Source organism: Myxine glutinosa, unplaced genomic scaffold (genome assembly GCF_964187855.1).
Source record: "Myxine glutinosa unplaced genomic scaffold, kmMyxGlut1.1 SCAFFOLD_2872, whole genome shotgun sequence".
NCBI classification, from domain to species: Eukaryota; Metazoa; Chordata; class Myxini; order Myxiniformes; family Myxinidae; genus Myxine; species Myxine glutinosa.
Genome location: NW_027618966.1, coordinates 1 through 56,442, shown reverse-complemented (window position 1 = coordinate 56,442; position 56,442 = coordinate 1). Strand labels below are relative to the sequence as shown.

At 47.9% G+C, this 56,442-nt stretch overlaps 1 protein-coding gene across 1 annotated transcript; it reads right to left on the bottom strand.

Moving 5' to 3' along the window:
• Positions 1-12,183: 12,183 nt before the first annotated feature.
• LOC144889337 (uncharacterized) lies at positions 12,184-52,821 on the bottom strand (the record flags this gene model as incomplete). The annotated part of the gene is made up of 4 exons (XM_078769520.1): positions 12,184-12,318; positions 26,820-26,912; positions 51,223-51,706; positions 52,746-52,821. Coding segments are annotated over 4 exons (788 nt in total), but the record flags the coding sequence as incomplete, so codon positions are not given.
• Between the last annotated feature and the right edge of the window lie 3,621 nt (positions 52,822-56,442).

The window sequence follows — 56,442 nt, the reverse complement described above, 5'->3', positions numbered from 1 at the left end:
AGGGGGGTAGGGAGGGGGAGCGGGAAAAGGGGAGGGGGAGGGGGGAAAAGGGGAGGGGGAGGGGGGAAAAGGGAGGGGGAGGGGAGAAGGGGAGGGGGGTAGGGTGGAGGGGGAGGATGGAGGGGGGAGGGGGAGGGGGAGGGGGAAGGGGGAGGGAAGGGGAGGGCCAGTCAACAATAACGTTGCAGTTCTCATGGTCGGAGAGCAGCACAACAATCGCGACATCGTCCTGCATCTTCACAACAGCACGAAGCGGATTTTGGAGACTCACCGATCCTGTGACGCCGTCCAGTACCGGCGTTGCCGGGCGGGGGAAGGAAGACCCGTACATTCCCAACCTGTACATTCGCCCTCTCGACTCAAGCTCACTCGGACAAAAGCCTCGCACAAATTACACCGTGAAGGCCCAATGGCCATGTCTATGCCACAAATCAAGTACGTGAGCGAGTCGGGCGCACTGAATTGAAAATATATAGAACGCTCATACTCCGTGAAAAGGTGAAGCCGCCTTGTCGCCATCTTGGTTAGCACGACTCGACCAACTCGCTTCGCGGATCTCGTTTGTTTTGAACGTGTGAATTACGTGCGAACACGTAACTGTGAGTTTATGGTGGCAAGGAACATCACGTGATCGCTCTGAGCGAATCAGCGCGCTGCTCTGCCACCTGCTCAGATTCCGTGTATAATATTCCTCGCTGAAATGCGCTGAGGTAAATATGAATAAAAAATATGGATCTCATAAAGATGAAAGAAAAAAAACCTATGTGGTGTGAATGGCAATGTTCCTCGCTGAAATGTGAAAAAACGCAAACGCTTTTCGCTCTGAAATACGTGCGAACGCGTAACTGAGTTTATGGCGGCAAGGAACATCACGTGATCGCTCTGAGTGAATCAGCGCGCTGCTCTGCCACCGCCTCAGATTCCGTGCATAATATTCCTCGCTGAAATGCGCTGAGGTAAAAATATGGTAAAAAAATATTATGAAATATTTTTTTTTAGGTCGGCCATGTTCTTCCCAGGCTCAATGGCCATGTCTATGCCAAATATCAAGCACGTGAGCCTCTCCGTTTAGGAGTCTATCGGTAACATTACACACACACACACACACACACACACACACACACACACACACAAACACAAACTGTTTTATATATATATATATATATATATATATTTGTGTGTGTGTGTGTGTGTGTGGTGTGTGTGTGTGTGTGTATATATATATATATATTATATATATATAGTAATCGTATATATATATATATATTGTTGCGGATCACCGACGTCAGCCTTCCCCTTATCAAGGGGGGATTAATCCCCTTGTCTTTTATCTGGCCGACGCGATCCCGGGGGCTATAACGTCCTTCCCGGGCAGCGTTAAATAGGGTTGTTGGTCAAATTTGGTCCTATTACCTAAGTACTAACGCTGACCGGAAACGAGGAAATAACTCCTGCCCGAACCACGGCGTTAGTGGACATGCCGAGCGAAGCGAGCTGCGATTCGGGCCGTTAGCAGGTACTAAACCCGCTTCTAAGCGGTTACTAATCGTGCCACGCTTACCCAATTGAGAAAAGACTAGGACGATCGAATTAGGAAGAAACCAGGAAGAACAAGGTAATTTATTAACAATTTGTACAATTAGAAGAGGAAAAGAAAGGATGTACAAGAAAGAGGAAGAAAAAGTACACAGGGCAGCCTTAGACAGTCTTACTTATCCCTTGGATTCGGGCCTGTTCGCTCTCAGACTTGGTCTCAGACTCAGACTCACGCGGGGATGACGAAGGTAGGGTGGAAGGTCCAGCGATGGCGTCCACAGCTCATCCCGGTCCTCGACCCGTACCAGCAGACGATGGTGGACGGCAGGCAGCTCTCCGTGTAGTGTAGGTGCGAGCGGACAATTATATCGGGGAAATGGTAAGCTGGGCTATCGGCGACTTCGTGGCTCTTGGCCGCGTATGTAATAGGAATACGGGCGTTTGGATGTTTGCGCACCGCAAGCCCAAGCCGAATTCTCAACCGGTGATCCCCGACAAACCCTTCACAATGGCGCGTTCCTCCAACAAATGTCCTTCAACGCCAATCGTACGAGTTCTTTCACACAACGCGCTCACCCCCTCAAGCCCTTCTGAATGCGCTCCTTCAAATCAGTCCTTTGGTTCATAACTCTTGCTCATAACTCAGGTACTCAAACCAGGCGCCTCTCCCATCATAACTCAGAGTGCAATGATTGCAGCTGTGTCCCTCCTCATAACTAGGAGCGCACGTTCTTTTTGGATCTCACTCTGTTCAGTCCTTCCCTCATAACTCTGAACAAAGCTCGTAGTTGCGTCCCTCCTCATAACTCAGGTACAATGTTCAAGCCCTCTCTCTCCTCATAACTGAGGTGGGAGCCTCGCGCAAGGGGTTATATTGCCACGCCCAGCGAACCCTCTTGAATCTCCAGCCACGCCCTGTCAGGCGATCTCACCTCAACCCTGGTTGGCTGCTGAGGGCTTACCGGCTCCGCCTTGATGGCTGCTTGACGTGGCCGCACCTCCACCCTTGCGCTCCGCCCCCTTTTCGGGCCTTACCTCGTGGCCTTTGGACTGGTTTGAGCGGAAGCCCAGCGAGTTTGCGAAGGCTGCTGGCAACCTAAAGGGCGAGGGCGATTACAGACTGGCTAGCGCTTAATGGCGTCGATGGAAGGGAGGCTGCAAAATGGACGATGGGCCGACTCTTGTTTTACGCAACTATTGGGAATGGCCTTATCCTAAACACATACTAAGAAATAACTATCGTCCTAAGGTGACCTACGTGTTGCTTGTGGCCTATCTATGGGGTGCAACCTTTAACCTTTAATGATGTTACCTGTGTGGGTTCTCAAAACCGCAACAATATATATATATATATACCAAAAAACCCCAAATCCCATACTTTCCCATTCACCTGGGCGACGAGATATCACCTCCACTCCACTTTCTACCCCCACGTCCCCTCCACCTCCCCTCACAAAACCCTGCACATTCCCCCCAATCCCACCCACTCCCCCACTCCCCCACACCATAAACCCAGGATACCTAGGATGCATCCGCGTGGTCGTCAAGTCTTTTCAGACTGAGATTGAAGCTCTATGGTCACAAATAGACAAAGGGAGAGATGTGTATCTAGATTCCGCTCTTGTTATGGGCCTTATGAGGCCTACCTTTTTATAATAATAAAAAAGGTAAAAATCAAACATTTAAACAGCCTTGGACGTGCACCTTGACCCCATGGCCAAGGCACACCATCTATCAAGACTGTCCCATTGGCATACACATGCACCTCAACCAAAAGGCTGAAGCACATGGTCAATTAAAACACATGCATCCTGACCGCAAAGGGCCAGAATGCATGGTCATACAATCCGACGTCCCGACGAGGGCGTATTTTTCTCTCATCAGGACAACATACTGCAAATTGTTTATTTATGACCAATCTAAGCTGTTAATATACACAGGTTGAACCCCCTAACTTGACTAGGAAGCAAGGCACAGATTGAGTCTCACCCCAGCAATCGCTGCACAACCTGTTAGCAACAAGTGCAGTCTGCCATGCTGACACATTGTCTCTGCCCTGCTCCTCGACAATTAGGAGGCTTGCAGTCAGGAATAATTTATGTGTATTGTTACAGACGCGGTTGTGGATGTTGGTTTACCGAGCGGTTTGGTATGACCGCGTCTGCACAGTTTACCCGATTATACTCGAACGTTGGCCGAGTCGCGCTACGCTAAATCAATTTAGGAAAGGACACAACGGCTGGGTTAAAATGACACGACACCAGGGGTACAGTTCTCAAGACCTCCGGAGGAGGTTATAATAGTTCGGAACGTTAGATTACAAAGACAAGAGAGACAGCATAGGAAGGTAGGCATTTAATCACGGTCTTATAGTAACCCCGACAGACCACAGATAAACAGGACAAGACTGACTCACACGGGGATTGATGGCAAGGAAGGGCAGGTAGTCGAGGCTCAAGGTGCACCTTGGCGCAGGGGCAGAATCGACCCGGTCCGGTCCAGAGATGCGGGAGGTCTCGTCGCGCTGGAGGTGGCGTCTGTTTCTCCTTCGTGGCTGAGGCGCATCTGACGTCACGTCCGGTAAGTGGCTGCGTATATCCGGCGGGGAGTGACACGCCCTCGGCTCATTAGCTCCGCCCCAGATGGAATCGGCCCGTTGCTTCTTATTGGGTGCGGGGGGGGGGGGGGGGTTACCGGGCTCCGCCCTTGACGAGGAGCTGACAGCCAGCCCCTTCGTGGTAACCCCGTAACCTGGAGGTAACCTGGAGCACATGGGCAATGGCGGCTAACCGAGCCGGAGTGAGGACGCCCACTCCCCGCACCGCGGCCGCGCCGCCCCCGCTGTGGTTGTAGTTGTTGTTGTTCCATGAGATGATGGGAGGATGCGGAGATGAGGTTGTGGGGAGGTATTGGGAGGTCCTAAACTCACTACTGGTGCCATACAATCACATTCTGGTGCAACGAAGAGTCAGAATTAATGGAAACGAGTCCTTAACTGACATAGACTAAGAATAACTAGCAAGAGGTCCTATAGTTGTCTACGTGAGATGCGGTGAACCTGGGCACGACATTTAATGGGGGAAAAAGGGGAAGGTCGGTTCTACAGAGTGTTGTTTACAGACAATGGGACTAGGGAATGGGGGATTGGGGATAGTTGGGGAGTATTGGGGAAATAGGGGAATATTTACAAGCGGATATGGAGGCCAAATCCCATATCCGCAACAGTATATATACACACATACATGCATACCATGAAACCCCGATATTCACAGATTCGACACTCGCAGACCTCGCGTATTCGCAGTTCATAAAATGTGACCTGCTTCTACATTTGAAGCCCTGTGCTTTTGGTATTCGCGGTTTTTGCTAACGTTAATGCAAAAACCATCCCCACCCACCCATGGACACCCAAAATTGTTGGTATTTCCTATTTAAGGAAAAAACTTGACTCACAGAGATGATATCGCAAACCATCTGTGGGGGAGGTCCATGTTATAACATAGGTAGTGGGGTTGCTTGGTTTCTTGCATAATTATTTTATGATATATTTTTGATCGAAAACCGTGAGTGATTATTTCATTATATAGCGGTTGTTTCGTTTTTTTAGTCCGCACACGATTAAAGTGTGACCCCCAAAGCGCATCTTGGTCCCGGAAATATCCGCCGTTTTAAATGCTCGGTGTTTAAGCTTGAAGGAAAATATGGTATTCTGCATTATCTTACGAAGATAGATGCCGAGTTTAAATTGCATCACTTTAAATGTCCTGACATCACAGTCCTTGCTTTAGAATTTCATTTTAGATAAAAAATAAAATTTCATTTTCACTTACGCACCATGAACCAGCCTCGCTCATCGGCGCAAGATTTACACCATATTCCCAAAAGTAAATATTCTTCCAGCTATCAATATTATATGCATCTTCCAGGTATCCGAAAGTCTTCACAAATACTCGAACTTAACTTGGCCCTTTTGGTAATTAATTACGTTTGCTATTTAGTTCATAGCTACTCGGAAATAATGTTTCACAAAATGCATGGTTTTTCTGTCACTACATTTATTTTGCAAAATGCTCTAATTAACTGGTGTGTTGTATTTGAAAAGTTTTGTGAACCTGAGTTCAACACTGCATTTAATCATTACAAAATACCATTATTCTCATGAAATCACTGAAAGTAATAAATTTATAAAGCAATAAATTTATAAATAAATAATTTATAAAGGAATAAATTAAATCCAATTGCACATTGTTTATTCTTACAGTTTATAATAAACGAGCAAAAGTACCCATCCGGGACAGGAAAAGTTTGAGTTAATCTATCAATTTAAATTATTTCATGGGATTTTCACAGGTTAATTGTGTTGTACTCTTGGTTTCACTCAAAGACAAAGCTCTGAGCAACTTATACCGTCCATCGCGAAATGGTGGTGCAACGTCAGGCAGCAGAGGTTGAACTTGCCTAAAAACAGGGCAAAATATCCTGCTTCGAAAATAAAATTTGGTGTCAACATTATTATCCTCCGTCACCAAAGGTGAATGGAGGTTATGTTTTCACACTTGTCTGTCTGTTTGTCTGTGAGTAGGATATCTCAATAAAAGATGGACGGATTCAAAAAATTGGTGGACTGATTGGGTGTGTGACAAGGACGAATTAATTAGATTTTTGTGAAGATCCAGAAACTTTAATTTTTAAAGTGATTCTTCACCAATGAGAGATAAGGCCAAAAACTATATATAGCACAATATCTCAAAGTTGTGGATAAGTCATGAGGAAACTTGGTGGATGAGTTGGGTTGGTGACAAGAACAAGCTGATTAGATTTTGTTTACGGTCAAGTTGCAAATCCAGCCTATCAGTGGGCTATAAAACGTAAAATGTTCAGCCTGCCAGGGATGTGTGCTCTTCCGAGTGCTGTTCTAGTTCATGCCTGTTCTTCCATCATTTCCAACATCAATGTTGAGCTTTTCAAACGCAGCACGGGAAGCAGCCACCATAAACGGTGGACAAACAAACGCACCGACAGACACCAACAGTCAATTTTTTGGGTAAAAAAGGCAAGAAAAAAAATAAAAAAGCAAGCAAAAAAAAGTAAAAAAGCAGGATTTTTTTTTTCATACTGATCGGATCGAGCGTCGTACTTGTCGAATTATGACGTCATAATGGAGGCACCTATGACGTCATCGTTAACAACACCTATTCCCCATATGGAGTTCTTTACAATGAGCCATGTGAAGGAACTGCGCTCCAACGCGAGTCGAAAGAATTGACGCGACCAAAGACGGAATTCGTCCGAGTTGCTTTATTGAAACAAAACAGCTCAGGTATTCTGACAAGCCCGTTTTTCGGGCAACAATATATATACACATTTATGTCGGGAAGTTTGCCCGGCAAAAGCTATACCGGGCATGCCCGGGTATCAAGGGCGAGCCTTGGAAAGGCGAGTCTGGACCTGCCCGGGCGTGTTTGGCTGCGGCCTGGCAAGTCGAGGCTGGGCGTGCCCGGGCGCTCTGGGCGAGCACTGGAAAGGCGATAGCGGGCATGCCCGGACGCTCTGGGCGTGCCCTGGAAAGGCGATAGCGGGCATGCCCGGACGCTCTGGGCGAGCCCTGGAAAGGCGAGAGCGGGCATGCCCGGGAAAGACGAGACCGGGCGTGCCCGGGAGGGGCGCGTCTGGCCGTGTTCTGGCCGGTGCAAGGCGATTATGTACATCCAGCGGTAACCGCTACACACGCCCCTCCAGAATCGACCTGCACCGGCAGGGTCAATTTAAGGGGGGTCCGGATGACCCGGCCGAAGCGACCCCTGGAGGGTCGTGGGGAGGGGTCTGACGTGGTGGTGGGTGGTCGAGCGGGGGGAACTGTGGACGGGGGGCGGCCTCGCCGCGGAGGAAGGGCCAACCGTGGTGGTCGGTCGACGTCCATGTGTGCCGGTTTGAGGCGGTCCACAGAAATCCGGTCCGGCCGGCCGCCGAAGTCGACGATGAAAGACTTGTCGCCCCGTCGCAGGACCCGGAAGGGCCCGTCGTACGGCGGCCGGAGTGGCCCCCGGTGCGCGTCATGACGCACAAAGACGTACTCCGCTGTGCGAAGCGCCGGGGGGACGTAGGACTGGGGGCCACCGTGGCGGGACGTCGGCACGGGGGCAAATCGTCGGGCGGCCTCCTGGAGGTCCGAGCGCTGGCGAGCGGCGGACCAGGGACTGGTAGCGTCAGGCACGAATTCGCCCGGGACGCGGAGTGGCTGGCCGTAGACGAGCTCGGCGGCGGACGCCTGGAGGTCTTCCTTGGGGGCCGTGCGAAGGCCCAAAAGGACCCACGGCAGCCGGTCGGCCCAACCGTCGTCCTGAAGGCCGGCCATGAGTGCGGCCTTCATGGAGCGGTGAAACCGCTCGCACAACCCATTGGCTTGGGGGTGGTAGGCCGTGGTGCGGTGCAGCGTGACCCCCAACGAACGGGCGACCGCGCCCCAAAGCTCAGACGTGAACTGTGGGCCGCGGTCGGATGAGATGTCCGCTGATGCGCCGAAGCGTGCGACCCAGGTGGCGATGAACGCCTGCGCCACGTCGGCGGTGGTGGTGGAGGTGAGGGGCACGGCCTCCGGCCACCTGGTGGTCCTGTCCACCATGGTGAGCAGGTGGGTGAACCCCCGCGAGGGGGGCAGGGGACCCACCAGGTCCACGTGGACGTGGTCGAAACGCCGTTCAGGCACGGCGAAAGGTGCCAGCGGGGCCTGGGTGTGGCGGTGGACCTTGGCTCGCTGGCAGGCCGTGCAGGCGTTGGCCCAGTCGCGGATGTTTCGTCGAAGGCCGTGCCAGACGAAACGCGCCGACACCAGCTTCTGAGAAGCTTTCCGGCCCGGGTGAGAAAGGCCGTGGATGGAGGCGAAGATGCGGCGCTGCCAGGAAACGGGCACGATGGGGCGAGGCTGGCCCTGGGAGACGTCGCAGAGCAGGACGGTGCCCGCGAAGGGGATGTCGGCCAGGCGGAGGCCCGTGTCCGCCACGCGGAGTGCCTGCACCGAGGCGTCGGTGGTCTGGTCGGCCGCCATGAGCGTGAAGTCCACGCCGAGGTGGACCGCGTTCGCGCTGGCCCGCGAAAGGCAGTCGGCCACGGCGTTGTCTTTGCCGGCGACGTGCTGGATTTCCGTGGTGAACTCCGACACGGCGGAGAGGTGGCGCTGCTGGCGGGCCGACCACGGCTCCGTGACCTTAGCCATTGCGTAGACCAACGGCTTGTGGTCGACGAAAGCCGTGAACGGGCGGCCCTCCAGGAGGTGTCGGAAATGGCGAACGGCCAGGAATAGCCCGAGCAGCTCGCGGTCGAACGTGCTGTAGTTTAACTCGTTCGGCCGGAGTTGCCGGCTGAAAAAAGCGAGTGGCTGCCAAACCCCGTCCACCCATTGCTCATGGACGGCGCCCACCGCGTAGTTGGAGGCGTCCGTAGTGAGGGCGATGGGCGCGTTGAGCACCGGGTGAGCCAGCAGCGTTGCGTCGGCGAGGGCCCGTTTGGCACTGGCGAAGGCCGCGTCCATGGCCGCGGACCAAACAATGTCATGCTTGGCCGGCTTGCCCCGGAGGGCCTCGTAAAGGGGCCGCATGAGCTGAGCAGCGCGGGGCACGAATCGGTGATAAAAATTCACCATGCCGAGGAACTCTTGGAGGGCCTTGATGGAACGGGGACGCGGGAACGTGGTGATGGCCTCGACCTTGGTCGGCAGCGGCACGGCCCCGGTCTTGGTGATGCGGTGGCCCAAAAAGTCAACGGTCGTCGCGCCGAAGTGGCATTTGACCGGGTTGACAATTAAGCCGTGCTCGCTGAGGCGACCGAACAGTGTTCGGAGGTGGAGGAGGTGCTCGGCGCGGGACGTGCTGGCGACGAGGATGTCGTCCAGATAGACGAAAAGAAACGGCAGGTCGCGCAGCACGCCGTCCATCAAGCGCTGGAACGCCTGGGCCGCGTTCTTGAGGCCAAACGGCATCCGCAAAAATTCGAACAGGCCGAACGGCGTGATGACGGCCGTCTTCGGGACGTCGGCCGCCCGGACAGGTACCTGGTGGTAGCCCCGTATCAGGTCAATTTTCGAAAAGATGACCCGTCCCGCCAAACGGGCGGAAAAGTCCTGAATATGCGGGATCGGGTATCTGTCGGGGGTGGTAGCGTCATTGAGACGGCGGTAGTCGCCACACGGGCGCCATCCACCCCCCGGCTTTGGCACGATGTGCAGTGGCGAGGCCCACGCGCTATCGGAGCGCCGCACGATGCCGAGGTGCTCCAACGCGTCGAATTCGGCCTTTGCCACGGCGAGCTTGGCTGGGTCGAGGCGGCGGGCCCTGGTGTAGACCGGCGGGCCCGTAGTGGGTATGTGGTGCTCGATCCCGTGCCGCACCGCGACGGCCGAAAACGTCGGCCGCGTGAGGGCCGGGAATTCCACGAGCAGGCGAGCGAACTCGTTCGTTGCCGGGAGGGCGCACGCCAGTTCGGTCGGCGCGGAGCTGCTCATTGTGCACGCCAGGGAGCTGAAGGTCTCGGCGTGGACAAGGCGACGTCGTTTGACGTCGACCAGCAGCCCGTGCGCGCAGAGGAAGTCGGCGCCCAGCAAAGCCACGGGGACGCTGGCGGTAACAAAAGTCCATTGAAAGCGCTGGCTGCCGAAGCAGAGGGTGACGACGCGTGGGCCGAAAGTGCGTATGGCCGAGCCATTAGCAGCGACCAAAGAGGGGCCGCAAACTGCGTCCAGCCTGTCCTGCTCGGAGGCAGGTATGACGCTCAGTTGGGCGCCGGTGTCGCACAGGAAACGCCGTCCAGACGCTTTGTCCCGAATAAACAGCAAGTTGCCCGAGTGGCCGGCGCTCATGGCTGGGAATGAACGCCGGCCCGGCCGTTTCCCGACCTGCCGAAAGTGCACGGGGGCCGGCACGTCCGAGCCTTGTGTCCGAACCTGGCGTGGTAATAACACCACGCCTGGTCAGGTGGAGGCCCCGGCCGTCGTGTCGGAAGCGGGCGGTGCGGCGTGGCGGCCGCCAGTTGCACCGGCAGTTCGGCCTCCAACCGCGCAGGGCGCTCGGGCGTCGTGGGCGTCGCCTCGGACGGCGGCGGGCTCCAGGTAACCACGCCGATGTGCTGGCCCGCCGAGGAGATCTTATCGGCTTCCCTGGCGAGGGCGCGGGAATCCGTGATCAACGTGCCAGCCAGGGCGAGGCGTACCGGGTTAGGCAGCTGACGGAGGAACAGCTCCCGGAACAGGAATGCCGGAGAGTGCTCGCCGAGCAACGAGAGCATATAGTCCATGCGCTCGGACGGGCGCGTGTCGCCGAGCTCGGGAAGGTCAAGCAGGCGCCGTGCGCGTGCTGCCGGTGAGAGGGCGAAAGCGCCGAGGAGGAGCGTCTTCAGCGCGTCGTATTTGTCAGCAGCCGGCGGGTGCTGGAGGAGGCTCAAGGCGCGGGCCGCGGTGGCGGGACCGAGCGCCGCCACAACATGGTGGAAGCGGGTGTCGTCCGCGGTGATGCCTCGCAGGGCGAACTGGGAGTCCGCCTGGGCGAACCAAACAGCCGCGTGAGTCTCCCAGAAGGTAGGCAGTTTAAGCGTCACTGCCGTATCCATGTCGGTAGGTCACCAATGAAGGAACTGCGCTCCAACGCGAGTCGAAAGAATTGACGCGACCAAAGACGGAATTCGTCCGAGTTGCTTTATTGAAACAAAACAGCTCAGGTATTCTGACAAGCCCGTTTTTCGGGCAACAATATATATACACATTTATGTCGGGAAGTTTGCCCGGCAAAAGCTATACCGGGCATGCCCGGGTATCAAGGTCGAGCCTTGGAAAGGCGAGTCTGGACCTGCCCGGGCGTGTTTGGCTGCGGCCTGGCAAGTCGAGGCTGGGCGTGCCCGGGCGCTCTGGGCGAGCACTGGAAAGGCGATAGCGGGCATGCCCGGACGCTCTGGGCGAGCCCTGGAAAGGCGATAGCGGGCATGCCCGGACGCTCTGGGCGTGCCCTGGAAAGGCGATAGCGGGCATGCCCGGACGCTCTGGGCGAGCCCTGGAAAGGCGAGAGCGGGCATGCCCGGGAAAGACGAGACCGGGCGTGCCGGGAGGTTCGGGCATGCCCGGGAGAGGCGCGTCTGGCCGTGTTCTGGCCGGTGCAAGGCGATTATGTACATCCAGCGGTAACCGCTACACATGTCTCAATTTTTTCTATGCAGCGCTTTTGGAGATATAGAGGTGCAAATCTTTTTGGTTTTTCCAAGATGGCGCCTGTACCACATGACCTATGATGTCATGATTATCATTAAAATATTCTAAAGGAGGAGGCCCTCCTATGGTGAAAATTTAATGTCGATCGAACCAACAGTTGCCGAGAAAAAAAATGAATTTTTAGAATGCAGAAATGGCACACGGCACACGTACGGCAAATGTAAGCAACTGAATGCTGAACCCCGCTTTTCGCTTCGCGAGCGCAGGGTAATAACCCCGCTTTTCGCTTTGCGAGCGCAGGGTAATAACCTCACTTTTCGCTTCGTGAGCGCAGGGTAATTAGTAAACACAATTTCAGCATGCAATGTACGTGCTTGAGATATGGGTTGCTCAGTTGAAGTCAGTAAATGATCCCAAAGCTTTGGCAGAGCAGAACTAGCCAATCCCATCTGTGGTACCTCAGCCCAGGGTTTGGTTTCCATTGCTGGCATACTCTTGAAGGTCCAGTGTGGCTGTACAATCAGTGTACATGGACATTTGGCAGCACGCAGTAAGCCAGTGTGCTGACCAACAACCAGGCCTTGCTCCAGCTCCTAGTGCAGGGAAGAGATCGCTCCTTAGAAAATACTCCAAAAGGGAAGCATGCCAACACTGAATTTTAAGCATCAGTTTTGGGCATGTGTTTCTACATTTAGTCGTCATTAACAAGACAAAAATCAACTTAAAATAGAGCTTACAAGAAAAACGATATATCGTTCAACAGTGTAACTTGTAAGGAACTGGGGGGTTAATTGAAGCAGAATGCCTCGTTAGATTGGGAAAGGGGCAATTACAGCAGAAGAGTGGATGAGATGGAGAGAAAGATAACATTGAAAAGGAAGCATTGCATGAATACATTGAGTAGGAGAGAAAAGACAGATGGAAGAGATTTTCATCAGTCAACTTAAAACTCATAAGGGCATATTTTGTAATTAAATCAACTCTTTAGAGTTTAGATATCAAAGGCATCAGATCTCAAGGACCTATTGCATTTGATTAATTAACGAGAAGAGAGAGGGGGGGAGAGAGAAAGGGAGAGAGAGAGCGAGAAAGGGAGAGAGAGAGAGCGAGAGAGCGAGAAAGGGAGAGAGAGAGCGAGAGAGCGAGAAAGGGAGAGAGAGAGCGAGAGAGCGAGAAAGGGAGAGAGAGAGCGAGAGAGCGAGAAAGGGAGAGAGCGAGAAAGGGAGAGAGCGAGGAAGGGAGAGAGCGAGAGAGAGAGCGAGAGAGCGAGCGAGAGAGCGAGCGAGAGAGAGAGGTCTACAAGGGCATTACCATGGACCACAACATAAAAGGCTCACATGGATTTTTACAAGGTCACATGTTCATATGAACACCAGCTCTTTCACGCTCTTAGCTCTTTCACGAGCCTCGATCTTGTATACAAAAAAAAAAAAAAAAAAAAAAAAGTCTGAGACAGTACTGTTTCTGTCCTATTGCTTCAGGTGCAGGTCTTGTTCCCAATCTGCATAAACAATCTCTCCAATGATCCGGAAAAACATTTTTGCAGATGACTCCACACAGCATCATACAGTACCTGATCCCACTGATAGGTCGAAAGCATTTGTGTCACTCTTTGCTGACCTGGAAACGATTAGATGCAGGTCTGATAAATGGAACATGTCCTTCAATTATGCAAATTACTGTCTCACCCTGTCGTGATGGAAGGATCTTCAAATGAACCCACACATCTATATTCATAGCCAGCTGCTGGAAGAGGTTTAGTCTATTAAACGTATAGGCCTCTCCACCAGCGCAAACCTCTCCTAGGCCAACTACATGGCAAAGATACCCTTTAAAGCCAGCCTCAGATTGGCCATCTTCCATCATTACAAGTCTTTCTTTGAAAAATCAGACCTGCTCAAACTCTAGATGGCCTATGTCCACAGCTCAATGGAGTACTTTTTCCCCCATATTGGCTGACACCCCAGCATCAGATGTCTTTCCGAGATTTTACAAAATCTAAAGCACTCAATATGATTAGAAGCTCCTGTGATGAGGCCACAACAGGTCATTTTCTCGCATCGCAGGCAGGTTCTTGTTCTCAATTTTTTTAACGCGCCTTTTTTGTATACCTGATCGAGGCTCATGGATGAGCTAGAGGAGCATGTAAGGGAACAAAATGGAAAGAAGGAAACACCAACAGCAGAGTAGAAGTGAGAAAGAGATCAAAGGGAGAGGGAGAAGGACACATGGGGTGAATGAGCTGCTCAGAAGCTGAATGAGGAAACATGACAGGAGGAGGAATAAGAAAGCGGGGATGAAACAGAAGGAACAAACCAACCAAAAACTAACAAATTAAAAGAGGTGAGGGAGAGAGAAAATAGCACCTGCCCAGAGCACCTGGTTTTAAGGTGTCAGGAACTGGCCTGCACCCTCTGCCTTTAGTAAGAAACACGGTTGGCACGAGAAGCCAGGCAGGATAATTTTGGTTGGAGAGGCTCTTTGGTTTGAGGTGCTTTGCTATCATTGGTATATTTCAGAGGAGATGCTCAATCAACCAACCGGATCCCATGCAATCCCTTAACTCACCTTTGACCCCATCATTGCATTGCAATTGCAACCCCGTCGTAGAACATTGCACTTCTTCAGTAGATGGCATTATGTGTTTCCCATTCTCTCGTTAGTGTGGAAGCTCGATCCTTCGATCATTGCTCAGATTTGCGTTTGAGGGTTGGTCTGGTAGAGCTTGCTCCTTTGATCTCTACGCATTTAGAGGATACGCAGAAACTCCAGGGTGCATACATTCTTCCAGTAACTGTTCCTGGTTTAACATCCAAAATCCAAGCTGACTGCATACCGAGACTCTATTCTTCCTCGCTTCTCTCAAAACCACCTTCCTGAAGCTGTTATCTCTCACTCTTCCCATGGCTTCAAGTAGGCAGTGCACTGCCATCTCATGTAATCCCCATCTTGACCAACAATCTATCTTACCCCTATTGACTCAACCTAGCCCAACACTCATACTTGCAGTTCACTGTGTAGCCTTCCCTCCTCTATTACTGTTAGTTCATTCTCTTGATTATTGCCTCAAACTGTTGCCTCGGTGCTCCACGACCAGTTTCATACCCTCTCTCGCCATGCTCTTACACAAATCTTGATCTTGCAAATAATTAAATGTTTTTTTTTTTTAAGAACGAGGAACGCTGCAGGTCTCTACAACCAGCACAATATTCAGCAAACCCCAGTCATCCATTCTGACTGTTCTACATTTAGTGCATGACCATGCCACCTTTTTTTTTTTTTTAAAGCACTCTAAACAAATTAGTGAGACTTTAACTCAACTTAGTACAGGCCAATCAATGGCATTGTCCATTTGGTCATTGTTGACTTGGTCAAAGGGCTTCATCCAGTGGTGGGACCGATTGCTTTATGGCTGGGGGAAAAACTCCAGCATGTTGAGCTTTTCAAATGCAGCACGGGAAGTGGCCTCCGTAAACAGGAGACAGACAAACGCACGGACAGACACCACAGACAGACATTCGCTGCCTTCTCCCCAATTATAGCCACTTCTAGTGCTCCAGTGGCAGATAAGCGTTGAAATTCATCCCCTCATTCACTCCTTGGTGTAATTAACCAGAAGATGTCTTGTGGACCCTTGGTAACCTCTGTTTCTCTGAGGCACCAAATATAGTCTGGGTTTACCAAATAATTCCAGTCTTCTCAGGTTAGATTCCATATTACATCACATGTGTAAACATGGCATGTGTAAACTGCTGTCTCAACAATGGATGGAGGTCCTCAATGCCAAACAGGAAATTAGAGCTGTCTCCCTCGACATATCACGTGCCTTCGATACGGTCTGGCACCCCGCTCTGCTCACCAAACTCTCCTCCTTTGGTATCCATGGAAATCTCCACGCATGGCTGGCGGACTTCCTCTCTAGTCGTAGTCAACGTGTGGCCCTGAATGGGTTTCTCTCATCTCCTCTTCCTGTTCAGGCTGGAGTTCCCCAAGGCAGTGTTCTGGGCCCTGTGCTTTTTCTGGTCTTCATCAATGATCTCTCTGACTCTCTTGAAAATCCTCTCTATCTCTTTGCTGATGACTCCACTCTCTGCCGCTCCATTCCTCATTCCTCAGATCGGCAGTCTGCAGCCTCCTCACTCTCTGCAGACCTGGAAAAAATCACAGACTGGGCAAACAAGTGGAACATGTCTTTCAATCCTGACAAATCTCACACTCTTACGATGTCTGTCCGAAAAGACCGACTGGACAACCCTCCCATCTACTTTCTGAATAATCCTCTCCAAGAAGTTCTGTCACTCAAGCTTTTGGGTCTCACTATCTGCCATGATCTTTCCTGGGAAAACCACATGTCCAATAGGCTGGGCCAAATCGGAGGTGATTTTCCTAATTCAATGTAATTTACCTAAAAGTTGTGAGTGAGTATCAGGAACAAAATCATGAAAAAAAAATTCAAAAATATTGACGTTTTACGGTCAGACAGCCCGTTACCATAGCAACAGTTACAGACGACTCAAAAAATGCCTAAATTGACGATTTCTCAAGCTGTGTTTGACCCCCAGAGTTGATTCTGGTACCAAAAGATGCAGAATTGAAAGCCAAGGATGATTGGATAGCTTAACAATGTCTGTGACACAATTCAATACCACTTTTATCCAAAAAACTGATTTTTGTCTGAAATTTCAAGCATATTTATGGAAAAAAATTGAAAATTTTGCTTTTTAATCATAGGATAACCATTAATCAGATTAAATTTACTTTAAATTGTCTTTTACAACCTTGTATTGTCCAGTTTTTATAACTGTTATAACGTTGTTTAAATTTGGCCATCTTCATTTCAATAAAAAAAAGTTAACAAAAGCAGCTTACAATCATTAATTTTAATGCCTGCTTTCGGTTGTTACTGTAACCATTCATCAGGGCGTTCAAGGCGCTCTTGCACACATCAAGGATAGGCGCTCTTGTCTTCGATACAACGGCAGTGAACTCTGGGGTCAAGAGTGGAGTCGTAGTAAGACTGGAGACTGAGTTTGGCAGGAGTCTTCTGCAACTGGCGTGTCGGCACCACATCCACGAATTGGTTGGAGGGGCGTCTTGCTCAATAGTGTATGGCCCCACCACAGGACCTAATGAACAGCTGTTCAAGCGACTGCTCAACACTCGGAGTGAATTGGACCAGGGCAACTACACATTGGTCGAGGTGTCTGCTCAACAGAGAGAGCTGGCTGGCCATGTACATGCCACCATCACCTTCCTTCAGACGTGGATGGACAATAGCACAAAGGAGACTCTTCGACACGACTACCTGGAGCTGGCACACCTCACACTGCTGTTTCTTGGAGGGACTGTCCCTGATGGTATGAGGACCATCACTATCAAAGCTCCTGGGGCATTCCACCACGCCCGTTGGATGAGCAAGACTTTATACACTATAAAGGTGGCACTCTTCCGTCGGCAGCTGGGAGATATCTACACACCCGAAGAGCTGGAAGACATAACCAGTCTCGCTGCATTCATGTCAGTCTTCTACACTAAAGCGTGGTTGACATGTACCAGTGCTGCAGATGCACCATCTAACGACATGTACCTGATGAAGAACCTCCTCAAGGCTGAGGCCAGTATCGCAAAGAATCCAACAAAGTGGCCTGCCAAATTTCTGTCCTTTGTGACTGTGGCCCGAGAGAAGCTACAAAACCATTTGTGGTACCTCTCAGAGAGATTGGTCTCTTTGGCACTCTTCTCGGACAGAACGTCATCTGACAAGCAGACTATGAGAAGGGCTATGCTCAGGTACCATGGGACTGCACATAACATGATACAGGAGATGCCAGCCTCACAGCAATTGGGGAGTAAAGCCCTCAAAGACTTTGTTGGTTACGACTCTTGGAGCATGTTTGAACTCTTGGGTATTGACTCCAGTTTTGTCAAGCTCCCCGTTGCACAGTGGCCCACCTCAGACAGCTATCGTCATGGCAAGGAAGTTGTGGCCAAACTCCCAGTTGTCAATGACGCAGCAGAGCGGACACTTGGACTCGCCACAGATTTGAACACTAACAAGGCCCCCACATCTGAGGCGCAGCTCCAGGCTCTATACAGGGTTGTGAAGGGCGTCAGGGAGAAGCTGCATGGACTGGCAACATCCACTGAGGTTGTGACTAAGAGGTCATTGGCCTCCATTGATTACAATTGGGACTAGGTTTTTTATTTTGTTATCAATGTTCAATGTCAGACCTTAAATTTGAGACAAAAAAGCTTAATCAATGACAAAAGTTAATTTAAAGTACATTTAATTTGACTATAGCTCTGATTAATGATTATCCTATGATTAAAAAGCAAAATTTTCATTTTTTTTTCAAACAAATGCCTTAAATTTGAGATAAAAATGAGTTTTTGGGATAAAAGTTGTATTGAATTGTGTCACAGACATTGTTAAGCTATCCAATCATCCTTGGCTTTCAATTCTGAATCTTTTGGTACCAGAATCAACTCTGGGGGTCACACACAGCCTGAGAAATCATCGATTTTAAGAATTTTTTGAGTCATCTGTAACGGTTGCTATGGTAACGGGCTGTTTTACCGTAAGACGTCAATATTTTTGAAAAAAAATTTCATGGTTTTGTTTCTGTTACCCAGCCACAACTTTTAGGTAAATTACAACCTTGTAGTATGAAAAATTGAAAATCACCCCTGATTTGGCCCAGCCTAATGTCCAAGCTGGCCTCCAAAGCCAGTCGCCGACTGGGCATCCTCCGTCGTGCGAAGTCCTTCCTTGGCACACCTGAGCTCCTCACCACATACAAGGCTTTCATCCGCAGCTCAATGGAGTACTGCTTTCCCCTCTGGGCTGGTGCTCCTGCCTCACACCTAGCTTGTCTTCACGCTGTTGAAACCAAAGCGTTCAGAATCATTGGAATCTCCCGCGATGACGCTATCTCCGAGGGCCTTTCACTTAATCACCGCAGGCAGGTTGGTGGTCTTTCCGTCTTCTACCGACTCCTCTCCGGCCTTGCTCCCCCAGCTCTCTCTGGGCTCTGTCCCCCAAATATTCCTGCAGGTCGCACAAGATCTGCCTGCAACCCTCTTATGGTTAAACTGCCAAAATCAAGACTCTCTGCTCACCTTCACTCCTTCATTCCTCTTTTCTCCCGCCTCTGGAACAAACTCCCTCACTCTCTTCAATCCCACTCCTCCCTCCAGGTCTTTAAAACGGCTGTTCACCACCATCTCTTATCTTCCCCAATCCAAAACCTTGATCTTTTCTACCCTCGCTAATTTCACCCCAAATCCACTTTTTTGAGGTGACTTTTGACTTCTTTCCTGGAAGTCCTTGGTGTCCTTGCGTTATATACCTATCCTGCCTCCCCCCAGGCCCTCTCCCTCCAAAAACATCTCCCGATGTCCCTGCTCTCAAATGTTGTGTTTGTGTGCTTCCTCCCCTTCTCTCCCCATCTTGTCGACCGCTCCCCTTTTTATATACTTTGTTTGCTTGTTTGTTTGATTTGTTTGTTTGATAAATGTTAGCTCTTTCACGAGCCTCGACTCTGTACACCAAAAAAAAAGAACGCATTATTATCGACTTTCCAGTGATTGAACAGGCAGAACGGCAAAGAAAGACAGAAAACGAAGAAGGTTTCAACAATGAAACACCTTGGCAAAGATACTTCTTGATGCTGCACCCATCTATCTCAAAACTATAAAGAGCATGGTGCAGTTTAAAGACTAAACACCTGAATCAGAGACGAAAATTGTATATTAATTCCAAGACTTCCTACCCCTTGATAAGCAAACATGAAGTATGGACACACAGAAGGGGGTGGTGATTTGCTCAGCTCAAGTCCTCCACAATGCAACACTGATTTTTACAAGGCTAGAGCTTTGTTGAAAAAGGCTGCGGAGCATGAGGGAAGCCCATACATGTTTATGGATGTGACACCCAGGAACGCCATATTCAGAAATCCAAATGCTCTGTGATATGGCGCTCAACCTCAAAAGGAGCATGGACAGAAGAGCTCATGCCCTGTCCTAAGTGCTGCTCCAGACTGCCAGTCATTGGAATTCCTGCCAAGTGCTATTACAGGAATCACCGGGGAGTTTACAGTCACACAAGATAATGCGAACTAAAGGCCCATGACATTATGGGAGGGACAAGCATCTAGCATTTGGAGAACGACATTGATGGAAGTGACTTAAAGTCACTGGTTTAAGCCTCCATTCTAATCTTGGAGCATTTAGGATTCAAGAAGCCTCGTGAGGTCACACACGAGTTGCGAGGTTAACATTCCAATACATCAGCTGGCCTAAGCACAACACATTTACAAGCCAGATAAAGGAGTGCATCTCATTGTGGCATTTTGAGATCCCGACTTTTCAAAGGCTTCTGTCAAGTTATTTGGGATTTCTTTGCACAGTCCTATCTCCTAAAGTGGGTATGGAGTGAAGCAGGAGATATTATGCCAAGTGTCAAACAAAGATGTTTGACACACCTGAAACATTTTTGTTTGAATACTTGTCGTGATGTTGGGATTCCAGATTTAAACCACGTATCCATGCACATTGTCTCTTCACTTCCTTGCAATTAATGTCCAAGTGCAGCAATGTTATGTAATTAGCCACCTGATATATTGCTATGTTTATTGTTGTGTTTGTCCCTGCTCTCAAATGCAGGGACTTCCGGTCCCTCGAGCGACGGGGCTTGCTTCGATCTCTCCACGGCATCAAAGTTTGAGTGTTTTCCCGTTTGTTTCTTTGTCAAATTTCCGCTGCGTATTTTGTTGTGTATGTGTTATTGTGTGTTTCTATTTGGTTTTGGTTTTGTAGTTGTTGCAAATTTGTGTGTAATTAGTTGTTTCTTTGTTCGCGCCTCGTGCGCCTCGTGCGGCCTGGTGTCTCGTGCGGCCTCGTCTCGACTTGTGCCCCACCCCCTATATCTTGTTTTTCTTTCACCTCTGCTCCTGCTTTCTCAAATCCACGTTCTCACTTAGAGACTTTTCCCAGATTGTTTTTCATGGTTTTGTTCAAATATTTATTTAAATATGTTTAAACCGCAGCCGTGATGCTGAAGCCGCCCCCCCCACCCCCCCCCCACCCCCCAGAATTTCCATGTTTTAAACGTTTCCCAGTGTGTACCCTGGATTAGAATAGGTATGCCGTATCCCTGCGTGTCGTAAGAGGCGACTAAGAGGGTTGGCGCCAGGAAGGGCATCCGGCCATAAAACATTGCCTCAAAAAGAGAACCATGACAATTACAACTACATGTGGGCAGGGTACAGCCCGAAGTGGAGATCGGTTTCTGAGGTTTGGGACATGGAATGTAGGGACAATGACAGGGAGATCAGGAGAAGTGGTGGAAGTAATGGTCAGAAGAAGAGTGGACATATGTTGTGTGCAAGAGATGAGATGGAAGGGAAGTGGTGTGACAATGGTGAAGGGTAGGCAGGGACAGAAATACAAGTTTGTGTGGCAAGGGTGCCCGGAGGGCGTGAATGGTGTTGGTGTCCTGTTTTCTGAGGAGTTTGTAGACAGTGTGGTGAGTGTGACTAGAGTGAGTGATAGGTTGATGATGGTGAAAATGATGATTGGAAAGCTCTTGGTGAACGTCATCTCGGGATATGCTCCGCAGGTTGGTCGAAGCGATGAAGAGAAGGACAAGTTCTGGTGTGCGATAGAGAAGCTGATGGAAAACGTGAAAGATGAGGAAGTTGTTGTGGTAGGAGGAGACCTAAATGGACATGTGGGAAGGAGTATGGATGGTTTTGACGGAGTTCATGGGGGTTACGGATATGGTGTGAGAAATGGAGAAAGTGAAAGGATTTTGGAGATTGCTGATGGAGCTGATTTGTTGATTTGTAATACTCAGTTCCAGAAAGAGGATAATAAGCTTGTTACATACACGTCAGGTGGGTCGACGACAACCGTTGACTACCTGATGGTGCGTAGGCGAGATAGGGAGCACCTCCGGGACACAAAGGTGATCCCGGGGGAGGAGGCTGTTTCACAGCACCACTTGGTTGTCTGCGACGTAAGGGTGAAAGGTGCGAGGAGAGCTCGGCGGGTGAAGTACCAACCGAGAATGAAGGTGTGGAGGTTGAAAGAGGTGACAGTAAGGGAGGCATTAAAAGAGAGGCTGAGTAGGGTCGAGGATGATGTGGTTGAGCTTGAAAGTGGTTGGATGTCAATGAAAGCTAGTCTGTTGGGAGCCGTTGGTGAGGTATGTGGATGGCCAAAAGGACCACCGAGGCACTCGGAAACATGATGGTGGGATGATGAAGTTGGAAAGAGGATTGACGAGAAGAGGAAGAAGTTCAAGGAGTGGCAGAAGGCGAAGGGTACGGGAGCAGAAACAGCAGAGCATGAAAGTTATAAGGCAGCCAGGAAGGCTGCAAAGAAAGAGGTAGCAAAGGCGCAGGAGGCATGTAGGAAAATGTTCGAAGAACGCTTGGATTCGGAAGAGGATCAGAAAGCAGTATTCAGGATTGCAAAGCAGATAGCGAAAGAGAGGTGTGATGTGATGGGGGTGAGTTGCTTGAAGGATGAAGTGGGACAAATCGTTGTCGACCCAGATGGAATTAAAGGAAGATGGACAAGATATATGGAAATGCTGTTGAATACAGAGAATGAATGGGATGGCAACATAGAGAGTAACCCAGTTTTAGGACCGGCAGAGAAGATAACTGAGAAGGAAGTTGAGGAAGCGATAAAAGCAATGAAGGGTAGAAAAGCGGGAGGGCCGACGGAAGTTGTGGGAGATATGTTGAAGGCAGCAGGAAGTTTGGGTGTGAAGAGAATGACAGAGATCTGTAATCTGGTGGTGAAAGAAGGCCGCATTCCAGTGGCTTGGGAACTGAGTACCCTCGTCCCTCTATACAAGGGGAAAGGTGACCCTCTGGAGTGTGGCTCATACTGAGCGATAAAGTTATTGGAGCATGGAACGAAGGTATTGGAAAGGGTGTTGGAGAGGAGGATAAGGAAGAAAGTGAAGATCGACGAAATGCAGTTTGGATTCATGCCAGGAAGAGGAACGACAGACGCGCTTTTCATTGTGAGGCAGTTGCAGAAGTACATGGAGAAGAGGAAGAAGTTGTTTCTTGGGTTTGTTGATCTGGAGAAAGCATTCGATCGGGTTCCACGCAAAGTATTGACATGGGCATTGAGGAAGTTAGGAGTGGAGGAATGGTTGATCAGAGTAGTGATGGCAATGTAGAAAAGAGCGCGCACAGCTGTAAGGACGAAGGACGGGAACAGTGGTGAGTTTGAGGTGAAGGTGGGAGTGCATCAGGGGTCGGTACTAAGTCCACTACTATTTGTAGCTGTGATGGAGGTGCTGGCTCAGAACGTAAAGGAGGGTTTACCGTGGGAGTTGTTGTATGCAGATGATCTGGTGTTGATTGCGGAAAGTATGGATGGACTGAAGGAAAAGATGAACACGTGGAAGGAATGTCTGGAGACAAAAGGTCTGAAGGTGAATATCGGAAAGACGAAGGTCTGCAAGTCCCTGCAAGTGGTAAAGCATGTGGCGAGGTGGAAAGAACTGGGAAGTGGCCCTGTGCTGTGTGTCGGAAGGGTGTCGGAGTGAACTCCATTCAGTGTACAATGTGCGCTGAGTGGGTTCATCAAAAATGTAGTGGTCTGAGAGGGTCATTAACCAGTGTGGCAGCTACATTCAAATGTAAGGTATGCACAGAGGGAGCTGCAGATGGAGGAAATGTTGAGTTGGATCTTGGAGACGGCGTGAAGCTGGAAGGTGTGAAAACATTTTGCTACCTCGGAGACATGCTGAATGGAGAAGGTGGATCAGACTCGGCAACGGTTGCTCGAGTGAGATGTGCATGGAAGAAGTTTCGGGAATTGAGTGGCGTGCTGATGATGAGGGGAGTGTCGTTGAAGCTGAAGGGAAAGGTGTATGCTGCATGTGTGAGAAGTGTTATGATTTATGGGAGCGAGACATGGGTAATGAACGTAGAGCAGCAACGAAGGTTGGAAAGGGTGGAAATGCGAATGGTTCGACGGATGTGCGGAGTATCGTTGAGAGAGAGGAAGACAAATGATGAATTGCGAAAGATGATGGGAATAGAGCCTGTGATTGATGCTGTGAAGAGGAACAGGTTGAGATGGTTTGGTCATGTGTTGAGGAAGGATGAAAGTGACTGGTTGAGAAGAGTGATGGAAATGAATGTAGAAGGAAGTAGAAGATGGGGAAGACCGAGAAAGACTTGGCTAAAGATGGTGGAAGAAGAAATGCGGGCAAGGGGGTTAACAAGGAGAGATGCAGAAAATAGGGCAAAATGGATAAGATTGTCATGGGGACCGCAAGGCTAACCCCCGCTCTAGCAGGGAAAATGGCCTTTAAAATGCATGTTGTTGTTGTTGTATTGTTGTGTTTGTGTGTGTGTGGTGGGGACAGGGGGTGGAGAGGGGAGTTTCAGCTATTCGATTAAGGTGTCAACATCATGTCGGTTATCCATTTTGTGCTTGTATTAAGCACAATGCTGGAGTAATTTGGCCTGTTTATTCGTGTGCCACCATGCACTTTCAAAGATAAAGAGGTTAAAGTATGTGTAATCATGTTCTCCCATGTCTGGAACTATGTAAGGTGAGGAGAGTGAGAACAGGCTTGGTTTATAATGAGCAGATGGGCTTGGTGGGAATGGTCATTCTGGAACTAAAGAGTTCTCGGGGAGGCAGGGCAGAGCCATTTGGACAGGAAGTGCCAGGATTGGCCAACAGTCCCATGTCAGATGCCATGGCAGGATTTGGAGACAAAGGACTGTGGGCACCGATTGGTGAGAATGGGTGCTCTGCTTGGTCTCCTCCCCGAAAAAATCCATAGATGGTGAGGCAACATGAGCAAGCTCTCCGTAGCGCTCTCTGTATCCATGTCCCCAATGTGCTATCTCGAGCACTGGTATGTTGGGGTCATTGGAAATCGCTCTGACTGCTTTGCTCACTGCTGCCTCCTGCTCCAGAATGGGGTTGTCCTGCCACTGGACCATCCCACGGCCTGCTGAGTCTCACAGCATCCCCATCTCTCGCTCACCAGGTTCTTAGTTCGTGTGGATGGTGATTTCAATGTGGTGCCCCAGAAAACGAGTACATTTGTAATTACCCCCTCACACGTAAAGTGAAAAGTGGAGTTAAGCAATTGGTTCACTTTGTCTGTCAGTCTGTTTATGTACAGACGTTCGTTTATGATCGAGGAACTATTTGATTTAAATTTTCTTTCCTGATATCCCCTGTAGTGTCCATTTGTTTTATCCCATGTACACCGCCAGTCCTCTCTCTTCCACAGATCTCCTGATGTCCCTGTTATCTACTGTTGTTGCCCTTCTCTCTCTTGCCGCCTCTTGTATCCCGCTTCCTTTGTTATACACTACCAGTCAAAAGTTTTAGAACACCTCAATTTTTCCAGTTTTTATTGAAATTTACGCAGTTTAATGTCTCAATGTACTCTGAAATTAAGCATAGAACAAATAAACAATTGGAGATAAAAAAAAAAGAAATCTAAAGAATCATTTTGTTTGACAAAATTTAATTTAAATTTTTGACTCAGCAAAGTAGCCACCTTTTCCAGATATAACCGCCGAACACACTCGTGGCATTCTTTCTACAATGAAAATCCAATATTGTTTTGGGAAGTTCTTCCCAACACTGTTGCAGAAGTTCCCACAAATGTGTTGCACTTGCAGGTTGCTTTGCTTTCACCCTTCTGTCCAGTTCATCGCAAACCAGCTCGGTGGGGTTTAAGTCTGGAGACTGTGCTGGCCATTCCATGATTTGACGCCCACCGTCTTGTTCTTTTCCTCAAAGGTAGTTTTGACATACCCTGGAGGTGTGTTTAGGGTCATTATCTTGCTGTAGGATGAACCCCTAACCAACTAGGCGTATACCAGAGGGCATTGCATGGCGCTGAAAAATACTGTGGTAGCCCTTTTGGTTCAGGGTGCCAGTCACTCGGTGCAAGTCGCCGGCTCTGGATCCAGCAAAAGAGCCCGAGACCATCACGCTTCCTCCTCCATGTTTGACAGTTGGTGTCACACACTGAGGAACCATCCGTTCACGTACTCGACGGCATACAAAAACCCTGCGCGATGAACCAAAGATTTCAAATTTTGATTCATCGGTCCATAAGACCTTCTTCCAGTCTTCAGTAGTCCACTGGCGGTGCTTCATGGCCCAGGCAAGCCTCCTTTTCTTATTTTGCCATCTTAGCAATGGCTTTCTTACTGCCACTCGACCTGTCAAACCTGCAGCTCGAAGTCTTCTCTTCACAGTTGAAACTGAGACATGCTTACGTCGACCAGTGTTAAGCTGTGCTTCAAGCTGTTGTCCTGTGAGCCGCCTGTCACGCAAGTTGTTGACTCTCAGAAACTTGTCTTCTGATTCTGTTGTGGCTTTGGGTCTGCCAGACCTCTTCCTGTCAGAGTTTCCTCCAGTTTCCATTTTACTACTTCCTGCAGTGCAATATTGTCCAATTAATGCTTCAGAGGGTGTAATAACAGTCTGTTCCAATACTGCTTTTATACAGACAAGGGGTTTGTAATCAAGTAATCAGCAGAGCTTGGGCCACCTGTAGGAATTGTTTGCATCAACTTTCAAGGCTTCATTTACTTACATTGCTGCAGAACAGCTGTAAGTTGTTAACCCATTACTTGTTCCCTGAAGAAGGCCTTTTTTTACAATATAACTGTGCAATTTACATTATTTTCCTGTTTTTGCTTACCTAAACGTTTTTTTTAACCTCGAGCAGTTTACTGCTTACCTTTGTACCATTTCAGGTTATTCACTGGACATTAAACTGTGTAAATTTCAATAAAAACTGGAAAAATTGAGGTGTTCTAAAACTTTTGACCGGTAGTGTAGGTTATATGTGTTACTTCCTACACGAGCCCCGACTTAGTATACAGGAAAAAAAAAGCTACACAGAAAATGACGACCTCTGATGAGTTTCAATGGTGCATTTCTTCAGAGTTTGGGGAAATATGTGTTGACTCCTCATATGCACTCATTTCTTCTCAAGCCTCAAACCACCGTATTAAAAACAGACCGGCACAAATATAAATACAAGCATAACAACAACTAAGAGTGATACACCACATACCGATGAATCTTTGACAATCAAGTAGTATGACATTGTTGGATGCAGGAAGGGGAACCAGCATACTGACCGTCCTACGAACTGCAGCTGTACCTGCTGTTGGAAAGAAACAATGTCAATAACACAAGGAAGTGTAAGCAATATCGCCACGGTAATAAAATGTCTATCACATCAATGAAAACATTGCACCCAATTTTTGTCTTTAATATTTTTCATACCCAGTTGTGGAAAAGAATTACATTGCTGCAAGTCTTTGCATTATAAAAATTCAATTTCTTGCAAATTGTTCAATTTCTGTGCAAGGTTTATCAATAAATTATGTTTGTGGCAGGTCTTGTCGACAGAGCAGAAACGTTGACCCTGCCAATGCTGGCATCTTGGCAATGAAATTACCAGGGAGTCCGGCATCGAAAACAGCAATTACCGGATGCAAATTGGACATTCGTTAAAATACAAGAAAAACACAAATCCTACAGCCGGACATCACTCGGATTATTTGATCGATTCTTCACAAATACTATTATAAATGTCACATTATGAAATAGTGGCCATGAACCATTAACGATGCTCATGTATAGGCCAATCAAACAGAGTCCACCCTGCTCGTATTAAAAAAAACAAAATAATCTAAATTACATTCATGTCTCAAATCGCCCGCTCTAGCAGGGAAAATGGCCTTTAAAATGCATGTTGTTGTTGTTGTTGTTGTTGTTGTGTCTTAAATTATTGTTCAGAAAATGATTAACAGCAGAATTTGATCTTTGTCTTTCTTTTGGCTGATCTTGGTGAATCAAGAACGCATTTAATAATTCCCAAAATATTTGAGGGACAGACAAAAGCAATTTGAATTTCATCAACACACAGGAGTTGAGGATTTTTTCCTCATTGTAAGCTGATGTGTACACTTGTATCCCATTAGCTTCACTAATACGATATTGTTTGTTGTTTCAGAATATAATCCAAAAAGTTCGTGAAATCATACAATTATGGATCTCGCTAAAATTGAGCACTGAGGTGTCATCATATTTATATGCAACTGAGGTACCAGCTCTAAAGAGATTCATGAACGCACGGTGGTCGTGTACAGCGAAGGTGCATCCTCGTATTCGAGTCAATAGCTAAATGGGCAGTTGATGAACGATGGACTGCAGTCCCTTAAAACCTTGAAAATGACTCTAGGTCAGGATGGCTGATATACCTGACATAATAAATATATTGCCCCAATTACTTAGGGTTGACATATTTCACAAAGTGAAAATACATACAGTATTTAAGTGAACAAATTGACAAAAACTAAAACTATGATATACAGTGCCTATAGAAAGTCTACACCCCCTTTCAAAATTTTCACCTTTTGTTGCAGTATAGCCTGGAATGAAAATGCTTTAAATAAGACTTTCTCCACCTATATTTACACATCAAAACCCACAACTTCCAAGAGAAAAACAAAATCTACAAATTTCAAACAAAGCCTTTACCAACTTTGCACACCTTGATTGGGCAATATTTTCCCATTCTTCTGCACAAAACTGTTCAAGCTCAGTCAAGTTGTGTGGGGAGTGTTCATGGACAGGATCTTCAAGTCATGTCACAGATTTTCGATTGGATTTAGGTCGTGGCTCTAACTTGGCCACACAAAGACATTTATCTTTTTGTTTCGTAGCCACTACAGTGTAACTTCGGCTGTGTGCTTTGGGTCGTTGTCATGCTGAAAGGTGAACTTCCACCCCAATTTCCGCTTTCTACCAGAGGGAAGCAGGTTTTCCTCTCGTATTTTTCTGTATTTTGCTCCATCCATTTTCCCTTCTATTCTGACCAGTGCCCCAGTCCCTGCTGATGAGAAACATTCCCATAACATGATGCTGCCACCACCATGCTTCACAGTAGGGATGGTGTTCTTTGGGTGATGTGCTGTACTCGGTTTCCACCAAACGTAACGTTTTGCATTTCGGCCAAAAATTTCCATCTTGGTTTCGTCAGACCGCAAATATTTTTGCCACATGGCTTCAGAATCTTTGGAGTGTTTTTTTGCAAACCTCAAACAGGACTCAAGGTGGGCTTTTTTGAGCAATGGCTTCCTTCTTGCCACCCTACCGTACAGGCCAGACTTGTGGAGTGCTTGGGATATTGTTGTCACATGCACACTTTTTTTTTTTTTTTTTTTTTTTTGTATACAAGATCGAGGCTCGTGAAAGAGCGAACATTAATCACACAGAAAGACAAACCGACACATAAAACATATAACATAGGGAGCGGTAGACAAGATGGGGAGAGAGGGGGAAGGACACAAACACAACATTTGAGAGCAGGGACCGAGAGACATGGAGACATCGAGAGATCTGAGAGAGGGCGAGGGCTTTGGGGGGGGGGGGGGCGTGGGAAGGGGGCGGTGGGAGAGGTATAAAACATATGGACACTGCCAGGACTTCCAGGAAAGAAGTTGGAATTTCAAACAAGGTGGATCTGGGGTGAATTAGCGGGGGTAGAAAAGATCAAGGTTTTGGATGGGGGAAGATAAGAGATGGTGGTGAACAGCTGTTTTAAAGACCTGGAGGGAGGAGTGGGATTGAAGGGAGTGAGGGAGTTTGTTCCAGAGGCGGGAGAAAAGAGGAATGAAAGAGTGAAGGTGAGCAGAGAGCCGAGATTTCGGCAGTTTAACCATCAGAGGGTTGCTGGCAGATCTTGTGCGACCTGTAGGAATATTTGGGGGACAGAGCACAGAGAGAGCTGGGGGTGCAAGGCCGGAGAGGAGTCGGTAGAAGACAGAAAGACCACCTACCTGCCTGCGGTGAGTGAGTGAAAGGCCCTCAGAGATAGCTTCATCGCGGGAGATTCCAATAATTCTGAAAGCTTTGGTTTCAACAGCGTGAAGCCGAGCTAGGTGTGAGGCAGGAGCACCGGCCCATAGGGGAGAACAGTATTCCATTGAGCTGCGGATGAAAGCCTTGTATGTGGTGAGGAGCTCAGGTGTGCCGAGGAAGGACTTCGCACGACGGAGGATGCCCAGTCGGCGACTGGCTTTGGAGGCCAGCTTGGAAATGTGGTTTTCCCAAGAAAGATCATGGCAGATAGTGAGACCCAAAATCTTGAGCGACAGAACTTCTTGGAGAGGATTGTTGAGAAAGTAGATGGGAGGGTTGTCCAGTCGATCTTTTCGGAGAGACATAGTAAGAGTGTGAGATTTGTCAGGATTGAAAGACATGTTCCACTTGTTTGACCAGTCTGTGATTTTGTCCAGGTCTTCAGAGAGTGAGGAGGCAGCAGACTGCCGATCTGAGGGAAGAGGCATGGAGCGGCAGAGAGTGGAGTCATCAGCAAAGAGATAGAGAGGATTTTCGAGAGAGTCAGAGAGATCATTGATGAAGACCAGAAAAAGCACGGGGCCCAGAACACTGCCTTGGGGAACTCCAGCCTGAACAGGAAGAGGAGATGAGAGAAACCCATTCAGGGCCACACGTTGACGACGACTAGAGAGGAAGTCCGCCAGCCATGCGTGGAGATTTCCATGGATACCAAAGGAGGAGAGTTTGGTGAGCAGAGCGGGGTGCCAGACCGTGTCGAAGGCACGTGATATGTCGAGGGAGACAGCTCTAATTTCCTGTTTGGCATTGAGGACCTCCATCCATTGTTGAGACAGCAGAAGCAGCATGTCCAGAGTAGAGTGACCTGGTCTGAAACCAAATTGATGATCAGAGATCAAGCCATTGGAGAAGAGGAAAGATTTCATATCCGAAGCAATGATGGATTCCATGACTTTGCTGATAATTGGGAGAAGGCTGATTGGTCTGTAGTTGCTAGGATCTGTTTTTGCACCTTTTTTGTGCAAAGCGGTGATGTTGGCTGATTTCCAAGCAGATGGCAGTTGACCTTGAGCAAAAGAGAGGGTGAAGAGAACAGAGAGAGGGTGAGATAGAGCAGCAGAGCAGGATTTTAGGACCCGTGGGCTGATGCCGTCGGGTCCAGTTGCAGAATCAGAGTCGAGGGTTGACAGAAACTTTTCCACCTTGTCAGGAGGAAAGGACACGGAGTCCAGGAGCAGCAGGGTACGACTGGGTATGGTGGGTACAGAGAGGGATGGGTTTGGGACACAAGATTTAGAGGCAAACACAGAGTTGAGGCATTCAGCTTTTTCACGTGCGGAGTCAGCTGTGTAGCCGTTTGAGGTAAGGGAGGGGATGGAGGGGGAACAAACACCAGAAACGGATTTGACCAGACGCCACCAGGATTTGGAAGAGGGAGACAGATAAGAGAGTTCGGTCTTGAGAACGGAGAGATATTGTTTCCTGGCTCTCCTGAGGGTGGACACACACTTGTTTCGGGCTTTGTGAAAGGAAATGAGATTTCCTTCCGTTGGATTTGCTTTCCAGGAGACGAAGGCAAGTTGTTTCTGGGCAACAGCCTCACCACAAGATTCCGTGTACCATGGACGGGAGGAAGGGTATGACAACTGAAGACGAGATGGGATAAATCTGTGCATGAGAGAGAGCAATTTACTTTGGAAGAATTCCCAGGATGAGTTGATGTCAGAGGTGGTAGAGATGGGAGACCAGTCCAGATGATTGATGGCTGCTTGAAGACCGTGCCAGTTGGCCTGAGTGAAATGCCAGACTCGTCGACGCTGAGCAGGCTCCCTGAGGATGGTCAGAGAGATGTCCACTTTAACAAGGACATGATCAGATGATCCGATCGGAGCAGAAGAAGAGCAGCAGACATTTTCAGGGAAGTTAGTCATAACCAAGTCCAGAAGAGAAGATGTTCCGTTGACTGAGATCCGGGTCGGGAAATTGACAGATTGTGTCAGTCCCAGTGAGTCGCAGAAGTCCTTTGCTGAGGAGCCATGGCTGGTGAGAGAGGTACCCACACCCAGCCAACTGGCATGATGACAGTTGAAATCACCACATATGAGGAAGAGAGAGTTGGGATGAGTAGATAGAAGTTGGTCCATATCATCAGACAGCGAGATGTAGATGGAGTCATCACTGTTTGGTGGACGGTACAACACACATATGAACAAGAGGTGGGAGCGAAGGGGAAGCCGTAGCCAGAGGTATTCCTGGGGGTGAGGTGGAGAGAGTGCAGTGCAGGGCGAGTGAGGAAGAGAGTTTTTGATAAAGATAGCAACCCCGCCTCCAGGACGAGGCTCAGGTCTATCATACCGGAGGAGGGAGTAGCCCGGGAGAGATACTATGGAATCAGAGACATCATAAAGGAGGAAAGTTTCTGTTAAGCAGATCACGTCTGGTTTGACAGAAGCAACCTGTATGGAGAGATCAGTTAAGTTTGAACGAAGGCCCCGGATGTTTGAGGTCCATACCGTTAATGAAGAGGAAGGGGGAGCATCAGATACAGAACAGGGGGGAGGAGGGGTAGGGTAAGATGTGGAAGAGGTGGAAGAGGTAGGGAGAGCTGTTGAAGGTGTGTCAGAGATTTCAGAATAGCTCGGAGAAAGGGAAGGATGGGGCGGACAAAAGGTTTGATGGTGATTGGGTGAGCCACAATGAGGTGTTATTTGAGGAGGGGGAAGAGCGAGGCAGAAGGTTGGGGGAGATGGAGGTGAGAGTTTGAAGGGGGAAGAAGCGGGGAGGACGCTTTGAGGAGGGGGAGTGAGAGGGGGGAAATTGAGAAGCAATGAGGATGGGGAGATTTGAAGGGGAGGGGTGAGGGGGGAGTTTGGGAGGGAAGGGACAAGGGGAGGGATTTGAAAGGGATGGGATATGGGGGAGATTTGGAGGGGAGGGGTGAGGCAGGAGTCTAGGAGGGGAGGGGCGAGGCGGCGTCTTGGCGGGGAGGGGTGAGGGGGTAGTTTAGGAGGGAGGGGGCAAGGGGGGAGATTTGAAAGGGATGGGTGATGGGGAAGATTTGGAGGGGAGGGGTGATGGGGAAGATTTGGAGGGGAGGGGTTATGGGGAAGATTTGGAGGGGAGGGGTGAGATTGGATTTTTGAAAGTGTACGATTTATGGGAAACGAACATTTATTGCAAAATGAGTTTCTTGTGACCTTCGAGTTAAAAATACGTTTAAGGACGCTGGATGGAGGATGGAGTGCAGGAGAGTTTAGGGAATGTAGAAAAAAGGCACTATAGGAGATGGATAATTTTTTTGGGATGAATTGATTTGGTGAGCAAGTCGAAAGCAGCCTTTTAAAGAAGAAGAAGAAAAAGGTGTTATAAAATATGACGGAATACATAACTTGAGGGGAAAGTGTAAACATTGAAGGTTAATGAGTGAAAACTATCTGGGGAAATGGGGGAGAAACACGTGGTCGAAGAACGAATGAACGAATAAGAATGAATAAACGAATGAGAACAGAGAAGGCAATGTTTTTTTGTTGTTTTTTTTTTTTTTTTGTTGTTGTTTTTTTTTGAGTTGAGATTTACACAAGGAAGTAGGCTATGGGTGAAAAGACTGGGAATACAGAGAACGAAAGTTATTGGATCACAAACGACGGACCGCTGAGAAAAACAAAGCCTCAAGGTTGTACAGTGCACACTGTACAAGGCCTCAAGACACGACACGAATTAACACGATTTTCAATACAGGTATGAAAGATTTGCACCGAAAAATCTTCGTCGGGACACAATATACGTACAACACCATAAATAAATACAGTTTTAACGAAAATACAAATGGGAACAATCACTTAACTTCGATTTCAAATCGTTCGCGACGCGGCAAAGGCCTTGCTCGCGACACGGCAAACAGACGATCAATTTATGAAAGATAAACACCGAGAAACAACCAAAGTTGCACACAATAACTTCACACACCGAAAGATAAATACAGTTTCGACAAAATACAATTGTGAACAGACTTAACTTCGAAAAACGTGGAGACCGTGTGGAGCTTCGAAAATCCCTGCCGCCGTCTCCAAGATCTCGCGAGATCTCCTCCGTGACCAGTCTTTGTGACCAGTCTTAGTGTGACCACTGTGACCAGTCTTTGCCATAAAGGCCTGTAGCTCTTTCAAAGTTGCCATTGGCCTCTTGGTTACCTCTCTGATCAGTCTCCTCCTTGCTTGGTCATCCAGTTTGGAGGGACGGCCTGATCTACACGGGGTATTGGTGATACCATACGCCTTCCTCTTCTTAGTGATTAGCTTGACTGTGCTCCAAGGGAAATTCAAGGCCTTTGAAATATTTTTATACCCATCCCCTGATCTGTGCCTTTCCACAACTTTATCCCAGAGGTATTTTGAATGCTCCTTGGTGCTCTTGGTTGAGTCTTTGCTGTGAAATGCACTACCCAGCAGAGGAAACCTACAGGAACAGCTGATTTCATTCTGAAATAATCAGAATCACTACAATTTAACAAAGGTAGAGGCCAATTAACTTGGTGTGTGATTTTGAAGGTGAATGGTAGCACCTGATTGAATTTACAATTGCTAATATAAGGGCGTGGCCACTTATTCAACCAAGATATTCTAGTTTTGCATTTTTAATTAATTTTCTGAAGTTTGTAGAATTTGTTTTTCACTTTAAAGTTTTGGGTTATGATGTGTAAATAAAGGTGGAAAAAGTCTGATTTAATGCATTTTAATTCGAGGCTATAAGGCAACAAAAGGTGACATTTTTGAAAGGGGGTGTAGACTCTCTATTGGCACTGCCAACCATAGGAGCACCAACAGCCTGCTCACGAGAGGGTCTTCCTTCAATTTGGAGGGGGGGTGGGGGGGGCAACTCCATGTCCGCTATTATAAACACTACTGGGGGCGTAGAAACACAATTATATAAATATATCCACTCCCAGAATCCACTGAGTGAGTGGGTGAGGTGTGTGAGTGAGTGGGTGAGGGGCTGTGGATTCTGGGAGTGGAGGCGGTTTTGTTGTTGTCGTCTGTATTCTCACTGGCTGGGGGTGGGGGTATGTACGCATCCAGGTGTAGCTGTTGCATGTGGAGGCGCATTTGCCCCTGCTGACCCACCATAGCTGACCGTATCAAGGTTGAAGGGCCAAAACGGGATGATGCTGAGAACTTCGACTGAGGACCCAGTCAGGGAGGCACACTTGTGACCAGGTGCGTTTTGAAATTATATATATGTATATATATATATATATATATATATATATATATATATATATATATATATATATATATTGTTGCGGATATGGGATTTGGCCTCCATCCATATCCGCTTGTAAATATTCCCCTATTTCCCCAATACTCCCCAACTATCCCCAATCCCCCATTCCCTAGTCCCATTGTCTGTAAACAACACTCTGTAGAACCGACCTTCCCCTATTTCCCCCATTAAATGTCGCACCCAGGTTCACCGCATCTCACGTAGACAACTATAGGACATCTTGCTAGTTATTCTTAGTCTATGTCAGTTAAGGACTCGTTTCCATTAATTCTGACTCTTCGTTGCACCAGAATGTGATTGTATGGCACCGTTAGAAAGTTTAGGACCTCCCAATACCTCCCCGCAGCTCTTCCTCATGGTACAACAACAATTACAACAACAGCGGCGGCGGCGCGGGGAGTGTGCGTCCTCACTCCGGCTTGGTTAGCCGCCATTGAACATGTGCTCCGACGGGGTTACCACGCAGGGGCTCGCTGTCAGCTCCTCGTCAAGGGCGGAGCCCGGTAACCCCCCGCACCCAATAAGAAGCGGCGGACCGATTCCATCTGGGGCGGAGCTAATGAGCCGAGGGCGTGACTCCCCGCTGGACATGCGCAGGAAGAGGGAGGTGACGTCAGATGCGCCTCAGCTTGGAGAAGAAAGGACGCCACACCTCCAAGCGCTGAATACCTCCCCGCATCTCTGGACCGGACCGCGTTTGATTCTGCCCCTGAGCCAAGGTGCACCTTGAGCTATCGACTGCCTGCCCTTCCTTGCCATCAATCCCCGTGTAAGTCCGTCTTGTCCCGTTTGTCTGTAGTCTGTCGGGGATAGATAAGACTGTGTCTAAGTGCCCATCTTGCTGTGCTTTACCTCTTCCCGTGTAATCTACCCGTTTCTGCATCACCAATATTATATCCTCCTCCAGAGGTCTTGAGAACTGTACCCCTTGTGTCGTTGCATTAATCCCAGCCGTTGTGTCCTTTCCTTCATTGATTTAGCGTAGCGCGATTCGGCCAACGTTCGAGTGGAATCGGGCGGGAAAGGGTTCTAATCGGGGAGTAACTGTGCGGACGCGGTAATACCAAACCGCTCGGTAAACTAACATCTAGCACCGCGTCTGTAACAATTGGTGTCGAGGAGTGAGATTGGACCCGAAGCGCGTTTCACGCGCTCGAAATTATAACGGCGAAATTTGATTGTGTTTTACAAAAATAAAAACCCGAATTTTGAAAGTCGCGCTATGGCAGATCAAGACGGCTGGGTTCCGGTAGAGGAGAGTGAGGCAGGTTCGATCCAGGACCAAATTGAGGGACAAAAGGAGAGCGAAGCAGTGAGGGTGGCAGGCTCGCAAAATAGCGTCGTCGCGCACGAGGTTACGGGCGCGCAAAATGGCGCCTCGCACATGGCCACGGCGACCGCGCCCGCGACCGTAGTAGCGCCACCGGTGGATTTGAACCTTTTTTTTATACAAATGAAGGCCCTTATGGACAAGAATAGCGAAGAAATGGAAAGCAGAATGATGGGGGTAATGGGGAACCGGATGGATGCTCAGAGTGAGCAAATGAGGGCTGATAGTGAGCGATTGGGGGGCAGAATGGGGGGCAAAATGGGAGAAATGGGGGAACGGCTAGAAGCTAAATTAGAGGGGTTAGACAATGGGATAGAAGGGGTGAAACAGGGGTTAATGGGGGTAGAAAACAGAATGGCCGCTCAAGAGAATCAAATGGAAGGGATGCAAAAGGGGTTAGAGGGGTTAGAAAACAGTATGGAAGGCAAATTGAGGGACATGAGGGACCAAGCGGAAAGGGAAGTTAAACAAATGGGGCAGCAGATAGAGGGGGTCAGAATGGGGGTAGAAACCAAACTGGATGCTCACAGGGAGGAAATGGAGCAGATGAGGGTGGCATCTGGGCAGGAGATGCAAGTGATGGGAGAAGAGATCAGAAGAGGGGTGAGTGAGGAGGTCGGAGGAGTGCGCGAGGAGGTGAGGCACTGTAAGGAGCACATGGAGAAGGAGGTGAGAAAGGGGACTGTAAAGTTACAAGGGGGCATAGAGGACCTGACGCAGGAGGTGGAACAGCTGACGGAGGGACAGAAAGGACTAACGGAGCAGGTTCAAAGGAACACTGCGGTATTAGGAGGGTTAAAAGCGACACAGAAAGAACTAAAAGACGACTTGATAGCGACGAAGAGGGAATGTCAGATGGTACGTGAGGGACTGACAACGAGGTTGGACGAGGTGACAGAGGTAATGGAGACGAAGGACCGGCAGGTGAGGACGCACATGGAAACGGTCAAGGTAGCCTTAGAGGACGAGCTTGAGGAGACGTACCGGGACATAAAAGAGGTGAAGCAGAAATTAGAAGAAGTGGAAGAAGAGGTGAGCGAAATTAAGAAGCGACGGAGAGAGGATAAGAAAGAGATAAAGGAGGAAGTAAAAGAATTGGTCCAAAGTCTGTGTTCGGATCGTGATGATGTGCTCATTAACCGGATGAGGGATTCGCAGGTGATGGAGGAGAAGCGAAGAGGAAGAGGACCCGGTGTAAGTGGTGACCAATATGGTCGTGCGTATGATGCGCCAGGTGATTTAAGAAGCTTGGGGGTCGAGATGGACCCGGGTGTTCGTGAGAGGCCGTTGGTGAAGTGTGCGACAGGTCTGGTGTGCGAAAAAGGAGGTGTGCAAGAAAGTCCGACTCTGGGGTGTGTGAGGAAAAAGTGCACGCCGAGGAGTGAGTGTGCCGTCAAGAGTGAGTTGGTCGAAGCGCGTGTGCGAGGGAGCACATGGAAGCGCGTAGTGAGGAGTGTTACAGAGGATGTAACGGGAGAGTGTGCGCGAGAAAGGTGTGTAACGGACAGGTGCATGGGGAAAGAGTGCGCTGTCAAAAGTAAGGAAGAATGCACGCCTGTGGTGAGTGTTACAGAGGGTGTGACGGGAGAGTGTGCGCAAGAGTGTGCGCGAGAGAGGTGTGTAACGGACAGGTGCATGAGGAAAGAGTGCGCTGTCGGGAGTAAGGGTGAGTGCGTTGTCAAGAGTGGAGGTGAGAGTAGTGAGAGTGGCACGGAGCGTGAGTTGGTTGTGACAGGTGAGCGAGGATGTACACCTGGAATGGAAGGATGCACACCTGGAATGGTAGAGCGTGTGTGGGAATGCACACTTGAGTTGGTAGTGAGGCACGTGGTTGGGTGTGCGAGTAAGAGCACACCTGTGATGGTCACAGAGGAGGTGACCGAGGAAGGGGCGCGAAGAGGTGTGTTGGTGAGGTGTGCGACCAACGAATGTGTGCCAAAGTGTTCGGTGGTCAGGTGTGTGACCAAGGCTGGGAGTGGAATGAGTGTACCTGGGTGTGTTAGAGAAGGTACGACGAGGAGCATGGAAACGGCTGGAGGTATGAGCAAGCAAGGGGTAGCGTATGCATGTAAGCATCCAGGTGAAGCATCGACGGTAACCGGGTTAGAGGTTAGGTCGACTTTTAGCCGAAGCGGGCCCTCGGTGCGTGCCGGGCTTCGCGTGCCGCGAGAACCAGCGGGGATCCGAGCCACGGCGGGTTCGAAAGGACCGCCGTGCGCGATCCACGCTGGGCCTCGCGTGGAACGGCCGCGTCCGGGCTCCACTAGGCGGAGCGGGCAGCCCGATAGGAAGGGTCGTCATGGCGACCACTTTTTGTTGAGGCATTCCGGCAGGTCGAGATCGGGACATTGGATGGCTCCACGCCGAGATGGTGCGTGGGACCTCGGCCTGGGTAAACCTCCTTCCCTGCACCGAATGCGGGACGTATCCAGCCGCTGGCACCAAACAACCCGCATTCATGGCTTGGCTGTACGAAGCCGAGCTTTAGGAGTGAATTGGCGCACCGAGAGGCATTAGTAAGTAGACTGTAATGACGAGGATAGTGTTTTGGCCCCAAAATTAGAAAAAACAAAATTTGATGATTGGCAAAGGATTGGCAGTAATGATTGGCAGATGATGGGTAGTGATTGGCAAATTTTTGATTTGTTGAAATTTGATGTGCGAAATTGGTAGTGGGAGATGCCCGATGTGGTGGGATGGCAACTCTGTCATCCCTCACAAATGTGGGGCAAAGGAGCTATAGTTTATGGGGTGTATGGCAGTGAAAACTCGCCCGGGTGGGTTAGGTTATATTGTGTGTAGGGACCTAGAAATGACATTAGGTGACGTTAAGTTTAGTTAGTGACTGATACCTGTAGAGGGGACGCAGGTAGATTAGTATGGATGATAATGACGAGGGAGCGCAATAGTTTAAAGGGACGACTGGGAAGCGCAAGTTTCAGAGGGGAGTAGTTAGATGAGATGATGCTGTGTGAGAACTGAACAGGTGTGTGGAGCAGTGTATGAGTAGTGAGTGTTGTGGATCAGCGCGAATGCGCTTGGGGAGAGAAGGGTGCAGGTGGCACCAGGTGTGAGAGCACAGGTGTGCAAGTAATGAGTGGTGTGGAGAGAGTTGGAGTAAGTGGTACGGAGTGGTGTGCATGGTGCGAAGGTGTGGATGGGGGAAGAGTGGACCCCTTTCACGAGTACCCGGGGCGGGTAGTGTAAGTGTTAGGTAGAGGGTATAGGTAAATTGTGGTTGGATATTGGCATCTGTGGTGCGGGTGACAGAATGGTATTGTGGATGGGTGCATTAGTGTTGTGGAAATGGCTGGGCGTGTAGCCTGTTAGTGTGTGTAGTTGGTTTGGGCACTCCACCACTGTGAGGATGTCGGCCAGGTGAGGCCGCAGGTGGGCTCTGGGAGCCGTTAGTGTCAGTGGGTGCCTGAGGATCCCGGGTGTGGATCGGGCAGCCCGTGCCAGAGAGGGCACTGAGGGGGTGAGAGTGCGAGAGGGCCTTCCCCAGTTAGTTAGGTTAGGGTGAGGAGCAGGTAAGCTCGGGTGGCAACTACAGTGGTGGAGGTGTGCAGGTGGGTAGACCTGCTGGGAGAGCTACACGTCACAGCCCAGAAATTGTGCGAGAGCACCGGGAGATGAATCGGGGGAGTGAGACCCCAAATTGAGAGGCACCACAGTTTGGTCAATGGGAATTGGTTTTTAGAACCCATAGTGTAAGTTGGCCAATGGATTGGCAGGGAAAGACCCCGGGTAATGTAAAGTTGTTAAAGTCATTTAGGAAATAGTTAGGATTGATGAACCTGTCGCACCATACGCAGCCACTTACCTGAGGGGATGATGATGACTCCACACCTGTGTTTTCTTTGTTCTGTGTTGCAGGAAATGAGAATTGCTGTGTGGATTGGTGAGACGCATCACGACGTGGATGAGACATTGGGGTGATTCCATCTCTCCCTCCTTAGGAGGGACTGATGATGAATTGGTGATGGCAAATTTTGCTGTTGAGTTGGAGATGGCAAATTGTGATGAGAGTTGGAAATGGCAAATTTGATTGGTTAGGAGGGAGAGAAGACGAATTTGGTTTATGGGAGGAACGGGGAAGACAGTAGGGACGTTTGTTGATTTGTAAAGTAGATGTTTATGGGTAGTGTTGTGTTTTGTGGATACAGTAAGGGGTAAGGGAGGGGCAATGTAGGTTACCTGGTGGGGGGTGGGGGGGGGGGCGTACGGTAGGAACGTACCTGTCTCACCTGGTTCCCATGTGCCCCCAGTGTGCATTACCTTACATTGCATGCACTTTTGCGCCCTTACCACCTTACTCACTTGTCTTCTTCTTTTGTCTCCCACCTCCGAGGATCTGGCTTTGGGGCAGAGAGAGAGGAGAGAGAGGTGCTGGCTCCGCAGTTGTGGGCCTGCACTTTCGCTGCTTGCTGCCGGGATCGATACACCATATGGACCGCAATTTTTGTGGCCGCCCACCATGGACCGCAGTTCTCTTGCGGGCAAGCACCACCCGTTGATGGACCTCTGGGTCAACGTGGCACCTATGCCATACAGGTGAACCACTTATAGTTGGCCCCCCTGACGGCCACAATTTAGAAATGGACGCGGTTGGCGCCTTTCTTTATTTTTGAAGGAAGCCAGAACACCAAGTGGGCTCCAAGGCAAGACCGGCGGCAGAACATCGGCCGGCTGCGACACCACCGGTGATTATTGAACACTTTATTGGTGCACCGGATGGTGCTGACTGTACATAATGGGGTGGTGCTTTTGGTGCTTGGATGGGGTGCTCTGCACATTATTAAAGGCCGTAAGGCCACAGAGCACTCGTGGGTTGGTGTATCGATGCTGGCATGCGTGCTCTCTCTATGCATAACATCTGCATGTGTTCCTCAAAGAACAGGTCCTGGATCGTAGTGTAAATATCAGTGTAGTCTTGTGTAAATAATGCTCCCTACTGGCTGTATGTTTAGTTTGAGGATTCTTTCCGCGATTCGGTTATCCTGTGGGTGTGTTTCTGTGAGGAGAAGGGTGCAACGTCGCAGGGGGACATATTTACTCATTTGTGAACATCTGTAAAACTGTCGCACTCAGGGTTGGGTTAATAGTAGAGGGAACTACATCTGAGTGCCACACTAACGTAGGTAAAAATTTATCGGGTCGGGACGCCCCGAGGTAGAGAAGCGTGCAATGTTGCGGATATGGGATTTGGCTTCCATCCATATCCGCTTGAAAATATTCCCCTATTTCCCCAATACTCCCCAACTATCCCCAATCCCCCATTCCCTAGTCCCATTGTCTGTAAACAACACTCTGTAGAACCGACCTTCCCCTATTTCCCCCATTAAATGTCGCACCCAGGTTCACCGCATCTCACGTAGACAACTATAGGACATCTTGCTAGTTATTCTTAGTCTATGTCAGTTAAGGACTCGTTTCCATTAATTCTGACTCTTCGTTGCACCAGAATGTGATTGTATGGCACCGTTAGAAAGTTTAGGACCTCCCAATACCTCCCCACAGCTCTTCCTCATGGTACAACAACAATTACAACAACAGCGGCGGCGGCGCGGGGAGTGTGCGTCCTCACTCCGGCTTGGTTAGCCGCCATTGAACATGTGCTCCGACGGGGTTACCACGCAGGGGCTCGCTGTCAGCTTCTCGTCAAGGGCGGAGCCCGGTAACCCCCCGCACCCAATAAGAAGCGGCGGACCAATTCCATCTGGGGCGGAGCTAACGAGCCGAGGGCATGACTCCCCGCTGGACATGCTGCGCAGAAAGAGGGAGGTGACGTCAGATGCGCCTCAGCTTGGAGAAGAAAGGACGCCACCTCCAAGCGCTGAATACCTCCCCGCATCTCTGGACCGGACCACGTTTGATTCTGCCCCTGAGCCAAGGTGCACCTTGAGCTATCGACTGCCTGCCCTTCCTTGCCATCAATCCCCGTGTAAGTCCGTCTTGTCCCGTTTGTCTGTAGTCTGTCGGGGATAGATAAGACTGTGTCTAAGTGCCCATCTTGCTGTGCTTTACCTCTTCCCGTGTAATCTACCCGTTTCTGCATCACCAATATTATATCCTCCTCCGGAGGTCTTGAGAACTGTACCCCTTGTGTCGTTGCATTAATCCCAGCCGTTGTGTCCTTTCCTTCATTGATTTAGCGTAGCGCGATTCAGCCAACGTTCGAGTGGAATCGGGCGGGAAAGGGTTCTAATCGGGGAGTAACTGTGCGGACGCGGTAATACCAAACCGCTCGGTAAACTAACATCTAACACCGAGTCTGTAACAATATATATATATATATATATATATATATATTCATGTGAAAAAGTACGTACACCCCATGTAAAGTTTTGACTTTTTCAACATATTTCAACATACAGCTATTTGCTCTTCATTTCAACAATATTGATAGATAAAGGTGATATAATATAACAAATATCATGAAACATTTACATTTTGTAGTCCATTGTATAATTTAAATAAACATAAATGAAAATTTCACATGTGGAAAAAGTAAGTGCACCCTTGGCTCTAATAGGTGGTATTTCCCCCTTTGGCAGAAACAACCTCAAGTAGGTGTTTCTTATAACTGTCTACCAGTCTCTGACATCGACTGGGAGAAATTTTTGCCCACTCCTCCATGCAGAATTATTTCAGCTGTGCGATGTTTGAGGGGTTTCTTGCATGCACCGCTCGTTTCAAATCCCCCCACAACATCTCGATGGGATTGAGATCCGGGCTTTGACTTGGCCATTCCAGAACCCTCCATTTCTTTCTTTTCAGCCATTCCTTGGTGGGTTTACTGGTATGTTTAGGGTCATTGTCATGTTGCAAGGTCCACCTTCGGTTGAGCTTCAACTTTTCTGACAGATGTCCTCACATTATCCTCAAGCATCCTCTGCTACAATGAAGAATTCACAGTGGATTATATGATGGTGAGCTGCCCAGGCCCTGATGCAGCAAAGCTGCCCCAAACCATAATATTTCCACCACCATGCTTTACAGTTGGTATCAGGTTCTTGTGGTCAAATGCTGTCTTTGATTTTCGCCAAACATGTCTTCTGGTACTGTGGACAAATAGCTCTACCTTTGACTCATCTGTCCAGAGCACATTGTTCCAGAAGTGCTTGTCTTTGCCGAGGTGTTCATTGGCAAACTTTAGTCTTGCCCTGATGTTCTTTCTGGACAGCAAAGGTTTCATCCTGGCACACCTCCCATGTAGATCAAATTTGTGCAGCCTCTTTCTAATGGTAGACTCGTGCACTTTGACATCAACAGTGGCAAGTGCTACCTGTAGGTCCTGTGATGACATTCTGTGGTTCTTAGAGACTTCTTTCAGCATCTTGCGGTCTGCTCTCAGGCTGAAATTGCTGGGGCGGCCTGGCCTGAACTTGCTGGGGCGGCCTGGCCTGAACAAGTTGGCAGTTGTTTGGAATCTTCTCCACTTGTAGATGATCTTCCGGACAGTCAAATGATTGATTTCAAATTGTTTGGAGATCTTTTTAAATCCCTTCCCAGTCTCGTAGGCATCTATAACCTTCTTTCTGAAGGCTTCAGAGAGCTCTTTTGATCTAGGCATGGTGACGCCACACACTTCAACAACAAAGAGCAAACCAAACTAAATGTCTGAGGTTTAAATAAGACAGGTTCCTCGAAGATCCTCTCTAACGATGTTCTAATCATTTGCACCTGAGCTGGAGCTGGTAGACCTGATTCTAATTTTAGGTATTTGAAGTAGTGATAAATGGAGGGGTGTACTTACTTTTTCCACATGCGAAATTAGCATTTATGTTTATTTAAATTATACAATGGACTACAAAATGTAAATGTTTCATGATATTTGTTATATTATATCACCTTTATCTATCAATATTGTTGAAATGAAGATCAAATAGCTGTATGTTTAAATATGTTGAAAAAGTCAAAACTTTACATGGGGTGTACGTACTTTTTCACGTGAATATATATATATATATATATATATATATATATATATATATATATATCTATATATATATATATATATATATACACAGACTTGGCATTTAATATGGAATATTTTTTTTGGGGGGTGAACTTACTTTTCAAGATGACTTATAACCAAAAGTTCATTGGAATTATGTTGAAATTATTCTAGATTTTGTTCATGTGACCTTTAAAAGAAACAAAAACCACATTTGACATTTCGAAACAAATTAATTGATCCTTGAAAGTGATGCAAACTGATATCGAATTCAATTCACGGACAGTACTGTGTTAAACTTCTGTGCGTTTTCCAGAAGTATCTCTTTATTTTGCACATTAGCCAAAAATTTTTTTAACAAAAACAAAAGTTAAATTATGACTGGGATTACAGACAGTAAAATTACACTTCAGTACTTCGTGTAACCCCCACGAGCATTCAGGAGAGCACGTACATGTTGAAGCATGCTGTTCACGAGATTTGCCAAGGTTTGGACAGGAATCGCTCGCCATGCAGTGACAATAGCCTGCTGCAATTAACGCACAGAGGTCGGCTGCTGGTCCAAGTGGTCGATTTGACGCGTTAATTCTGCCCACAAGTTCTCTATCGGATTCATATCCGGGGACATGGCAGGCCACTCCATATGCTCTACACCACGGTCAGCAAGAAAGTGTTGGATCATGCGAACACGATGAGGCCGTGCATTGTCATCTTGGAAGACAAAGTTTCCTCAATAGGCTGCACGAGCAAATGGAAGCAATGTTTCTTCCAGAATGGCCCTGTACTTGAACTGTTTCAGGTTTCCATTCAGAACAACCAGGTCAGTTTTGCCCCCTGCATGAAAAGCAGCCCAAACGGTCACCCCACCACCTCCAGCTTGGACTCTTGGCACTATACAATCTTTGTTGTAGGCTTTATGCACTTGTCTGCGCAGTCGGACGCGGCCATCTTGACGTTAGACCAGAAATCTAGACTCGTCACTGAAGATCACGTGATTCCAGTGTCCTGGCTGCCATTGACGGTGCTCTCTGGCCCACTGCAATCGGCAATGGCGGTGTTGTCTGGTCAGGCATGGCTTTCTCAGGGGACGCCTGGCACGATAGCCTGCTTGAACCAGTCGTTGGTTGACTAGCCTTCTGGATACAGGCACATTTGTCAGTTGCTGCCACTCAGCCCTAAGCCGATTAGCTGACTTGGGACGGCCATTGTGGACTAACCGGTGCAGCTGGCGATCATCCCTCCTTGTGGTTCTGCGGGGACATCCTGGCCTCGGTATTGGAGTAGGGACACCCCTCTGAGCATTTCGTTTCAGGATCTTTGACACCTGACCTTGAGTGATGCCATACTGCCGAGCAATAGCACGCTGTTTCATGCCGTAATTTCGTAAAGCCACCACTCCATGACAAACAGCATTGTAGAGTTGACGGACCATCTCCAGAGGAAGCGGCAATAACTTTTGGAGACGTGCAGCAGTTGTTTTCCACTAATACAGAACGCAACAACCCTTGTATACCCGACTGTGAAGCCAATCATCAAATGCACCGGTCCGTACATTTTGCCACGCCACCTGTGATATAATCCTGTTGTTGACTTCTTGCTGCGACAGACAATCAGTGACATGGTTCTTTTAACAAATAAATCACCGAAGTGTAAAAGAAACTCACCAGATTGATATACTGAGTTAAGAAAGTAAACCCAAGTCAAGGGGAAAAAAAAATTCCATATTAAATGCCAAGTCTGTATGTGTGTATATATATATATATATATATATATATATATATCTATCTATCTATATATATATAATATATATATATATATATATATTGTTACGTGGTCCTCCCGGTGACTACCTGGTCTCGGTGACCCCCGGACCGTGAGGAACTCCGCCAGAAAGATTTATTATGTATGCGCTTTCGTAACGCAATCAAATGAATTCCAACCAAGAAAAAAAAACCCCACACCAAGGATCCGGAATAATCAATGATATATTCCCTGAGCAATCAACCATCAACAATCAGCAATCAATAGTGCAAAGATGTAAACTCATCTACATTAACTCTAAGATGGCCATCTTATACATTCCTCACGTGAGCCCCACTCCCGACTCCCTCCGTGGTCAATGTCTCTCTCAATGTCTCCGTACTCCTGTAGTTCGATCTCCGCACGTGGGCGGTTGAACGGACCCTTCTTGACGTGCTTTCACCGGGCACGTCCCGTACCGGGAACAACGGCTGCAGCGCACACCTCCTGGCCAAGCAAAGCGGATAATGTAAAGCAGGCAAAGCAACACGCGGCTTGCCCAGCGCGCGCGGCCCCAGGTGCGACCCGTACGCGGCCTTGTAGACGGCGAGGCGAACTGTGCCAGCTGCTTGGTTCCGTGCACGAACCCACAGTGACTTGACGTGTCAAAGGGTAGTTACACGTCCCGGTAACTCCTCTCGCCAGACGGGCTTTGAAACGCCGATTCTCTTACGTTGCTCAATCGATACCGCTCGCGTCCGAGCTTTGGCGAGGAAGAAGAAGAATCGTCGCGTCTCCAGGACCTCGTGTCTTTTCTTCTCCCGTTTCCGGTCTCCTTTTTCTCAGAAGGGCTCCTGACCCTTTAATCACAACAACCTTTAATCGACTACACATTGATAAGCAAAGCCCGGAATAGTAATTCACATAAATATGTAACACTCCCCCCCTTCAAGAAAGACAGTTTGAACCCAGCGAAAACTTTCTTTGCCGGCCAACTTGGATAAACAAACCAGATAACTCACCCCCCCCCCCCCCAACTCATCAGTTCCCCCCGGGCACAGTCATCACTTAAAAATAAAGCAACAAAATTTCACACGATCCCCTAGATTAATTCCCTCTGGACCAAGCGTCAACCACTTCTAGTTTCTCTTGAATGACGGTTAAGAGGTGGTGACCAAAGCCCCCAAATTTAAACCTCTCTATAGCACTTTTTCGGGAGGCCCAGCGGAATATTCCCTACATGGACGCCTGAAGGAATGTGGAGTTCACGGTTAGTCCGGGGAGGAAAGTTCATTACATGGACGCCTTTAAGAACGTGGAGTTCACGGTTAGTCCGTGCAGGAAAGTTCACTACCTGGACGCCTTTAAGAACGTGGCGTTCACGGTTAGTCCGTGTAGGAGCCCCGGCTCGGCGGCTCCCCCGTATATAGTGCTTCAACTTCTCCAGACTCCTAACCGTTACGGTGGGACCCCTTGTCCCAGCCGTTACCTGACTGGCGGTCTCTTTCTCGGCCAGTGCTCTGACATTCATTCTTTCGGGAGGTGCCGTAACTCTGGGAGCCTCCATAGTAATATCGGCTGCTGCCAACCCCAAAACTACTGCCAAGTTGTCCTCTTCTGTAGACCTCTCACGCCTACGAAAGGCCTTCCCTACTGTTATGGTCCGACCCTCCAAATCCTTACCATTCCAATTCTTCTCTGCCTCCCTGGCGTCTCTTGTGCTTGCAAACGTGACAAAGCCGAACCCTCTTGACCGTTGCGTTTCCCTGTCTTTTACCACCCGCACTTCCACCAGCGGCCCATATCTGTTGAAGACAGAGGTCAGAACTTCTTCCTCTGTGTTGAAGTTCAATCCCCCTACAAATAACTTGGAACTTTTGTCGCCATCCCGAGCTGGTGGGGTGTTATTTTCCCTGCTGTGCTCTTTACCAACCCTCGGGTTACCATAAATTTGCCCCCCAGCCAAATCATTCCCGATAATCACAGATACTCCCTCTACAGGAAGCGTGGCTTGTAAACCGACGGTGACCGGTCCTGACACCAAATCGGATTCCAAATGGATGACATGAAGTGGGGCACTAACACAGCCACCGATCCCTTGTAACCGAACACTATCACCAGTTGCGGTACTCTTTGACAATGGCAAAATGCCTTCAAGCATTAAGGATTGATGGGCTCCTGTGTCCCTCAAAACCCTAACCGGTCTTGGGTTAGTCAAGTCTCCCTTGAGTGAGACCAACCCCTCATAAATAAATGGTTGGTAACTCTTCTGTGGGCGATTTCTTACGTTTGCCATCGCATTCGGAGTTGTACTAGTCGGACTCCGCTCTGGGTCTTCCCTTTTCATGAGGTAACAACTGGACATCAAGTGTCCAGGTTTCTTGCAAAAAGCGCAAGTAGGCCCGGAGGAAAAACTCGTGGTCTGCCTCGGGCCCCCTGAAAAATAAGTTTGTCTTGGGCCCGCAGCCCTCTGATTTCGAACAGGTGGGGTATCCGCGTTGTCCCCATAATCCTCTCGAGGCCGCCGCCATGTATTGTCGTTCTCCGCACCTGCTATTCCCCACCTCCCCTGCGGAGATCTAGGCGAGGAGTTAGGTTCGTGGACCCCTATCCGGTGGGTTAAGGCATAATCATCTGCCAGGGTGGCTGCGTCCCACAACTTCGGTACTTTCTTTTCCTGCAGGTACACTTTGATGTCCTCGTGGACACACTGTTGAAATTCCTCCACCAGGATCAAGTCACGCAATGTTTCGAAGTCTTTCCCGACTCCTTTTGACTCACACCACCGATCAAACATGTTTTCTTTCACTCTGGCAAACTCCACATGGGTCTCACTCTCCCTCTTCCTGGCATTCCTGAATTTTTGCCAGTAAGCTTCCGGAACCAACTCATAGGCTTTGAGGATGTGCTTCTTCAATACCTCATAATCTGCACATTGGTCCATTGGTAGCGCCGAATAAATCTCTTGAGCTTTTCCCACCAGCACACTTTGTACTAGTATGGTCCAGGCCTCCTCCGGCCAGTTTAACTGTCGAGCCACTTTCTCAAAGTGTGGAAAAAATTTAGCGACTTCCTTTTCACTGAAGGGTGGAACCAGCCTCACATGTCTGCCCACATCCCAGGTGTTCTGGCTAGGTGTCGACCCCGTCAGCAAGGGTGGTCCCTCTCCCCGTTCTCTCATTAACTCCAGCTCCTAGAATTTAATTTCTTGCTGAAGCTCCATGTCACGTTCCTTTAATTCCCTTTCCGCTTTTCTCTCCTCTGCTTCGAGGTCCCTTGCAGCTCTCCTCTCCTCTGCTTTTCTTCCTTCTAACCTTTCCTGGAGTTCTCGTTCCACTCTCCTTTCCTCTGCTTGTTTCTCTTCTCTCCTCTCTTCTGCTTTCCTTTCTTCTTCTGCTCTTTCCTTTTCTGCTTTCCTTTCTTCTTCTGCTAACCTTTCCTGGAGTTCTCGTTCCACTCTCCTTTCCTCTGCTTGTTTCTCTTCTCTCCTCTCTTCTGCTTTCCTTTCCTCTTCTTTTAACCTTTCCTGGAGTTCTCGTTCCACTCTCCTTTCCTCTGCTTGTTTCTCTTCTCTCCTCTCTTCTGCTTTCCTTTCTTCTTCTGCTCTTTCCTTTTCTGCTTTCCTTTCTTCTTCTTTTAACCTTTCCTGGAGTTCTCGTTCCACTCTCCTTTCCTCTGCTTGTTTCTCTTCTCTCCTCTCTTCTGCTTTCCTTTCTTCTTCTTTGATCCGTTCCTGGCTCCGTAATTGCAACTCCAGTTTCCGGAGCTCAACGTCTTCTGGTTCTTCGGGTAGCCACTGCCAGGCTAACTCGTCCCATGTTCCTAATCCCACCATAGACTGTATCACCGTGGTCTGCAACTCTGCCTTCCTCAAATTAGTTCGGACCTCCAAGTTAAAATGTTTGGCCAATTTCAAGAGGTCCGACTTTAGTAACGCTCGGAACTGTGCCTCACTCGGGGTTACCGCAAAGTTCTGTGCCACAAACGCCATGGTGCCTATCGTTAACACCTGTTAACCTTCACCCAAGACTTTACCCCAATTTCCCCCAAAATTTACCAATTAATACTTAATTAATAAATGTTAATTAATAAAAATATTATTTTATACAATTTTATATCCCGGACGTAGACCCAATTGCGAATCCGCAAATCGTAATTTGGACGAGCCCCCAATTCTGTTATGTGGTCCTCCCGGTGACTACCTGGTCTCGGTGACCCCCGGACCGTGAGAGGAACTCCGCCAGAAACATTTATTATGTATGCGCTTTCGTAACGCAATCAATATGAATTCCAACCAAGAAAAAAAAACCCCACACCAAGGATCCGGAATAATCAATGATATATTCCCCGAGCAATCAACCATCAACAATCAATAGTGCAAAGATGTAAACTCATCTACATTAACTCTAAGATGGCCATCTTATACATTCCTCACGTGAGCCCCACTCCCGACTCCCTCTGTGGTCAATGTCTCTCACAATGTCTCCGTACTCCTGTAGTTCGATCTCCGCACGTGGGCGGTTGAACGGACCCTTCCTGACGTGCTTTCACCGGGCACGTCCCGTACCGGGAACAATGGCTGCAGCGCGCACCTCCTGGCCAAGCAAAGCGGATAATGTAAAGCAGGCAAAGCAACACGCGGCTTGCCCAGCGCGCGCGGCCCCAGGTGCGACCCGTACGCGGCCTTGTAGACGGCGAGGCGAACTGTGCCAGCTGCTTGGTTCCGTGCACGAACCCACAGTGACTTGACGTGTCAAAGGGTAGTTACACGTCCCGGTAACTCCTCTCGCCAGACGGGCTTTGAAACGCCGATTCTCTTACGTTGCTCAATCGATACCGCTCGCGTCCGAGCTTTGGCGAGGAAGAAGAAGAATCGTCGCGTCTCCAGGAGCTCGTGTCTTTTCTTCTCCCATTTCCGGTCTCCTTTTTCTCAGAAGGGCTCCTGACCCTTTAATCACAACAACCTTTAATCGACTACACATTGATAAGCAAAGCCCGGAATAGTAATTCACATAAATATGTAACTATATATATATATATATATATATATATATATATATATATATATATATATATATAATCAGAAAATATATATCAGAAAATATATCAGATTTTTTGTTTTTTTAAACAACAAAGAAAAACTTTTTCACTTCAGGGAAGAAAAAAAAGTGGCATGGCAAGCATTTGCAGAAAGGGGGTAGAAGCACCTGCAGAGTGAAGTATAAATGAAGAGGAAGGGATTGACAAAGCAGAACATGAGGTGAGCCAAAACACTTTCAGAAATAGAAATCATACCTCTGCAAAATAGTTTTGTGAATATTCCAGGAAACGTGTCTTTTCTTGTCCAGTATATAACCTTAGAGCAGGTGCCAAAGAGCGTACTTGAGCTGAGAAGGCCAGAGCTTTCACTGGCCTGGCACTGTCTGCACTCTCTCTGTTTATCTCCATGCGATGGGTCAGTTTTTCTTTGCATAAAATGGTGAATGGTTGAGCTATGGCAGTGGAACATGATGGTTGGTGCAGTCCCTGGCAAAGTTTCATATCAGACTCTTGATGGAGTCCGCGGAAAGAACTCCTGACCTGTTTACTTGTTCCAGCATGGTTCTCCTTTTCGTCGCGTTGCCATACGGCTGCTGGGTTGGGTTTGGAACCATAGTTTTTCAGGGATGGAGAAGTTGTATGAACTTTAGGAAGTATTGGCTTCAGCGTCTTTGCAAAGCAGGAAGCATGAGGTCTGTAGATCACAGCTGCATGTTCCACGCTAAATGTCACGTAAACCCTTTAGTGGGAAGAATGGCATGTGGAGAGGGAAAATGAGGACAAATTAATCATAACATTTCTCATCTGCAATCACCATGTAAAAAAAGATTTCCCAACACTTCCTCTCTCGTCTGCTTTCTTCCTAATCTACCTGCCACTCTTAAGATGATGATTTGAATGATGAGTACATTGAAATATTGAAATGTCCATTTGTTTGAAAGAAAATACTCAATCAACCTTTAATCTGATGTGATACAGGAACACGTCAAATCAATTCTGAGGACTAAAAAAAAAGGGTAAAAATGCAAAAACTTCATTTGAAGGAAATATTGAGCAGCAGTTGAAGGTTGGTACAAAACACAGGAAAATAATTCCTGTCACATAATAATTAAGGCAAAGGAACAGACTGCGTGAAACAAGTCGGGCAGAGACGGTGGAAAGAGAAGGGCAAAAGGACAAGGAGGCCAAGCAGGATTGATGACCCCAAGACATCAAGACCGAATGCCTGGTTTAAAATCAGAGTTTTCCTTTGGCACAAGTGGCTCTCATGAGTGTTCCACAGCCGACCCCAATTTCGGGATAATTTGCAGCCACCAGCATCCCTCCCCATGCACACTTCTCCCTTTCCCAAAAGTTTTGTGGAATGTTACAGACAAAAATAAATATATATATTTCAAAACTTTTCGCAAGGCTAGATCGTCATAAATCAAGGGTTTGTGCTTTCCTGTGAAGGAAGCAAATTCCTCACCCGCTACGTGTCCCTAAGTGTTGAAATGATGGCAGTGCAATGAACAACAGCAGCTATCTGCAGAGTTAACCCCAATGCTCTCAGGCGCTTTATCTCTGTCTTACAGAGGCTTTCATTCCCTGAACTTTAAATTACAAAGCGTGTGCAAATCAATATGTAGTACCGATTGAATGCACCTCGCTGTCATGTCGCCTTCTCACTGCAACACCACCGATGCAATATCCCACAACAAAGTCCTGTCCATTAGTTCCCCAAACATACAAAAGCTGGGAAACCACGTGCAAAATCATCAGGTATGTGTATACAGCACCTGGTTTCATTCATATCGTATTCACGTGAAAATATCTCCAGGACGACCGAGAAGTGATCGATTCGCAGCAAGCAGTCTGCAAAAGGAAAGCGACACAAGGTTTGAGTGGCTAGCACAACACCTTTTGACCTTGCGATATTAACCAAATGGAAGGAGGGATGTAATAAATCATCACTTGTTTGGAGCATTTTAATATGTGGGAAAGGTGTTGCAAATTGGGAAAAAGTGGTTCAAAGGGTGAAAAAATGGGAATACAATGGAGATTAAGAAGAAGAATAAGAAGAAGATGCATTATAATGAATCACAACCAACGATGCAATCACATTTCACAGACCAGTCGCAGAATTTGCAGAGCGTCTCCCTTCCATCTGTTTGCGAAATGTCCCATTTCCTACGTACGAGACTGCTTACTTGTGTACAAATTGGCCTTCCGACAAATAACATTTAATGGCACTCTCATCTGTCACATACTAACTTTATCCACAATAGAGAAAAGGTTTATAATACTACTGCATGATAAACATTCCCTCAACTGCTGAGTTATTCTGCAATTACCCAGGAAGTCCATTAAACAGAATATCCAGATGCATTATTCATGCAAACTCGGGCAGAATGCAAAACGTTCCACCCTCCAGAGATTCCGACCTTTTAGCACAGGTGCAGGTTAATGTGGATCCGTAGCAAACAAGAAGAAATATTAAAATTAGTGCAATGCAAGTTTCGTAATGTAAAAAAATGGTTTATTAAAATAAAAGAACAAGAAGGTTTGGTAGGTTGGAGTTTGAACTTTGAAATGCCATGAGTTCTATATCTCATTCCGAACAAGACTAAGGAATGCAGGGCCGAACGACTATGGATGTAGAATACAATACGATACAATAGAATACAATACAATACGATGATGAATACGTTTTGTATTCCACTGATAGGCCGGATCTGCATTCGGACCTGAAACTAATTCTAATCCTAGTAGTGTTAATTTGCTTTATACTGTGTACCCCTCCCTCCTTCCCCAGCCCTCCCCTTCCCACAGATTTTCCAACGTCCCTGTTCTCTACTGTTGTTGTGCTTGTGTGCTTCCCTCTCTCCCCCTCTTGTCTCCCGCTCCCTTCATTGCATGTTTTTATGTGTCTGCGGATGTTTTCATGTTCAATGTGTTAGCTCTTACACGAGCCTCGATTCTGCATACAAAAAACAAAAACTGCTTGTTCTTGACGACCCAATCTGTCCACAAAGTTTAATCCGAATCCGTCCATAACTTTTTGAGCTATCGTGCTCAGACAGACAGCAGGGCTGAAAATGTAACCTCCGTGGCAGGGGTAAAAATGGCAGTAAAGGATCAATCCATCGATCAATAAATCACAATATAGTTTCCTGTTAAATGCATATATTTTTTTGAGAGATCGGAAGAAAATGTTTTTCTATTGATATATTTTCAAAAAAATAAATTATACTGCGAATCTTCTTCACTCAGACGTTAGAAACACAATGATTGTGGTCTCAGAAAGGCCTCCTAACTCAGTTTTGGTCACAAGGAGTCATGCAACAAAGAGCCAATAGATGAAATCGACCAGACTCGTGTAAACACATGCTTTTTACTCCCACACAACCCCCAAGGATATCATTATGTCATTATATATTCATTACTCTTTCATTTTCTCCCATTCAATAAGTGGCTGCACTTATACAGCGGAAAAGGCACTCTGTGGTGTTAGTCAACAATTTCCAATGGCACAAGGACTGCGACGACAAAAGAATCATGATGCTCAGAATGAAACATGAAGAATATGAGATTTCACCATGGCATTGGCACAAAGGTCTCATAATCTTCATAAATTCTGGTGCAGGATAAATTCACCTGTAATGCACTGTATATAGCAGTGGTTTTAGTAAAAATTAGACTTGAATAAACTTGATGAGGGTCTGTGGAAATGCTGCTGAAGAATAATTTCCCTGACTCCTAATGATGATGGCTCACCTGCCTCTCCTCATTTAGGTAATCGTGGATAATTCGATTTAATTTTGTGTAAGATTACATTTTTTGTGACAGGGTTGTACAGAGATAGCACACTTACCTTGGAGCTACGAGGATGGGTTTTGATTCTCAGCACGGCAATAAACTGCGGGGAATGCTTCTTCATAGATAGAGCATTGCATCACAATGTGTGCCATCCCTCAAATGGGCGATAAGCTAGATTATCTCATCTGCCAACATAAGTGGGTGGATGTTAAAGGTCCAATGGGGTCTTTCGACAAAGAAGAGTCATTATGGCCATCCTCAACAAATTACGAATTCCTGGAGGGGGCACTGCACCAACAGCATAGTTGCACACCCCAGAGATGATGCTACCTGTGATTAAACTCAAAATAATTTTCGATCAAATATGTTACATGGATACCATGCTATGACTGATATGTTTTTTGATAAGTGTGCTTGTGCATGTGACAATGCAAGCATTAAACATTAAACATTAAACATTAAACATTACTGCAAACATTAAACATTCATGGCATATTGAATTAGTCAATCATATGTATGAAGTTTCGCATCGATCTGTTAAGCAGTTTCCCAAAATGAGATTTTTCCTGTAGTGAGATTTGTTTTTCTCAGAGAAAATAACTTGTTCCTTGCTGACCAGATAGTCAGAAAGAATAAAAAAGATGCACAAGTAATGACAGCAAAAGTGAGTGGCATGTGCAATCGACTTCATCATAAACGTAAAAAGAGAAATCCTACCGATACAAAAATGCAACCGGAAGGACAACTGGGATACAAAACGTCAAAAACAAATTTTTATTTCCAATCCAATATAGCTTGCCAGACCTTGTGACCAATGATGTCATAAATTTAATCATCCACTCACGTCGGGTCATATATCAGATGTATGAACTTTCAGAAATTTCTGATAAGGATTTTGATTCAACCAAATATGGCTGGAATAAAATTTCACTGATGACATCATTATCACTCGATATACTCCATGAGGAGTTGATGACATACCAAGTTTCAATTCTTTTCGTTGAGCAGTTTTGGAGATGGTCCAATATTTTTCCTTTAATCCAATGTGGCTGCCATACCATGTGACCTATTAGGTCAGAGTTGTCAATAAAATATTCGACATGGGGAGTCCCTCCTATGTTTAAAGTTTCGCATCGATCAGACAAGCGGTTGTCAGGATAAAATAAATATTTAAAGCTAAAATATACGGATGGACGGACACACACACACACACACACACACACACACACACACACACACACACACACACACACACACACACACACACACACACACACACACACACACACACACACACTGCAATAGTCTCGCAACCCCATCGGGCGAGACAAAAAGTGAAGGCATCATTCAAGTACATAGTATAGCTGCCCAGAAAGGTTCGGCTTAGGTCGACAGTTTTGACCACCGAGTGGCTTTGTGCACCAGGTATTAAGTATCATCCAAGGAGGGCAAAGGAGGAGTGGGGCAAGATGGGGACCAAATGTTGTTTTAATAATCACCAAATTAAATTTTCTGTTCCTCACAATTTGGGGCCATTTTTCATTAATTTAATTAACCTCTCCCTTTTGTCTGTGATCTCCCTTTGATTTTTCCAGGATTTTCTCGTTTTCCAATTCGTGATTTTTGTTGTCCATCGGTTATGCCTTCTTGATGTGTCAAGCCAAGTTCAATTTCATT